The 72,089-nt window shown below is 41.6% G+C and overlaps 2 protein-coding genes and 1 pseudogene across 3 annotated transcripts in view; 1 reads left to right on the forward strand and 2 right to left on the reverse strand.

Moving 5' to 3' along the window:
* Positions 1-7,248: 7,248 nt before the first annotated feature.
* Positions 7,249-29,755, forward strand: LOC114601324 (DGAT1/2-independent enzyme synthesizing storage lipids-like). 2 transcript variants are annotated; one of them, XM_077933012.1, is made up of 7 exons: positions 12,965-13,028; positions 13,260-13,663; positions 15,416-15,580; positions 20,758-20,948; positions 21,387-21,447; positions 25,527-25,663; positions 29,567-29,755. In XM_077933012.1, the coding sequence occupies exons 2-7, from the start codon at positions 13,384-13,386 to the stop codon at positions 29,669-29,671; spliced, it is 939 nt and encodes a 312-aa protein (XP_077789138.1). In that variant the 5' UTR covers positions 12,965-13,028; positions 13,260-13,383; the 3' UTR covers positions 29,672-29,755. The 2 variants fall into 2 exon arrangements, with proteins under 2 accessions (XP_077789137.1, XP_077789138.1); XM_077933011.1 differs by lacking the exons at positions 12,965-13,028; positions 29,567-29,755 and adding an exon at positions 7,249-7,354 and having other exon boundaries at positions 25,527-27,152.
* A 19,672-nt stretch (positions 29,756-49,427) lies between these two features.
* LOC114601325 (DGAT1/2-independent enzyme synthesizing storage lipids-like) lies at positions 49,428-56,415 on the reverse strand (annotated as a pseudogene).
* A 12,455-nt stretch (positions 56,416-68,870) lies between these two features.
* The window catches only part of LOC114600062 (DGAT1/2-independent enzyme synthesizing storage lipids-like), a 6,977-nt gene continuing 3,758 nt past the window's right edge, over positions 68,871-72,089 (reverse strand). The window contains exons 3-6 of the mRNA XM_028735818.2: positions 71,911-72,089; positions 71,447-71,507; positions 70,824-70,963; positions 68,871-70,016 (exon numbers count right to left, since the gene is read on the reverse strand). The exon at positions 71,911-72,089 is cut by the window's right edge and continues 12 nt beyond it. Of these exons, the coding sequence (XP_028591651.2) occupies positions 69,912-70,016; positions 70,824-70,963; positions 71,447-71,507; positions 71,911-72,089 (485 nt within the window). The 3' untranslated portion in view covers positions 68,871-69,911. The remainder of the gene's footprint in view (positions 70,017-70,823; positions 70,964-71,446; positions 71,508-71,910) is intronic.

Consider the following 72,089-nt stretch of genomic DNA (forward strand, 5'->3'; position numbering starts at 1 on the left):
ACACCCACAGTAAGGGTTACTGTAGTTCTGTCTCCTACAATTTTTACCCATATACTCTCAATCTGCTTTCCATGCTACAGATCATGAATTTTTGCACAAGTTTACACATCCATTCAATATAAAGACCTTCTTGTTTAGTTCATTCCTTTTGAATAGGTTATACCCCTAAATTCCTACATTCCAGTCATGAGATTCATCACACAAGGTTTCATTAATGCCTACCAGGTCATATTTGCCATCCTGTAGTAAAAGCTCCAATTCCATCTTGCTTGTTTCCCATACTCTGTGCATTTGTGTAGAGACAATTGAAGCCATGAATCATCCTTCCTGGTGCTTCCTTCTTGTAGTTTCTTGCTCTTTAGTGGGTTTCTGGAGCACTACCTCCTGTGCATCTATATAGTTATTGCTTGTGCACCATCAACCTCTTAAATGAGATGCAGTTTTACAGAAGACATTTCAAACACAGATGCCATTTCTAGGGTACTCTAGGGTATTATATTGTGTGACAATATCTTAGGTGTTCCTGCAGGGGGTGTCGCACTTCCCCCCTTTCCCAAGGAAGTCTTGGGAAGTGGACTTCCAAAGGAAGGGGGTTAAGGGTAGGAGAATGTGGGGCTCTGATGGCTAAAGGGAAGGAGTTTTGGAACATGGTTTTTTATGGCTGGTTCTCCCCAAGGTCTTTATGCTTTCATTCTTGCTGAACCCCCTCCCTCCCCACATCTAGTTTCAGCTTTTGGTTGCCTGTTTGAAGGAGCAGTAGTTTACTTTGGTGGGTGTGCAGGGGTTGATCCTTTGGTTATCCTGTGGTTCCCTTCTTTATTTCACATTGTTAAGATGCATTGTCATTGGACAGTGGTGTGGTTTGAAAATCTTCGGGATAGACACCAAAAAATTCCAGGAAATATGTTAAGAGCTCTTTCAGAACGATTTGATAAGCATGACAAAGCTAACTAGTCCATAGTCCACAGTTGTAGCATTTTGACTATGTGTCCACAATAGAAAACTAATAATTATGCAATTAAAGCTAAGGTAATGTACATACAATTGTGCTGGATTGTGTATGAATTATTCGGAAGGGTGGCTAGTTCAGCACCTGCTTTGCATTCAGAAGGTCCTAGGTTTGAAAGACATACAAGTGCTGTCTTGACCTATCCTGCAAGACTCCCAGAATGCCCCTTTTTGGGAATTACACTGGTAAAGCCAGAATCAAAGAGTATAATGGGAGGATGGGTGTTTAATTGAAACCCAAAATAATGTTACACCTGAAAGAGTAATGCCTAAAAATCTGCTGTATTAAAACAGTGACATTTATTTTGTGTTTGGAAAAGGCATGTTCTGCTTCTTATCTGTTCTTATTTCCAAACAGGACTTTATACTAGGTTATTTAGTCCCATGGGGGAGTGAATCCAGCAATGGAGTCTGGATTTCTGTCACTCTATAATTTCCCTGTGGCTGGGTGCAGTTCTCCTGTTTCTCCATGGGAGAGGCACTTCTCAAAAGAGGAATTTAATGTTTGAACTTCCAGTTTTGATTACCATTAATGTTTGTTTGGACCACATTGTTTACTACCTTTCTAGTGTCTGAAGTGACTGGGCCTGATGTCTTCTAGTCTTCATCCTCAAGCCCTTCCAGCTCCACAAATAAGTCCCAACTGCTTTCTTTTTAGTAGTTAAAAAAAGGTAAAGGTGAAGGACCCTTACAGTCCAGTCGCGAACGACTCTGGGGTTGTGGTGTTCATCTTACTTTACTGGCCGAGGGAGCTGACATTTGTCCACAGACAGTTTTTCCGGGTCTTGTGGCCAGCATGATTAAGCCGCTTCTGGTGTAACCAGAGCAGCACACGGAAACACCGTTTACCTTCCTGCCAGAGCGGTACCTATTTATCTACTTGCACTTTGACGTGCTTTCGATCTGCTAGGTTGGCAGGAGCTGGGACCGAGCAACAGGAGCTCACCAGATTGAAGGGATTCGAACCACCGACCTTCTGATCGGCAATCCCTAGGCTCAGTGGTTTAGACCACAGTGCCACCCGCGTCCCTTTTAGTAGCTGCAGAATTGCAGGGGGGGGGCTGTATAGTTAAGTGAAAGACATCCTCTGTTACAACCATATATTTCATTCTCTATGTAACTGAGAAGAATTGTCAAATCAGTTAGAAACTGGTAAGTGAAAGAATCTTGGGGGAAATGTACAGAAAAATCAGATTAGAATACATAGGATTCACCTCTACCACTGCAGCTCTTGAGTGGTAAAACATAATCCAGCCTGATCTGTCTGGATATTTCCAACAATCCAAGTGTGCCACTAAGACGTGCTTTTGGGTTTGTTTTTAAATCTATTGTATACTGTAGACTGTGTCCTCCTTAAGTTTTTCATTGGAGAAGAGAGATTAAAGGACATCATACATGCTCAAATGGTGGCTGCCACCACAGCAATTCAGTGGACAAGATCAGAAATGTAGATATAAAAGCTCAGATCAGAGTCAAATGGCACCTTAAACCTTTGTTATGGTCGCCACAATGATATGTTTGGCACATTTTAAAAAACCCAAAGATTGTAAAGCAAATGAAGCCAAGATGGGAGATCTAGCTGAAGATGGAATGAATGCTGTCTACAAACGACAAATTATTTTAAAACACAGAAGCAATCAAGTGGAAAAGCAGTGTGGAAGAAATGTCACTGCAGTTTCATTCTAGCAAAAGTGAAAACTAAAACTCTTTTACTTAGAGGGGGTAGTTTGTCAATACCTGTATCTTTATAAATGTGTGGACAACTTAGCGTAGAGAATTTATTTGGCTCCTTTTGCAATTTGTGGTATTTTGAGGGTTGTAAAAAAGAAAAGAAGATAATGATCCCTGGGCAGTTGAGTCTAGTCAAAGGAGACATTGGGTTGTGGCTCTCATCTCGCTTTTCAGGCCAAGGGAGCTGGCATTTGTCCACATACAACTTTCCGGGTCATGTGGCCAGCAAGATTAAATCACTTTTCTGCAATGGAACACTGTGACAGAAACCAGAGCGCATGGAAATGCCATTTACCTTCCCACCGCAGTGGTACCTATTTATCTACTTGCACTGGTATGCTTTCAAAGTGCTAGGTTGGCAGAAGCTGTGTTTTTTGGTTCTGTTTACCTTTTCTCATGGATATTTGTTTTTAATGTGTCCGTGACTGCATCACATTATTTCTCCCCCGTATGTATTACACAACATACATATTGTACCTGGCTTGGAGAGAAGCTACCATCAAAGAGAGAGAACACACTTTCCCTTTACTCTGTGACCCAATATATTATTGTGCCATAGGAATGCTATTGTAGGTGTGACTCCATATTTCATGTTTGATTACAAATGACCACAACTTCCAAGCCGCTGGCTCACCAAGCCGCCTCTCTTTTTCACAGTGCTTGGTCTCTTCTTACAAATGGCACACATATCACAGTTTCTTGAAACCACCATGTGAAGAGATGTTTCTCAATACAGCTGGAAATTAGTCTACAAAAAAGTGCACCAGATAGGCCCAACACAAGAGACAGAACATGCCTTGTTCACATCTCTGCAAGGGAGTGGGAAGGCAGAAATCCATTAGGGAAGATCAGAAACGTGTGGGGTTTCTTGTTTTTTGGTTCTGTTTGCCTTTTCCCATGGATATTTGTTTTTAATGTGTCCATGACCACATCACATTATTTCTCCCCCGTTGACAAATCCCGCTTAATGCAGGAAAATACTACTTCTCTGTTACAAAGAATACCTCTCCTCTCGAAAAGAGAGTAAAACAGACCATCATATGTGTATGCAAACATTGCTCTGACAACTGACAAATGCATGCTGAACTTCTTTCGCCTCCACCTGACAATACTGGACATGTACCGAATACCAGAGACCCTTTGATGTCAAAGCATGTCAACCTGGAACGTTTTTGCTCCTGATCAAGCAATTCATACTTCGTGAAGAAGCTTTTCAACCAGCTGCCTGCAGTAAAATCAGCATGGCAGGGTTTAATTTCAGTGATCAAACAGATGGCATTGGAGATCTCAGAAAATGCCGGGAGCACAAGTGACTGGCCCAGTTTATTGGAGTAGAACTGATTACTGAGGACGATTACTTGAGGTTCAGTATTCTAACCCAGTAGCGTTAATGAAACCCTCATTTGCTGTTGAATTAAAGAGTCAGGTGCCAATGCTATTGTAGGTGACTCCATACAGTGGCGTAGCGTGGGGGGTGCAGGGGGGGCCGGCCGCACCGGGCGCAACATCTGGGGGTTAGGGTTAGGGGGCGCAAATCCACGGGTTAGGGGGCGCAAATTACTTGCCTTGCCCCGGGTGCTGACAACCCACGCTACGCCACTGACTCCATATTTCATGTTTGATTACAAATGGCCACAACTTCCAAGCAGCCGGCGCCCTAAGGCTTTTTCACAATGCTTAGTTTCTTCATACAGATGGCACACCTTTCACAGTTTCTGGACACCACTACATAAAGAGACGTGTTTCAATACAGCTGGAAATCAGACATTGAAAAAGTGCAGCAGACAGGATTTCAGGTGCTTCTACAGAGAGGTGGCTGAATTAAAGGCAATTTAGGCTTACCAGGAATGTAAGTAAAAACTTTTGTTCATAGAATCCTAAAGTGTAGAGTTCGGAGGGGACCCCTTGCAATGCAGGAATCTCAACAAACGATCCCTGCTTACTTTTGCAAATGTGCTAGTACTTGTGTTATTTGTCAGTTTCTGTGATAGCATCTCTCCCTTTGTGCGTCTTTGGGCGTACATGCATAAAAACTACTCCATGTAACCCACATCTTTTTAAGCATGCAATTTGTTATCAATTAAATACTCTATTTCAACTCTGCTCGGTTTACTCGGGACCTGCTAAAATCCTTAGCCACTCACTTTTGTAAATATCTGGGAATAAGGTTTACTGTCTCCCCTTCCTCATATCAATAATAATAGTAGTAGTAGTAGTAGTAGTAGTAGTAGTAGTAGTAATAATAATAATAATAATAATAATAATAATAATAATTTATTATTTATTATTTATACCCTGCCCATCTGGCTGGGTCCCCCCAGCCACTCTGGTCGGCTTCCAACAAAACACTAAAATACAATAACCTATTAAACATTAAAAGCTTCCCTAAACAGGGCTGTCTTTAGATGTCTTCTAAAAGTTTGGTAGTTATTTTTCTCTTTGACATCTGGTGGGAGGGCGTTCCACAGGGCGGGAGCCACTACCGAGAAGGACCTCTGCCTGGTTCCCTGTAACTTGGCTTCTCACAGTGAGGGAGCTGCTAGAAGGCCTTCGGCACTGAACCTCAGTGTCCAGGCAGAACGATGGGGATGGAGACGCTCCTTCAGATATACTGGACCGAGGCCATTTAGGGCTTTAAAGGTCAGTATCAACACATTGAATTGTGCTCGGAAATGTACTGGGAGCCAGTGTAGGTCTTTCAAGTGTTATATGGTCTTGGCGGCCGCTCCCAGTCACCAGTCTAGCTGCCACATTCTGGATTAATTGTAGGCTCCCAGGTCACCTTCAAAGGTAGACCCACATAGAGCACATTGCAGTAGTCCAAGCGAGAGATAACCAGAGCATGCACCACTCTGGCGAGATAGTCCGCGGGCAGGTAGGGTCTCAGCCTGCCCTGGACACAGAATTGACCTGTGCCTCCATGGACAGCTGTGAGTCCAAAATGACTCCCAGGCTGCACACCTGGTTCTTCAGGGGCACAGTTACCCCTGAAGGACCAGGGAGTCTTCCACACCTGGCCGCCTCCTGTCCCCCAAAAACAGTACTTCTGTCTTGTCAGGATTCAACCTCAATCTGTTAGCCGCAATCCATTCTCCAACCGCCTCCAGAACTCACACAGGACCTACCCTGCCTTCACTGGTTCCAGTTTGAAAGAGAGTTAGAGCTGGGTATCATCCGCATGCCCGCACCCAGCCCAAACCCCCTGATGATCTCTCCCAGTGGCTGCATGTAGATGTTGAAAAGCATGGGGGAGAGGACAGAACCCTGAGGCACGCCACAAGTGAGAGCCCAGGGGTCTGAACACTCACCCCCCCCCACCACTTTCTGAACACGGCCCAGGAGGAAGGAGCAGAACCACTGTATAACAGTGCCCCCCAGCTCCCAGCCCCACTAGACGGTCCAGAAGGATGTTATGGTTGATGGTGTCAAAAGCTGCTGAGAGATCCAGTAGAACTAGGAAACAGCTCTCACCTTTGTCCCTAGCCCGCCAGAGATCATCAACCAGTGCAACCAAGGCAGTTTCAGTCCCATGATGAGGCCTGAATCCCGACTGGCAGGGATCCAAATGGTCCGCTTCTTCCAGGCGTGCCTGGAGCTGTTCAGCAACCACCCGCTCAATCACCTTGCCCAAGAATGGAAGATTTGAGACTGGGCGATAGTTGGCCATCTAAATATGTTTATTTAAGAGCAATTTGATAACCGCCTCTTTCAGCAGGTCCGGGAAGGCTCCCTTATAGAGAGAAGCATTCACCACCCCGCAAAGCCCATCGCTCAGCCCTTCCCAACTAGCTTTTATAAGGATCAAGGAGACAGGTGGTTGGTTTCACTAGTCCAAGCAGCCTGTCCACATCCTCGGAGGTAACAGATTGGACTTGATCCCACATAACTTGACTAGACAGGACTCTAGCACTCTCCCGCCCCGGCCCTGCTCCCATGTTAGAGTCTACCTCTTCCCAAATCTGAGTGACTTTATCTGCAAAAAAACTTTGCAAAATCATTGCAGGAGATCATGTGGCCCGTACTGGGCCCCGATGTAGCAGGTGGTTCTGCTAAATTGCGAACCACCTGAAAAAGTCTCCTGCTGCTGTTTTCTGCAGATGCAATAGAGGCAGTGAAGAAAGTCTTCTTTGCCGTCACTACCACCACTTGGTAGGCTCGACATTGAGCTCTAACCCGTGTTCAGTCAGCATCAGAATGAGTTATCCGCCACCGGTGCTCTAGCCGTCTCAATGATTGTTTCATTGCCCTCAGATCTGTGGAAAACCACGGGCCTGTCTGGGCTCCATGCAATTGGAGAGGGCACTTCAGAGCCAAATAATCAATAGCCCTGGTTAACTCCGCATTCCAGCGGGCCACCAGGGAATCAGCTGAAAGGCCATGGGATAAAGCATCCCCTACCACTCTCTGGAAACCATTTGAATCCATTAAGTCTTGTTAGTTCAATTATTGGGCAACAAAGCTCCTGAGTTAATCCCTAAACCGCTCTATCAGCACAGCATTGCCCAAGGACGACTTTGGAAAAACAACTGCACGCAAAATATCTTCTCATATGGAGAAACAGAGCAGGACACAGGGAACTGATTATCCAGTCCTCCTGGTCACACTCACAAGTCTGGTTTGTGATTAAAATCTTATTTCCTTTGGCACCCAAGTTTTCGAAAGCCCCCGCTATTTGATAGTATGAGGTTGCTATTTCTTTCTTTCTGTCTTGTTTAATCAGTTTTAATTTGTATACTTTGGCAGTACATTTAGATCCACTGTTATCTTTCATTTGGAGGTTGGGTTTCAAATACAGTGGTACCTCAGGTTAAGTACTTAATTCATTCCGGAGGTCCGTTCTTAACCTGAAACTGTTCTTAACCTGAAGCACCACTTTTGTTGGAATTCTGCCTGGGTCAGAGGAATGTGCCACAGCGTAGGCACCGGCAGATATTCCTTGTCGACCTCCCCGCTGCGCCACTCTGCTGATAAGCAGGCAAGGTCTCGGCGATTCTTCTCAGATGTGTGAGAGGAACACACCGTTCTTCCTCTCTCCCCTTTGGTGTCCCCCAGGGAGGGGAAAGAAGCAGGCAGAAATCTATTTACATCCTTTATTTCTGTCTCTTATATCAGTACAGAGAAACATGTCTGCACTCAACAACAGTAAAAAGAAACTCCACCCATGTACTTCCAGTACGGGTCATATGACACACACACTGAGCTAACATCCGGTGCTCAGTACTGAATGGACTGCCCCTTTGTTCCCATGGCAACAGTCACAAACATCCTGTCTGGCTTTCCAGCCACAAGCAGCTGACTGAGCTGCTAGAGCCTTTGCTTGCTGCAGCATTGGTGCTTTATGGTAACATCCTCCCCCTAAAGTATCAATGCGTGCTGCGGGCAAAGCGTCATCCAGAGAAGAAAACAAACAGTTGTTATACTTATAACATTCCCCTGTTGTTTCAGTTCCACCCTTGGAACTACCCGCCACTGGTTTAACCAATGTACCTCTTTGGTTGTGTGACTTCGCATTACCTTGGTTAACAACTCTCTGTTGTGCCTTTGTCTCTGACTCAGACACAGCTTCAATCTGTCCTTGGTCGTTTACAACAGCAACATATGCAAGGTTAGCAAACTCCTTTGAATACCTCTTGGGTGGTACACCCTTCGTTGCTCTCTCAGACCTACGTAAGAGTTGCTGCTCTTCTCTGCTTTCTGGTTCAGCCTCTGAACTCTCTGGAGAACCAGTACTAAGCTTAATCAGTGGTTCATCCTCCTCTTCTGAGGGTCTAGTCATTATTTGAGATTTCCTCTCAATGACTGTGACAACTGAGCTGTCTGAGCTATCGCTGTCATCATCAGTACTACTGAACTCAATAAGATCAACCTCATCATCATTATCGGAATCATCTGTGGGATATGCGTGAACAATTACTCTCTCCTGTTCAGGAGCACTCTCTAGAAATTTTGTGAGAATCACCTGACCAGATTCAGACAAAATTACTCTGTAGAGACCTTTTTCATAACCTACGAAGATGCCTCTGGCATTCTTTACCCCACCTGGAGCTTCTGTTCTCACCTGAGACCTGAAAACCTTAAAATAGGCAACAGAAGGTTTTCTATTGAACAGCTTCTCAAAAGGAGAAATTCCCAAGTCTTTTGAGACCTTTCTCAACCACACGTGAACATAGGACATTAACGACTCCGCCCAATATTCATGTGGCAAATGTGAACTAAGCAATTGTGCATTCATTCCCTTTTGCAATTCTTTGTTCACCCTAACACAGACACATTTCTTCCATGCTTCTTCGGAACTAGCAAGTTTGTGTCTTATCCCTTTCTTCTGCAGGAACTTCTGAAAATCCTGTAAAAGAAAAACTGGCTTGTCATCTGTGAAAAGACAACCAATGTCAGCATCATGCATACTTTTAACTTTGTCACAAAACTGCTGAAACCTTTCTAAGGCTTCTTTTGGTTTCTGCAAAAAATAAATCCAGACATAATTTGTGAAAGAATCCACACACAGAAGGTAATATTTTGCATTGCCTCTAGATGGTTCTAGAGGACCAATCACATCAGCATACACCCGCTGAAATGCTCTGTCGACCCTCGAGGTCACCTTGCTGGTGTTTTTCTTGGTCAGACCTGCAAAAGAGATCACGTTAGAATCACAAGAATTACATTCCATGTAATCACTTTGATCAAAAGTCAACAAATACAGTCCATCTTTCTCTTTGGCAGAAAGATACAACTCTCCATCTTTGTAGATCTCGCAGCTTTCAGCATCATAGGACAGTTTTAGCCCTTTCTTTGCAATCTGCGAAGCACTGAGCAGACTGAACTTCAACTCCGGAACCAAATAAACATTGCTTATAGTCAAGTTCAGACTCTTAAGATACACAGTTCCAATCCCGGTCGCTTCCAGCTCTTGACCGTTGGCCTGTTGCACAGTGAAGCTTTGCTTCTTAAACGTCGAAAACAGTTCTCTGTGTGGGCAGAGATGCTGCGTGCACCCAGTGTCAATAACAAAAGCATTTCCCACTTCTGGTTTGGCTTTTAGCGCCATCAAAGCCTTTGCAGGTTTCACCTGGGACTTGGTATGGCTTTTGTCTGATGCCTCAGACTTCAGGAGCACTTTCTTAGCTCCTCCTCGCCGACGCGGCCTCTTACAGTTTCGCTGAAGATGCCCAGCCTGTCCACAATTGTAACATCGGACAACTTTCATTGCTACAGCATTCTCTCCAGTAGCAACATCACTGAGGGAATTAGAACTCCGTTCCACCCTCCTCCTGTCAGCAACAGCAACAGTTCCTTCACTCCCCCATCTGGGGTCAAAGCTATCCTCAGCTTTGGATGAGCTCTTAGGAACTTGACCAGCAACATCTTGGCTCACCCCTTCTGGGGTAGTCATCCATCCAGACCATGATGAATAACTGTCTCTAGTCAGGGGAGGTGAGTAAGGCAAGTCTTCCCCCTTCTTGGTATCCATCTAGAATCCAAGCCTTAACTCTCAAACACAAGCCTCTAAAATCCAATAGCTGGCTTGTTTACACTCTTGGCACCTGGCAGCTCTGACACTGGCTGCGTTGGAAAGTCCCTTCCATCAGTTCGTGAGAGCCTAGTCACAACAAAACTTTGTTTTCGCCTCTCTGAGGCATAGCCTGACTGTCCAGCCCTCTCGAGTAACTTTCCACTTCTCCTCTCTGAGGCACAGCCTTCACTGAAGGGCGTTGCTTAGCAACAATGCATTCCTTTCCTTGGACAGGAAACCACAAGAATTTCTGGAATGCAGGCCTCTTCTCAGTTGGAGCTGTTTCCCCACACGCTGCTCCCCGTGAAGCAGAGAATGAATCAATCTGCATTCACACTTTTAAGCCCTAAAACTCATACCTTGGGCTTCGTGGCTTGGCTGTCAGCTTCTTCTGGTCAGCTTCTGGCTGCAGAGGATCAGCCTCTCACATCAGGCTTCCATGGAGCGATGAAAACAGTAGCTCTGCTACTCTTGATGCAGACTCCCATGGATCGAAGAAACCAGCAACCATCCTCTGCTACCACTGTTGGAATTCTGCCTGGGTCAGAGGAATGTGCCACAGCGTAGGCACCGGCAGATATTCCTTGTCGACCTCCCTGCTGCGCCACTCTGCTGATAAGCAGGCGAGGTCTCGGCGATTCTTCTCAGATGTGTGAGAGGAACACACCGTTCTTCCTCTCTCCCCTTTGGTGTCCCCCAGGGAGGGGAAAGAAGCAGACAGAAATCTATTTACATCCTTTATTTCTGTCTCTTATATCAGTACAGAGAAACATGTCTGCACTCAACAACAGTAAAAAGAAACTCCACCCATGTACTTCCAGTACGGGTCATATGACACACACACTGAGCTAACATCTGGTGCTCAGTACTGAATGGACTGCCCCTTTGTTCCCATGGCAACAGTCACAAACATCCTGTCTGGCTTTCCAGCCACAAGCAGCTGACTGAGCTGCTAGAACCTTTGCTTGCTGCAGCATTGGTGCTTTATGGTAACAACTTTAGCTAATGGGGCCTGCTGCTGCTGCTGCTGCGCTGCCGCCGCACAATTTCTGTTCTCATCCTGAAGCAAAGTTCTTAACCCGAGGTACAATTTCTGGGTTAGCGGAGTATGTAACCTGAAGCGTATGTAACCCGAGGTACCACTGTACTAAAAGGGGAGTATCATTGTTTACATTCCACAATTGTAATTTGAGTTGTTTAAACTGTACCCATTTAATTGTACCCATTTCTTTGCAGTCCAATTTTTCTCCCCAGATTTTACCAGATCCAGAGTGAACTCCCTTTTTTCACTCCCGGACTCTTTTCCAAAGATTCCCCACTAATTCTTTGAATTCTATCTTCTTATTTGGATTTAATTTGGGAAGCTTTGTCACTCCGGTGAGAGTCTTAGAGGCTGTGTGGCAATGAGCTGATCTCTCCCTCTAGTGCCATGGCCCATTATCCAAATTGTGATAGCCCAAACTCTTCAGAGCTCACACTGCCCCACAGGGGAGCTTGTATAAGGCACTGCTGGAGATTCAACAAGCTTTCCTGGCCTCACCACAGGATTTTAGGAAGTCACATTTTAGGAGTAGTATGAAAATTTCAACCAGGGTTGAGACTGGTTTAGGGGGAAACTAATCAACACAGTATTTCAGAAGACAGAACAGGATAGAGATGGATGGTGGCTAATGCCATATGTACACTGCTCTCCAAAAAAGCAGTGGGAGAGCATTGGATGTAGCCTCAAATACACACAAGTTTGTTTTAGTCACAACAGTACCCCATCTGCAATTTATCATTCTTCTAATACCAGGGATGAGGTCTTCCTAATTACTGGCAAAGGCGTGTGGAAAGGATCCAGTCTGACGTAAGACTCACCAAAATCTTGGTGGAAGCAGTGAGATATCTAAGATAAACCCCAACAGTGACACTTACCTTTGCATAGCTATGTGGGAAGAGGAAATTAATCACTTACTGCTTTTTCAGATATTACAACTCTGAGAAACAGAAATTTAATTATTCCGTATCATGTGGCTATTATAGGCACAAAAGTCTTATTGGAATTAAAACAGCTGTGATTTCAGGTCTCCCTCTCCCAAAAAAACCACCCACATTTTTTGGGTCTATTCTATATACTATTTAATTGCAAGATGTAATGAAAATAGAGTAGAATCAGAAATATGCAATTCAGCTACGTAAAGCTAATGGGTCTTCAGATGACTAAGTAATTTGAAGACACAAATGTGATGGCTGGGTGCATAGCTGTCAACTTTTCCCTTTTCTTGCGAGGAATCCTATTCGGAATAAGGGAATTCCCCTTAAAAAAAGGGAAACGTTGACAGCTATGGCTGGGTGTTGTGGCATGGTTCTCAATAACCAAAGTGGAAAGAATGTCTAGAGGCAGTGATAACAGGGTTTGGCCTTCAGCATCTGCTATTACCTGGCAGCAGAGCTGCAATCCCTCTTTGCAGTGTATCCCAAAATGCTTCCAAACTTCAGCTCCCCATTCTACCCACCCTCCTTGTTGGGTGTTGTGTTTGCGCCACAGAAGTTCAGTCAGGCGGTTAGGTTCAATGTAGGAAACAACCGTGTAGCAGAGAGAGCTTTTACTTCAGGGGCAAAAAGACACACTATATATACATGTTCTTTGCAGTTGCTAGAAGAAGTCTTCACTCTCTGAAGAGAAGAGGCCATTTCAGATTATAAAGTAAGTGCTGAAACAAACTCCACACAGCAAGTGCAAAGTCTAGTGGCTAACGAAGTCCTGCAACTGCCATTTCTGCTGACTTATGGAGAAGTAACTCCTTTTCCACTTTCCTTAACACTTCAGCCATGAAATGAAACCAGCTTGCTTTACAACAAAGAACATGATGATCGTACATTACTAATTTTGTAAATCTCCACGATGAATGCTGGGGGAAAAATATGACTGCTTGGCTAGTTACAGTGAGGAAAACTAGATTTCATGTAATCATGAATGCTCTGGGTTGACAGTTCAAACTGATGTACTGCATTTTCTGTTTTACAGGTAAACAGTGGGGGGAAAGATACCATCACAACTGAGGCGAATTTCACTTGTTATATTTATTTCATTGGCATACACTTCAGCTCTTCTCATCTCTTGGCATACACTTGCTTCAGATCAGGAAACAATGAGCTGGATTACTCAAATGCTGGAAAACTGGATTAGTGTTACTTATTTGGAAGAATACCTGAACTCTGTGATTCACCCTCTGTGGTTATTTATGATTCCCATTTTGCTTTATTCTTTCTGGTTATTTTTATATATATTTTGCTGTGCTGTCTCATTTCTGTTATATATCTACAAGAAGATGAATAACCAGCAAGAAAATGATTTTTATAGCAAATATTGGGACAAGGCAAGGCACATTATGTATTGCTGTTTCGATATATATGGAAAGATATGGCATGGTGAGTAAAGGTTTCTTTCATACCAATAATTCAGTCTTATCAGCTCCTATACTTTCATAGGACTGAGCACCAGAATTTCAGACTTGAAACACTGGAACAATAGTTGCCACAGTGCATCAGAAGTGTAGCTCTGAACCCACCTCAGTGTCATAAGAGCTACAAGTTTTGGTTGCCTTTGTAAGGATCAAAACAAAGGCATGGAAATTTATATATGTAATAAGCCATCCTAAGGAAAAACAAAATATTTTATGAGGTACGTATAGAATCAAGACGTATTACAGAAGAAAGGGTGAGTTGGTGGTTGCATAAACACCATACATTTTAATCATATTTAAACCCCCCCCCCACCGAAACCTGGAGAATGTTGCTTACACTTCACAGAGCTGCAATTAGCAAAGCCCTTTAAAAATAGCTTCATGGATTGTCACAAGAGAAAGGGATTGTCTTTAAATGTGTTGTGGGTACACAGCCAATGTAATTAATATAACATTGTATAGTGAGACCTTGAGTGTGCAATTTTCCTGAGCATGATAAACCACAAGGTAGCTCTGAAACATAAACTATGGTATTTGCCAGCACAGGTTGTGTTAATGGCTACTACTTTAGATGGACACTGTGGGAGACAGGATGGTGGGCTATAGAGGCCTTTGGCCTCATCAACAGGATTCTTCTTATATCCTCCCAGAAGACTGCAAAAAAAAACTCTAAGTATTCCTGTTCTCCAGGGACAGTCCTGGATTTACAGACGCCATCCTGGCAGGGTTTTTGATTTGATCCTGGAATGCCCTGCTTTTCCTCAGGATGTTTCTATTTTCATCAGAGAAATGTCAGAGGATAGGGAGTTAGGCGACACATGAGTGAAGGCAGTCAAGTATACAAAAGTTTTTTAACATTTAATGTTTTTATATATGTTGTAAGCCACCCAGAGTGGCTGAGGCAACCCAGTCTGATGGGTGGGGTATAAAGAGTACAATTATTATTGTTATATTATTATTATTATTATTATTATTATTATTATTATTATTATTATTATTATTATTTGATGTGCTTATTTTCATTTGAGAAATGTTGGAGGGTATGTTGATGTTGCTTTAGGAGTGGAAGCATAAATCAGAAATACACTACTAAAACTAAGCCTGGGCCTCAATGATGAAACCCAGTAGCTACTTATAACATGGTCAATGATGCATCTGTCTGGAAAACAGCTTTCTTACTTGGTATATAGTGATTCAGAAGATGGTCTGAAGATGTCTGGTTGGAGCTCTTAGGGATGGGGAAGAAATGTGCTCCTGGCCTAAGATAGCTCTTCCCCAAAGTAGCGCTCTGTACAGAAGGGTAATACTGCCCTTCAAATAAATAAATAAAAGTCTCCAAAACGTTTAGTTTGATATCATGTTAAATCATCTCAAAGGGTCAAACACATAAAGTAGATTAAAAGAGCAAAATAACTCAAAGACTGGGCAAAAATGTTTCCATCTGCGTCCAATAGGAAGCAAGGAATGAATATTCCAGGAGAGGAGAAGTCCCCTCCTGCCCCCTTTAGTTTTGCGACCACCACAGAGAAAGTCCTGTTCCTCTTGGACGCTCTCCTGGCATCCAGAATGCTGGAACACATAGCAGAGCTTTGTACCTGATCTTAATTTCATTTTCCCCCTTCCGAAACACACTGTTTTCTTCCAATAAAATATTGTGATATTTTATTTACCTTTCAACAACATAATATTTATTTGTTGCCATTTGTACTATATTCAGGTTATGAAGTTATTGGCTTGGAACATCTCCCTAAAGGGCCTGGGATTGTTATTTTTCATCACTCAATTTGGCTTTGCGGCTATTGCTTCTTTGTGTGCAAAGCTTATGAAGAGAAAGGGAGACTGTGCCATTCAGTAATTGATCACTTCTTGTATAAACTTCCAGGTAAATTATTTAAATTAAAATTGTGCTTTTTTGCATAAAACATGTGCCAAATATGACATGAAACAATGCTATTAAATATAAAACAGTGCTGTAGAATACAAAACAGTGTATCTGGCAAAAAACCACAGGTAAATAAAATAGCGGCAATAGGTGAAACAGTAAATTAGTGGATAGGTTCTTTCTCACCAAGTCCCTGCAAGTAAGACAGAATGTAGGATGAATAATTATTTCCAATTCATTCCTGTCTTTCTTAAATTTGTATACTGTCCTTCATCCAAAGATCCCAGGGTGTTTCTCTTTTAAAAAATAATAATAATAATTTTTTATTAACTGGCCAATCACATCAAATTAAATCACATCATATAAATTCCAAATTACAAAGCCAAATTTTTAAATTTTGTTGGGGGAACCCATACTTCAAGATCCAAAGGGGGATTCAGATCATCTTCTTATTACTGCGTTAATGTCCAAATCAGTCCCAATCAGTCCAAACAAAGTTCATAATTCTATCCAGTCTTATCTTGGTGTTGCCACATCATATCTTGTTCATATAATTTCTCTTTTTCCTTTACGATCTCTTCTGTTAGTCTCCTTAAGCCGATAGCAAGTATAATATTCCTGTGTGGATTTCCCGTTCCTCCACTAAGTCCAGATGGTTTCCATATATCTCCTTCGTAGATAACATCACTCTTTCCATCGTAAATTTTGGCATTTGTCGCTCTTAAGTCCCACCGAGAAGTTGATTCACGATATGTAAACAACTCTATTTCTCTCTTTCTTCTCCCAGACCCAAGAGCTCCAACAATGCCTCCCAAAATGGCGACGGCATTTTTTTGACTGCGTCACTCCAAAACTCTTAGCTTTCCAGCTTCATCTTGAAACATTGCTTTGGATCGAAAGTTTATCTCCACACAGCCTTAAATCCACAGCTTAAGTCCTTAATTTCTGACTCATTAGGGGAGGGGATTCTTGTTAAATCACATAGAAAAAGGAAAGGCAGGTTTTTCCCCCCTCCCCCCTCAGTCATTTGTCATACCATATCTTGACGTATCTTCTCATATTTTATTCTTGTCTTGTTATCAGAGATCTCTTCTGTCAGCAGTCTTTACTCCCCTTTTTCCTTGATGTATGTGCAATTAATCTCGTCCAAATTGTTTCTTTTAAAGATCATTGCAACCAGCGGCGCGAATCAGGGACGGCGTCAAGGAGTGCCGAAAATCCCACAGGAGGGCTTTGTGCCTAGTGCCCCCACCCCCACAAATTCGGGGGTGGTATAGGGCACAGCAGGCAAGGGCCGTCCCCACCACAATCCTGGTGGGGATAAGGAGGCTAATTACCCCCATCATAGCCTCCAAATTACCTCGTGTGGGTTGGAGAGATGTTATTGTCAGCCATCTTCCGATGCGCCACCTAGTGGCCCCCGATCCCAGGGTGTTTCTCAACACAAACTACACCTTAAGGAAGACTCAGGGCATAGTATTGAAGTGAAAATGAAATGAAATATTGTGGACAAAAGGTTATATAGCAGCCTAAAGGATCTGTAAATTAAATTAAACTAGCCAAATCAATATACAGTTAGGCAGAAGGAAACAGGTTACTCCCTTTTCTTGGCCATGTTTACAGGCAACATTCCCTCAGAGTAAAGGACTGGAAGAAATATTTCCTCCTTGTTCCTAGAATTGTGGGCACATGACTTGATGAGCACAAACCAATGTGAATGTCAACCAGGTCAGTCTTCAGCCCAATGTGAATGCAAAGCCCAAATGCCATCCCCAATGACCCAACACAAGACAATGTAAGGTGATCAAAGAGTGCCCCTCACTAAATACCACCGTAATTATTTACTCCACTCTCTCTTGTATTATGTTTCCTGCCTGAACTAACAGCCACTTGAAGAAATCAATGCCAGGTAGTTCACCTCCTCCTAAGAACAAAAAAAAGAGAGAGCTCAAATAGAGCTCATTGCAGGCCAGCAAAGAAAAGATTTCAGGCTTCCTCTGAAGGGTGGACCCCATTGTACTGATAGAGGAAGATCTTGATGGATGTGACCATGGGGAATGTAAGCAACCCAGTGGTGATCTTTCGGCACCCATTTCTATCCAGTTGGGGGAATCCTCTGAAAGCAAGCCTCTCTTCATTTCCCGGTGACAATTTGCCCTGGCAGATTCTCAGCTGGGTTCAAACAATGGATGAAGTAGCACACGGAAGAGCCCAGAATGAAATGGACTGGCCACTCAGTATGACTCTGACAGCTCCTGGCAACTGGCCAGATCCATAAAAAAAAGGGGGGGGGGAGTATGTTAGATATAGCACTTTGCTTAAAAGTGAATATAAAGTTTGAATGCATCAGATTGCCATCTTCCAATGTCCCAGATCTGGTGGGATGCCCATGAGAGCTGCAGCTATGGCTGTACCTATGCGAAAGGAATGCAAACCAAACTGAACTGGATCACAAGCTATGGCTAATTGGGCAGAGAACTGTCCAAACTTCAAATTGATCCTGGGAGAGGAAAAGGTGACCCACATAACAGGCCGCGTGGCCAGATAGGCTGCAAATGCTGTCACAGGGCATAAAGGTACATCATGGCAACTCTCGTTCCTGACCTTGGAGCCAAAGCCTTCTGGCCCATCTTGGACTGCCTTAGGAGAATGCGTACCAACCCATCTGCAAACTGGACATTCTGGAACAACAAGGCCTGCCCTAGACATAGAAAGTAACTCGTAGGCCCAAAGCCCCACGAAAGGCAACCAATGAAACAGCAGGAAACAGCTGCTCTTCCAAAGTGAAAGAACACAGGGACAGCAGCAACAATAGAGCATCTGGTATTATGGGCTTACATTTATCTGGTCTGTTCTGCTCTTGGTCCTAAAGTGGATGGGCCATAGACGTGGTCCTGATGTCCCTGAACTCCTGGTGATTAGACAAATATGGCTGCCTGGTACAGGGGGCCAGAGTAGAAGAAATGTCCAGTTGAGGTATCAATTGCCAAGGTTTGCTTGGCATCCTCATCAGGTTGTGCACAGCATCCAGTGCCAGCTTGCAGAACCACTTCTTCTGGAACCGACAGACAGCATCAGCTATCCAGTTATTCTGTGAATAGGATGCTGAAGTCCAAGCAGTGCAAAACAAATGTATGCACCAAGGCAAACGGGAGGGCTGTAAGTTGATAATGCAAAGCACTGCCAGGTTGTCACAACAGAATCTCACCATTTTGTTCCTAAACTCTTCAGCCCACAGGGCTACAGCTACCAACATGGGAGAAAATACATGGAACATAACATCAGCTGTACAATGCTTTGCATACAATTTGACCCTGGATATCACTCCCAAACCACTGCCATCCTCAGCATCATATTCAACTGGAGTTTGGTTCCAACAGCAACTCCTGATGCCAGAATTCGAAGAAAGTGGGACAAGGGGCATGTGACCTTGTTCTTTTTTCGTGATCTCTTGTAGGCATTTGATGCCATTGATTATGGTATTGTCCTGGACTGTCTCTAAGGAATGGGAATTGGGGGCACTGTATTACCATGGTTCCAATCCTATCTTTAGGACCGATTCCAGGGAGTAGCACTATGTTATGGGATGCTGCAGGGAGTAGGCAATAGAAGTTTTGGGGAGAGCTACCATCAGTATGCTGATGACACTCAGCTCTCTTTCTCCATCGCATCTGAATCAGGAGAGCCTGTGCATTCTGTGAGCCATTGCCTGGACGCAGTGGTGAAATGGATGAGGGAAAACAAGTTGAGCTTGGATCTTGCAATGTCCGACAAATTGGTCAGTTGCTTGTTCTGGATAGGTTGGCACTCCCCTTGAAGGAGCAGGTTTGCCGTTTGAGGGGCTTCTGGATCCAACTTTGTTCTGGAAGGCTCACTTGAGGACCCTCTGTCTTTTCTAGGCCTAAGTAATTTCAGGGTAATCAGGAGATGAAAAGACAGCTACAGGAAACAACAAGACATTTACACTGATCAGTGCCCAGAGCTCCAGCAGTAGGTCAGCTAGGTCATGGGCTGTTAGGGCAGACCCAGTCTGGTCCTGTTGGGCCCAAAAATCAGTCATTAATAAAGATGGGTGTGTCTTACTGGGAAGAACAATGCAAAGTATGGGAAACTACTTGAGAGTATGTTCACTAGCAAGCTTCCTGTGAACAATTCACTGTATTCATACACATTTAGTGGCAACTGGGATGGGATGGGAGCTACAGCTAAGGAAAACGGCAGAAACACACATACATGCCCATGGCTTTCATAGCAACTCCAACCTATTAAGCAATGTGCAGTGATCCCAGGAAGCATGGCTCCCTCAAACACATGGACAATCAAGCAGTCTCACAGACAGTTTTTATGCCCCCACGTGACACTGCAAGCAACCACTTGTGGCATCCTTTCTACACAGTGTTCATGGAACCTCGACTGCAACTCCCCCCACATCATCTTCCTCTGCATGCACACAGCAGCCACACCAGGAAACTATGACACCACACATAGGTCAATTTTAAAAATAAAGCAAAAGAAGTGAGGTCAGAGCCCAAACAGGCCCAGTAGCACAGAGAGGGGCATTCCATTGGGTAAATTAATGAAGCATCTAACCTCCTGTCTGGGTGAAAAGATGGGCTTCTGCTGGTGGAGACAGGTTTCCACCAGCATGGGTTCCTCTCTGTTCTCTCTCTCTCTGTATGTGTCTATGCGTGAATGTCCACTGTATCCAAAACTCAAGCAGCATATAGAGATTGAAGATTGTCCGGCAAGGCACTATGGGCTGTATCAGGCACCCCCAAACTTGGCCGTCCAGCAGTTTTGGGACTAGAACTCCCATCATCCCTGGCCACTGGTCCTGTTAGCTATGGATGATGGGAGTTGTAGTCCTAAAACCGCTGGAGGGCCGAGTTTGGTGATGCCTGGGCTGTATTTTTATCATGATGCAAACTTGAATATCAACCTATTGTACTAGAGACTTGACTTGAGGAACACTTCTCCAAAAGGTGGTCACCTCAGCACTCAGCCTCACTCTATGAGCCAGAACATGTGAGCAAAAGGGGAACTAGCATAAAGTCCCCCTTCCATGAAATCCTAGTTGATCAGTAATCTTTGGAATGAAGACACTTGTATAGTATCCACACTATTTCCTAAATGAGAGCTATATAAAATGCATTTTTCTATTTGGGGCTTTCTTCTAGGGCCAAAGATGTTTTGTGATGTGCTCTTCTTGAGAGATTTCAAGAAATCTGAATGTGTGGAAATTCTGAAGAAAGGCCATTTACTGGGCGTTGCACCTGGTGGAGGTAGAGAAGCAAACTTTAGTAATGACTACAGCTTAATATGGGGTAACCACACAGGTTTCGCTCGGCTAGCTTTGGAGGCAAAAGTGGTGAGTGATCTTTGGGCAATTTGCATTGTCCTCACAATTATCCTGTATATGACGTACTGTGTTGACATCCTTGATCTAGCATCCTCCATAGCCGAGGATGAAGTGAAATGATATCTGGAGAGCCATGGATTCCCCACGCCTGCTTTTTAAAAAAGCTACTGAAATCAATAACGTTTAATAAGAAAAACAACCTTTTTCTTCTTACTCTCTTCAATTCCTCAAAATCTGGGGGACAGCTTGTGAATTTTCTTCATCTTAGATATTTGAATAGATCTGTCAGGAATTCTGAAGCCAATCACATCTGTCTTGTCATTATAATGCCGGGTGTGAATCATTCCTTCTAGTCTTTAACAAAAATTAAGGTGGAATGGTTGGGGTGAAGTAATTAACCAGGTCTCACCTTTCTGTTATTGTTTATTTCCTATTTTATTCTTTTAGCCCATCATCCCTATATTTACTCAAAATGATTCTGAAGCATTCAGGACCTTTGGAAAGATAAGTGAGTTAAATTTATTATGTTCTTTGGTTGATCAAGATATCTAATTTCAGGCAAAATACATATTAATAATATATCACGGTGTTTTTTTTTAAAAAATGAATATCTATTTCCTACCAACTCTCAAAATGCCAACTAATTTCAAATTTGATATGGGGTCGCATTCTTTCAGAATATTTTTATAGAAATCCCCCCCCCCCAAAAAAAATTTGTAAATACATTGTTAACAAATAATAATAATAAAAATCCTTCCAGTAGCACCTTAGAGACCAACTAAGTTAATTATTGCTATGAGCTTTCGTGTGCATGCACACTTCTTCAGACAGCTGTTTCAACTATGGCAGACCAACACGGCTACCTACCTGTAACTATAGTTAACAAATAAATACTTTAATAACCTGCCTGGAAAAAAAAGAAAAAATAAAAGGGAAAAAGGAGAAAGGAGAAAGCATACTGTAATGGGAATTGGGGTTGCTTGTGCGTAAACTCCAAACTGCTCCAAGCTGGTTGTATAGCTAAACCTTTCCCTGGTTTGACAGCCCTCACAACGCGACTGTCTCAATCACTGGCAGAATCCGTCAGTGGGCGTTTCCTAAACTTCTTCCAACATAAGAGTTCCTTGACTCCAAGTCTCCTCCTAGATTCTCTGTGCGGAAGCTTTCTGCGCAGCGTTGGCGTGCCAAGCGGAGGTCCTGTGCTCTCCCCGCTGATCTCACTGGAAGAGTCTCAGAGCCTTCCCTCCGAAGTACTCTCAGCCTCCCCTTTCTTCCTGGTGTCACCTTGATTTCCTTCCCCAGCGGAAGCTCTCTCTCTCTCCTTGCTAGTTCCCTCCCCTGCATCATTGGGGCGACTTCCCCCTCCTCTTGGCTTCGATGGCAGTTCCCTGACACATACATATCAACGTACATAGAATAGAAAAGGATATAAAAAAGAAAAGAAAAATAAACGAACAAAAATCAAGCAAAGTTTAACTCTCTCAAAATAATAACTTAGACTGCCTTAAGACCTCCTTCCTAAAAAAATTCTATTTGCTATAATTCAACCCTATAATAGTATTTCTTATATATAGTGACCTTCAGTATGGTTTGAATCTCTTTACTTATTTGTTACTGATGTTGGCTTCCTTCTGCCTCATTATGATTTCAATTTGCATTAGCTTACTTTCCCCCTTGTATTTAATATTTTATCCTCATCTTGGTATGAGGAAACAGTATGTCACTATTGGTGGAGTTATTCAAGATACAACCAAGTCTTAGTAGTATAACCTTGCTTCATTAAATAATTGTTGAAACATTCCCATTCTTTTTTGACTTTGTCTGCTGATTTGTTTCTTATTGATTCCCTCGTTTTCATTAGTTCCAAGTACTCGCAGAGTTTTAACTGCCATTCCTCTCTCGATGAGATAAATTCACTCTTCCAATACTTAGCTACTAGCACTCTAGATGCAGTCATTGTGTAGAGGAATATTCTCTTGCTTTCTTTTGGGATGTTATTTGTTAAGATCCCTAGTAAGATTGCTTCCGGGGGTTTTTGTAATATAAATTTTAATATTTTTGTTAATTCCTCATAGGTCGTGTCCCAGATTTTTTGATTCCTTGACACATCCACTACATATGGAAAAAGGTTCCCTCATACAATTTGCATCTCCAACATCATAATTTTTAGTCATTTTGGCTAATTTTGAAGGGGTTAAATACCATCTAAACTGCATTTTCATAAACTTTTCTTTAAGTAACACGCTGTGAATCTTAGATTCTTTCTCCACAGCTCTTCCCATTTTTGTAATTCTATAGGATAACCCAGATCTTGCACCCACTTTAGTATCACTTCTTTTACTTCTGGAACTGCAAATCCACCTATGTCTCTAATCTCTGTTAGTAATTTTATTCCAGGTTTTTTACCCTGCCAAATGAATTTTGCCAGATCTTTTTGCCAATCTTTAAAACATTTAACTCCACTGATTATTGGTAATGTTTGGAATAGGAATAACATCTTTGGTAGCACTGTCATTTTAATTATGGACATCCCGCCCCACAGCGACAGATTTAACCTCCCCCAAATTTCCAAATCTTTTTTTATTTCTTTCCAATTTTTTACATAATTGTAATTGTAGAGGTTTATATTTTTTGTTGTGATCCAGATGTCTAGGTATTTCACCTTATTTGTTATTTTTAATCCTGTTTTAGTTTACAATCCTCTTTTTTCTTCTTCACACATGTTTTTCACTAATAATTTTGTTTTGTCTTTGTTTAGTTTAAAGCTGAGACATTCCTGAATTCATCCATTTTTGTCAGTGTTTCTAATGTGCTCTCTATTGGGTTCTCGGTGGTTATGATGATGTAATCTGCAAAGGCTTTGAGTTTATAATATCTGTTGCCCAAATAAATACCTTTAAAGACACTTCCATCTTTCTTAATGACTGATTTTTGGACAGCCTTGTCTAGTCCCTTATTCAATGTTAAATGTTTTCGTTAGTTCATTATTTATTTATGATTAATTTTGCTTTCTGGTTATTATATATTGCCTTGATTCTGCAATATATTTTATTTCCTAATTTCATTGCATCAATGGTGTTCAACAAGAAATCCAATGATACATGATCAAATGCATTTTCAGCGTCCACTAACATCATTGCTGATCTTTTATTCCCACCTACCCCCAAATATTCTAATAAACTGATAATTGTTCTTGTATTGTTATATATTTGTCTTACCGGGAGGAAGCCAGCCCAGTCTTCATTAATTATTTTATTTAATATCTTTTTTAATCTGTTTGCAAGTATTCCTGTAAAAATTTTGTAATCCAAATTTAGTAATGAAATTGGTCTATAGTTTTTGGTATTCATCAGATCTGCTCCTTGTTTCGGGATCAAGGTTATTAAGGCTTCTTTCCATGACTCCAGTGTCTTCCCATTCTCTAATATTTTGCTCATAATCTTTTTCAGGCTTGGAAGTATGACCTCTTCTAGTTCTTTTTATAGTAACCAATTGAGATTCCATCTGGGCCCGGAGATTCCCCAACTTTTGTTTGTTTTTCATTACTTGTAGTATTTCTTCTATTTTGATAGTTGAATTTAAATATCTATAAAAAAATTCCTTCCAGTAGCACCTTAAAGACCAACTAAGTTAGTTCTTGGTATGAGCTTTCGTGTGCATGCACACTTCTTCAGATACACTGAAACAGAAGTTGCCAGATCCTTCTATATAGTGAGAAGGTGGGGAGGGGTATTACTCAGAAGGGTGGTGGGAATGGGTGATTGGCAGATAGCTGTGATGAGCCTGTTGACGACTCTTAACGACTGCAGTAGGTCTTACCAATAGTTGGTCTTTAAGGTGCTACTGGAAGGAATTTTGTTTTGTTTTGACTATGGCAGACCAACACGGCTACCTATCTGTAACTTAAATATCTATGTTCCTCTTCTAATATTACTGTCAGAGGCTTAGTGCTGTCCAGCTGGCCATAGATAAGACTCCGGGCTCCCAGCCAGTTCCAACAAAATGATTTATTTGACAAAGTTCAAACGTACATCTCCAGCGTTTCCATTAACCTCCTTCCCCTTGAGTGCAGTTGCTCCCTCTAATGTTATTTCCTCCTTTTCCGCATCCAGCATGCAATTCTGTGAAAACTCCTCCCCTTACTTCCTCTGTGCACAGCATGACTTGTCCCAGGCTCATCCTCCTCCCCCTCTACGTCAGACTGACTGTCAGACGACAAGCTGCTGATGATCCCTTTAGGCTCTCTATAACTGCTTGTATTTGTCCTTTCCTCTTTTCCCGTTTGCCTCTCCCTGACAATTACCTGTAATTTGTTTCGTTGTAGATAATCATTTATTTTATTCTCATCTTTATCTTCTGATTTGTACAGTTTTTTTATAATAATTTACAAAGCACTGTTTTATTTTTTCTGGGTCTACTATCTCTTCCCCTTGATCTATTATTTTACCTGTAATTTTATCTTTTTGCCTTTTCTTTATTAACCAGGTTAACATCCTGCCAAGTTTGTTGGCCGATTCAAAGCTTTTTTGTCTCATCCATTTGATATGGGGTCGTATTCTTTCAGAATCTTTTTCCTTTCATACACAGGGTTGACAAGATGGGTGTATGAGAAAACTCGATGTTTACTCCCTGTATATGGAGGGTTTCCAGTGAAATTGAGGACATATATTGGAGAACCTATCCCATATGATCCAAATATAACTGCCACAGAGCTCGCTGAAAAAGTAAGTACCAGGAAATATAAAACAGAATAATCTTTTCCTATTGTTTTTGCACTTTCTCAGTTCTAAATTGTATTCTGCATACTGGCTTCTCATTCTGTATGACCCTGAGCTAGGCTTTATTATATATATTTTTGTGCATTATATTGATCACTCAGCTTTTCCCCTGCTTAGCTTGTTGAGACTAATGAAATGCCCTCTGAGCTACCAACTTTGAGCTTTGAACTACCAACACATTTTTAGATATAGAATCATAGAATCTTAGAGTTGAAAGGGACCCAAGGGTCATCTAGTCTACTCCTCTGCAATGAAGGGATATCAACTAAAGCATCCATGACAGATGGCCATCCAGCCTCTGCTTAACCTCATACCTACGGGACCGCCTCTCTTGGTATGCCCCACGGAGGACCTTGCGGTCTGCAAATAACAACATCCTAAAGATTCTGGGCGCAAGGGAGATTTGTGGGATTTGACATCTTTCTGCAGGGCCTGCAAGATGGAGCTGTTCTGCCAGGCCTTTGGTCAGGGTTCTGTCTGACTCATTTTCTCCTTGTATAAGAACAAGCATGAAAAATAAAAAAAAGAGATAAAGGGAATTACATTAGGCAAGGATGTTTTCAAAATTAGAGCTTTTGCGGATGATATTATATTAACAACTGAGGAGTCAGAAAGCAGTTTAATGAAAGCATTGAGGATAATGAATGAGTTCGGGAAAGTAGCAGGCTTCAAAATAAATATGTCAAAAACAAAACCTATGGTAAAAAACATACAGGAATTAGAAAAGAACGAGTTACCGGAGAAAATCTGGTTTGGAAATTGTTACAAAACAAAAGCAAAACATTTAGGTATAGAATTGACGATGAAAAATATTAATCTATTTGGAAACAATTATGAAAAAGCCTGGAAGGAAATTAGAAGAGATCTAGAAACCTGGAGTAGATTAAAGCTGACATTAATGGGGAGAATATCTATAATTAAGATGAATGTTTTAACCAAAATGATATATATGTTGCAAACAATACCAATAATAATTAAAGAAAATTGTTTTGATGAATGGAGAAAATATCTAACAAAATTCATATGGCAAACCGAAAAACCACGCATAAAGTATAAACTATTAACAGATAAAGGGCAGAGAGGAGGACTCGCATTACCGAATTTAAAAATATACTATGAAGCAGAATGTCTGGCATGGCTAAAAGAATGGATTATATTGGAAAACACTAGTATTTTAAATCTAGAAGGTTTTGACAATAGGTATGGATGGCATGCCTACCTAGCGTACAAGAAGGTTAAGGTACATAATGGCTTCAAAAATCATATACTCAGAAATTTATTGTTGAAAGTTTGGAATAAATATAAACAGCTATTAGAGCCACAAGTCCCTTTATGGATCCCTCCATTAGAGGCCCATGCAGTTAAAAAACTTAATATGAATTCGAACTGGGCAACATATAGACAAATACTGGAAGAAGACCAAGGAAAGTTAAAATTAAAAACATATGAAGAATTAAAACAATATGGGATGGATAATTGGCAATATATACAATTAAAAAGTGTGTTTAAGGCAGATAAAAGAAAAGGTTTCACCAAAGAACAATTAAATTGCTATTTAGCACCATTATATTACAAAACAATAGGAAATTATTATTGAAAATTTACACTCTATTATTGGACTATGATTTGATGGATGAAGAGGTAAAAGAAACAATGGCCAAATGGGCAAAAGATATCGGCCACACTATATATTTAGAACAATGGGAGAAACTCTGGTGCGAGAATATCCGCTTTACCACCTGCTATACGATAAAGGAAAATTTTGTTTAAATGTTTTACAGGTGGTATTTAATTTATAATTAAAATCCAACCTTTGTTGGAAATGTAACAAAGAACCTGGAACGATAATTCATATGTGGTGAGGTTGCAAGAAAATAAAGAAGTTTTGGGGAATAATACATGAGGAACTTTAGGAAATGCTTTAAAAACCCTTGATAAAAAAATCCTGAAGCTTATCTGTTAGGAGTGGTAGGCAAAGACATACCACATATGAAAAAAAAAAAAAAAATGATATGCAACAACAGCTGCCAGGGTAGTGATTGCCACTAAATGGAAATCTCAGGACACACCAACAAAGGAAGAGTGTTTTTTGTAAATTAAGTGAGTATATAGAATTGGCAAAATTAACTTCAGTTATAAGATATCATTCAAATCAAAAGTTAAGAATGGAGTGGAAGTATTTTGAAGATTATATGTCAAAATATTGTTCTAAAAATGACATGCTAATAGGCTTAGAATAAAAAAAGTAAGCAATAACAAAACCAATAAAGAAAGAAGGAAAAATCAGAATTTAACAAAAATAATTTATTATACAATGCAAGGGGAAAAAGGTAGAAAGAAATATAAAGAAGTGGAATTGCTGTGGAGGGAAGTAGAGGGTGGGTGGTGGGTTTTTATAATTAATTGTATAATTATGCAGCTGTTGTAATTTAGATATTATATTTTATGTTAGGGAATCATTGGGAATTTTGGTTATTATGTGTATATGTTAAGTTTCAATAAAGATCTTTGGGGTGAAAAGCATGAAGGAGGTTCCCAGCCCACTCAAAGGTGCTTATAATATCAGTGGAAGCAGTGGTAACTGCTTTCAATTTTACCCTGAAGATTTCCCCTTGTCCAGTTTTAATTTTAATTTGTTTGAATTAAATGTGGGATGTATGTTAATTTACTGATCTCTTGGTTTTATGCATATTGTCTTATATGATGTGAGCCGCTCTGAGCCCAGCTTTGGCCAGGGATGGCGGGATACAAATAAATTATTATTATTGTTATTATTATTAAACACCTTCACAACCTCTCAGGGGAGACTGTTGAACTGTCAAAACAGCTCTCACTGTCAGAAAGCTCTTCCTGATGTTGAGTTGGAATTTCCTTACTTCCAACTTGAAGAGTGGCTATGGAAACCCTGTCAGATGGGTGGAGTATAAATTAAAAAATGATGATGATGATAAGGCATTGGTTTGAGTCCTACCCTGAAGAGCAGGTGAAAATAAGCTTACTCCATCTTCCATGTGACAACCCTTAAGATATTTGAAAATGGCTATCATAACTCTTCTCAGTCCCCTCTTTTTCAGGCTGAAAATACCCAGCTTCTTTCACTGTTGCTCATAAGGTTTCCTTTCCAGACCCTTAATATTCATGGTTGCTCTCGTCTCCCCCAAGAACTTTCTGCTTTCATTCTTGCTTCACCCTCTCCCTCCCCACATCTAGTTCCGGCTTTTGGTGGCTTGTTTGAAGGGGCGGAGAAGTAATTTATTTTTGCGGGTGTGTGGGGGTTGATTCCTTGGTTGTCCTGTGGTTCCTTCCTTTTATTTCACATTGTTGGGATGCAGTCATTGTCATTTGACAGTGGTGTGGTTTGTTTGCTCCTACCGCGTTAAATCTGTATAGATGAGAAAGTTGTGGAGAGAAAGATTAGCTTTACTGAGGCATTATTGTGTTAAGGGTGCCCTTTAGGGACCTGCCAAGGCAGTATGCCTAGTAGGACTTGCATAGGTCCTCTTAGGCCTGGTACATGCATTTTGGCTAAATACTGCAGAGCAGGGTCTGAGTGAGCATTAAGGGTTCATGCTCAAGGTTCAATAAGCAAGGAGACAGTAATTTCCTCCCTATCCTTTGCTGGGGAGCCAGTTGCATATGCCTTAGGATCTGGAGAGATGGTTTCCTACCACAATTAGCTAAAAATCCTTATCTGCCCTTACTTCTGATCCCAGAAAGAAATTACATATTGTGCTTCTTTAGCTGGAAAAAATGGGATTTTTTTAATGCTACTGGTTCTGACTCCTTTAGCTTTCTCCTATTCCTTTAGCTTTAACATAATGTATTCCTTTGTTTTTATTTTTTCAACAGAGCAAGACTGCACTTGAAAATCTTCGGGATAGACACCAAAAAATGCCAGGAAATATATTAAGAGCTCTTTCAGAAAGATTTGATAAGGATGACAAAGCTAAATAGTCCATATAAAACAAACCGTAGTTCTGTAATTGGAAAATTTAATAATTATGTAATTAAAACCAAATAAACATACAGAGAATTGTACTGGATTGTATATGACTTATTTGGAAGGATTGCTAGCTCAGTAGCTCAGCACCTCCTGTCTATGCAAAGGTTTTCGAAGAGGTGCAAGTCCTTTCTTGCCATATCCTGCAAGACTCCCAGAATGCCCCTTTTTGAGGACTTACACTGCTAGAGTCAGAATCAAAGTGTGTAATGGGAGGGTGGGTGTTTAACTGAAACATGAAATAATGTTACACCTGAAAGAGTAATCCCTATAAATCAGCTGCATTAAAACAGTGACAATTCTTTTATATTTGTAAAAGGCATTTTCTGCTAGTTATCCATTTTTATTTCCAAAAAGGACTTTTTGCCAGGTTGTTAATTCCATGAGTGAGTGAATTCAGCAATAGAGTCTGGATTCCCATCATCCCCCAAGTTTCCCCATGGCCATATACTCTCAATTTTAGACTGTTTTCTCCTTCAGAGAGAGAGAAAGAGAGAGAACGAACCAACACCCCCCCCCCCACTAGGGCAAGCTTAGAAACCCAGATATAAAAAGGCCAAATGGGACCTTAAACATGCGGTTGCCATTACAATATGTCTCTTAAACATGCTCTCTGTTCCTGTTTTTGAAAATGCAATTTTTTTAAAAAAAAAGATCATACATGGTTTTTATGCATGTATGCACAAGCACGCACAAAGGGAGAGATGTGATCACAGAAACTGACAAATAACACAAGTACTAGCACATTTACAAAAGTAAGCAGGGATCGTTTGTTGCATGCATTGCAAAGGGTTAACTAGACGACCCCTGGGTCCCCTCCAAGCTCTACACTTTAGGATTCTATGAACAAAAGTTTTTACTTACATTCCTGGTAAGCCTAAATTGCCTTTAATTCAGTCACCTCTCTGTAGAAGCACCTGAAATCCTGTCTGCTGCACTTTTTCAATGTCTAATTTCCAGCCGTATTGAAACACGTCTCTTTATGTGGTGCTGTCAAGAAACTGTTTGGGTCACAGAGTAAAGGTAGCTATCTCCCTTTCATGGTAGTCTCTCCCTTCCAGTCAGGTACAATATGTATGTTGTGTAATACATAACCTTAACAGCATGTTCTGTTGCAATATTGAATCCTAGTGCATAAGTGAAAGCTCTTTCATTGGCATGTGACTCTTTAATTCTACAGCAAATGAGGATTTCATTAACACTACTGGGTTAGAATACTGAATCTCAAGTAATCATCCTCAGTAATCAAGCCTACTCCAATAAACTTGACCAGTCACTTGTGCTCCCGCCATTTTCTGAGATCTCCAATACCATCTGTTTGATCACTGAAATTAAATCCTGCCATGCTGATTTTACTGCAGGCAGCTTGTCAAAAAGCTTCTTCAGGAGTTGCCCCTGCAGTATGCATTGCTTGATCAGGAGCAAAAAAGTTCCAGGTTGACATGCTTTGATATCAAAGGATCACAGAGACATTAAAAACAAATATCCATGGGAAGTAAAAGGCAAATAGAACCGAAAACCAAAAAACACAGGTTTCTGATCTTTCCTAGTCACTTCATGAATCACTTGAAGAAGAGTTAAAACCAATTAAAACTCATTAAAACCGCTTAAAACCTACTAAAAAGCAGATTAAAAACCACAGGCCTTCCAGAGAGAAATGTTGCCTTGCAAGCTGCTGAGTCCCTTCCAGGCACTGTTCTACTTCATCGCCTGACACTCCTGAGAATATGAGGGAGCCCTGTTTGCTTTAGTGTTGAGGAGGGACTTGAGAGTGTTGAGGATGACACTTGAGAGCCAAGCTGTCAAGTGCCTACCTTATTTCACGATTCTATAGCAAGATTTCGACAGAGGTGCCAACTTGAAAATTCCTGAGAGTATTCAGGAATCCACCAGATGCCATAAGTCTCTGGGAACTGACCGCCTTAATGGATCCCCCCGCCTTATAGAGGGGCACTGCATCATCACTTCAAATTTCACCATCGAATTATCCATCTCAGACAATGGGCTCAGCACAAACCTCCCTACTAATGAATTTCTGTCTTCCCCCTCCCCTGGAAAGACCTGAACTAGGGTATGTTCTGTCACTTCTGTTGGGCCTTTAATTTACTGAGATAGTCTCATGGTTGCCACAAAGACCATGAAGTCTGAGCTGACCCAGCACGTACAGATTACCTCCCTCCCTTTAGATAGTAAATTCTCAAACTTATTGTGAAAGTGAGCTGAAAGGAAGAGATTCCTTGCCAGTGATGGGAGATTGATCAGGAGCAAAAAAGTTCCAGGTTGACATGCTTTGATATCAAAGGATCACAGAGACATTAAAAACAAATATCCATGGGAAGTAAAAGGCAAATAGAACCGAAAACCAAAAAACACAGGTTTCTGATCTTTCCTAGTCACTTCATGAATCACTTGAAGAAGAGTTAAAACCAATTAAAACTCATTAAAACCGCTTAAAACCTACTAAAAAGCAGATTAAAAACCACAGGCCTTCCAGAGAGAAATGTTGCCTTGCAAGCTGCTGAGTCCCTTCCAGGCACTGTTCTACTTCATCGCCTGACACTCCTGAGAATATGAGGGAGCCCTGTTTGCTTTAGTGTTGAGGAGGGACTTGCTGGTGTCCTTCTACCGAGGCTCCATAGAGAGCATTCTTACATACTGTATTTGTGCTTGGTTCTCCAGTTGTACAGCTAGGGAGAGGAAGGTGCTCCAGAAGGTCATAACCACAGCACAAAGGATTATTGGTCATCCTCTCCCATCTTTGGAAGAACTGTACGGTTCCCATTGTCTTAGGAAAGCAAACAACATCCTGCAGGATTCATCTCACCCGGGATACAGTCTGTTTGCACTACTGCCTTCTGGCAGGAGATATAGAAACATCAAGTCAAGGACAAATAGACTGAAAAACAGTTTCTACCCAAGAGCTGTGGCCTTTTTGAATGCTGTAACTCGATAGTGTGACCTGGGAGATTGATGGGTGTGGGTGTGGGTGTGGCTGGAATGTGGTTTGTTGGTTGTTGTTGTTGTTTTGCTTTTGTTGTTTTTAAGGGATGGCATCCAATTTCGTTGCACTTGTGCAATGTTGCACTTGTGTAATGACAATAAAGAATCTAATCTAATCTAAATTGAGGATTGGAGTGATTGTTCTGTGATATTATGGCAGTGTACAATGTTGTAGTGTAGTTTTTAATTGTGTTTGAAATGTATCATTGTAATTTGTTTTAATATTAAATAAATGTGCAAAAAATGAATAAATCCCTCTTCACAGGGATCTCTGCGAAGTGTAGCTCTGTGGGGAAAATAGGGGGTCTCCTAACAACTCTCAGCACCCTTATACCACAGCGCCCAGAATTCTCTGGAAGAAGCAATGGCAGCTTAAAGTAATATTGTATTGTTGGAAAAATATGGGCTATATTTAATAAGGCATCCTGGCTTATGAAAGCTAGCCGGGATGGAATGAATGAGTGCTCCAGAGGTAAGGTAAATGGGTCTTTGCATTATGTAGTGCTGGATGCTGCCCTTAAAGAGGCAGCAGTGTGTTGACTCCTCAAGAAGCCCTCTCTAGCCCTCTCTAGACCTAGAGAGCAACAACTATAGACTATAGTAGGTCACTTCCGAGGGCAGCGCGAACGGCAATGGCGGTCCCCTGCCTCCGCAGAAACGGGTCGTCCGCTACGGCGAAGCGGAGACTCTTACTGAAAAACCACAGGCAGCGATAGCCTGTGGCCGTGGGACTCGGCGGGCACCTTCACCGCCCCTCGAAACGTAAGGGGCTCTGGAGCGTGAAAGGGCTGGCGCGGTGCTGTGAGTCGATCGCTCTTTCTGTGGGGTGAAGCCGCAAAGCTGCTACTGGTCAGCGCTGACCCTTTTCCTGGGACAATTCGGCTAAAAAACAACTACTCGTGAGTAGGTGAAGTTTACTGAATTTGGGACTAAATTTAATTAATTTTTGGCACTGAAGCGGGAGGCGCAACCAGGAAGTCCGTCTCCCGGCTCTGTTTAAAGATCTAAAGCAAGGACGTTTAACTTTCTAATGCTCTGGAAATTGCGATTTTAAAAGGAACTAATCTGAGCATCGATTGAACTGAGGTGCAGGAAGAAAACTTGAACTTTACCTCTTTATTTGTGGATTTTACCTTTCATTTGTGGATACCTCTTTACCTCTTCATTTGTGGATTTACAAAAACATTGAGAAATCCCGGTAATCGGGCTGCCAGACTACTAGAACTGCTAGGCTGTTTGAACTGTTACATTGGACTGCTACATTGAAACTCGCACTTCTTAGAGACATTGTAACTACTTTAGGATTAGCTCTGCAAAAGTTAAAGGACTTGGAAGGTTTTTGGGAGTTTGATGCTGTTTGACACTGTTACCAACTTTTAAGGGACATTGAGTAACTTGGGAAAAAATTGCATGAACAGTAACTTTCTTTCAAGATATATCTAGTGTCCCTCTAGTGGAATATTGAAACTTTGCAACTACTGGGTTTCCCCCCCCCCATCTTTGGACTTGTGGATTCCCATGGGAATTGCAAACCGTGAGACTGACCTTGACGCATAGACAGTGGTGGGATGAGTGGGAAGACAAGATCAGCCAAAGCCAAAACACAACAATCTACTATAATTTCACAGCTGCGCAGATCATCTGTTCCCATTGTTTCTGTGGCACGGGAGGGAGAGTTAGAGCAAGCTAGGCCGGAAGGAATGGCCACAGGAGGGGACTTTACTTCAGTATTAGACAAAATCTTTGCAAAATTGGATGGCCTGAGTAAGCAAGTGACTGAACAATCATCTAAAATTGACCAAAACACAGCTAGTGTTAACAACTTGACTCAACAAGTTAGTTTAAATGCACAAGCTATTGGGAAATTGTTGGAATCCACTACAGAAAATCGTAAAATAGCTGAGGAGGCCAAACAGAAAGCAGAGGCTGTGCAAGAGGAAATAAAACCTATGCGCAAACAGATTGGTGAACATCAGGCATATCTGTCTATGGTAGAACTAAAAAGTAAGGAAAATAATTTGAGATTGAGGTCAGTTCCAGAACTTGAAAAGGGAGATTTAACTGAATACTTGACAAAAGAATTTGCAGAATTTTGGTCTTTGGAAGAAGATAAAGATTTTAAAATTGTAAGTGCATTCAGACTTGGAAAAGGAGGGAGGAAGGTTAAGTCTAGAGACTGCCTGATCTCCCTCAGAACGAAGGTAGAAAGAGATAAGATACTGAGTGCGCACTTTCAAAAGACCCTTGAAATTCAGGATTTTAAAGTGGAAATCTACAAGGACATTCCGAAATACTTATTGGAACTTAGATCTAACTACGGAGATTTGGTGACACTACTGAGAAGTAACAGAATCATCTTTAGATGGGAGTTCCCCCAGGGACTATCTTTTACGTTTAGGGTGAAGAAAGTTAAAATCAAAACAGCCGAAGACAAGGAAATTTTTTTGAGTGACTACGGAGAAGACCTTCAGAAAGGGACTGAAGGTGAATTAAGAGCCTTAGCACTAAGTTCTGTACCTACACCTTTGGGTTCTGATGAGCCTGAGAAAGTGATACCACCGCCAAAGGGAGAATAGAACTATCTCAACATGTCTCTGCAACTACTAAGTTGGAATATTCATGGTTTTAATTCCCCTGAGAAAAGGAAGAAGATTTTTCATTTATTAAAAAAGGAACAATTAGACTTAATTTGCCTACAAGAAACGCATGTGATTAGGCTTCATAGGAAAGTTTTAATCAATAAGAGACTGGGTCAAGAATTTATTTCATCTGATAGAGTGAAGAAGAGAGGAGTTGTCATCTACGCAAAAGAAAGCCTATCATCAAAATTCCTTTTTAAAGATGAGCAAGGAAGAATTTTGGCAATTGAAATTCAAATACAAGGAGAAAAATTTTTGATTTTGGGAATTTATGCACCAAATGAGGGGAAGTCGGAATTTTACAAGAAGCTGCATGAGACAATGCTGGATTATATGGACTATAATAACATCATTATGATGGGTGACATGAATGGGGTGGTATCTACGGACATGGACAAAGCGCAAAGTCAAAGCATAACAAAAGAGGGCAGGCTACCAAAAACCTTTTTTTAACTAACTGACAACATGGATCTGATTGACATTTGGAGAACAAAAAACCCCTTAGGAAGAGAAGGGACATTCTTCTCTGAAGCCAAAATGACATGGACAAGAATTGACCAAATATGGATAACTAGAGGACTGGCACCTAAGACTAGAAAGGTGGAAATCTGCCCAAAAACCTGCTCCGACCATAATGCAGTAAAGATGGAAATGAGATTAACCTCAACTGGTTCCTTCAGATGGAAGATGAATGACACCTTATTAAGAGATCAAGAGATTGTTAAGAAGGCCCAAAAAAACCTGCGGAACTACTTTGAAGTAAACTTGAAAACCACAGTGGAAAAAAGAATAATCTGGGACGCAAGTAAAGCGGTCATGAGGGGGTTTCTGATACAGCAGAATGCAATAAAAAAGAGAACCCAAAATGAGAAAAAAGACAGAATTTTGGAAAAAATAAAAGAAGGAGAGAAAAAATTAAGATCGAAACCAAAGTCACAGGAGATTCTGAGAGAAATTAAATTATATCAAGTACAATATATGAAATTGATAAATCAGGAAGTCAAATGGAAAATCAAACAAATGAGACAAAAGACTTTTGAATCGGCTAATAAATGTGGAAAACTGACATGGCAGTTGAAAAAAAGACAGAAGTTGAATACGGTTACCAATCTTGAGATTGAAGGGAGAAACATCCAGAATCCTGTGGAGATTAGAAAATGCTTCCAGAGATACTTCAAACAACTTTACACCCAGGGGCCGCAGAAAGAGACTGATATAGAGCAATTTTTAAGAACTAATGGATTACAAAAACTATCTCAAGAAAACAAGACAATATTGAATCATAAGATAACGGAACAGGAGATTGAAGGTGCCATTCAGAACATGCAATTGGGCAAGTCTCCAGGGCCGGACGGGTTAACCTCCAAGTATTATAAGACTTTGAAAGACTATTTAATCCAACCATTAAAGGAGGTGTGCAACGAGATTATGGAGGGGAAGAAGGCACCGGAGTCGTGGAAAGAAGCTTTCATCACACTTATACCAAAATCTGAAGCTGAAAAGACACAACTCAAGAACTACCGTCCCATTTCCCTTTTAAATGTGGATTACAAAATTTTTGCAGATATCTTAGCTAACAGATTTAAAAGAGTGTTAAATGAAGTGATACACAAAGACCAGGCAGGCTTCCTCCCAGGCAGACACTTGTCTGACAATACAAGGAACATTATTGATATTTTGGAGTTACTGCAAATGAACACTAATACAAGAGCAGTTTTGATTTTTATTGATGCGGAGAAGGCCTTTGACAATATCTCTTGGAATTTTATGAAGAAAAATCTTAAGGGAATGGGAGTGAGACGGGGGTTTGAAAATGGTATAGATGCAATCTATTCAGAACAAAAAGCAAAACTGATAGTTAATAATGTGGTGTCAGAAGAGTTTAAAATTGAAAAAGGAACACGACAGGGTTGCCCCATCTCTCCATTGCTATTTATTTCGGTCCTGGAGGTGCTCTTGAACATGATTAGGAGGAACCGGTTGATTAAAGGAATTCAGGTTGGAGCTAAACAATATAAACTCAAGGCCTTTGCAGATGACCTGGTTTTGACATTACAGGAGCCAGAATCTAGTACGAAAAGAGTTTTAGAACTGATTCAAGAATTTGGTCAGGTGGCAGGATTTAAATTAAACAAGCAAAAAACTAAGGTTTTGGAGAAAAATTTGACAATAATGGAAAAAGAAAGGTTTCAGAAGGAGACAGATTTAAATGTGGTGAAGAAAGTGAAATACCTAGGGATAAATATGACGGCCAAAAATCTGAATTTATTTAAAGACAATTATGAAAAATGTTGTCTTTGTCCATGGAGTTTTCTTGGCAAGGATACTGGAGTGGCTTGCCGGTTCCTCCTCCAGGTGGATCACGTTTGGTCAAAACTCTCCACTATGACCTGTTCATCTTGTGTGCCCTGCTCGGCTTAGTTCATAGCTTCTCTGAGTTCTTCAAGCCCCTTCGCCACGGCAAGGAAAAACCACTGGGCTGGTAAGATACAATCTAAGTCAAATCCCTTATGAATACACAGTGGAAGTGAGGAACAGGTTTAAGGATTTAGATTTGGTGGACAGAGTGCCTGAAGAACTATGGATGGAGGCTCGTAACATTGTAATAATAATAATAATAATAATAAATTTTATTTATATCCCGCCCTCCCCAGCTGAAGCTGGGCTCAGGGCGGCTAACAACAATCAAATAATACAGGAGGCAGCAACGAAAACCATCCCAATGAAAAGGAAATGCAAGAAAGCAAAGTGACTGTCCAACGAGGCCTTACAAATAGCGGAGGAGAGAAGGCAAGCAAAATGTGAGGGAGATAGTGAAAGATACAGGAAATTGAATGCAGATTTCCAAAGAATAGCAAGGAGAGACAAGAAGGCCTTCTTAAACGAGCAATGCAAACAAATAGAGGAAAACAACAGAATGGGAAGAACCAGAGATCTGTTCAAGAAAATTGGAAATATAAAAGGAACATTTTGTACAAAGATTACCATAATAAAGGACAAAAGTGGTAAGGACCTAACAGAAGCAGAAGACATCAAGAAGAGGTGGCAAGAATACACAGAGGAATTACACCAGAAAGATATGGATGTCTCGTACACCCCAGGTAGTGTGGTTGCTGACCTTGAGCCAGACATCCTGGAAAGTGAAGTCAAATGGGCCTTAGAAAGCACTGCAAATAACAAGGCCAGTGGAAGTGATGGTATTCCAGCTGAACTATTTAAAATTTTAAAAGATGCTGCTGCTAAGGTGCTACACTCAATATGCCAGCAAATTTGGAAAACTCAGCAGTGGCCAGAAGATTGGAGAAGATCAGTCTACATCCCAATCCCAAAGAAGGGCAGTGCCAAAGAATGCTCCAACTACCGCACAATTGCACTCATTTCACACGCTAGCAAGGTTATGCTTAAAATTCTACAAGGAAGGCTCAAGCAGTATGTGGATCGAGAACTCCCAGAAGTGCAAGCTGGATTTAGAAGAGGCAGAGGAACCGGAGACCAAATTGCAAACATGCACTGGATTATGGAGAAAGCTAGAGAGTTCCAGAAAGACATCTACTTCTGCTTCATTGACTATGCAAAAGCCTTTGACTGTGTCGACCACAGCAAACTATGGCAAGTTCTTAAAGAAATGGGAGTGCCTGATCACCTCATCTGTCTCCTGAGAAATCTCTATGTGGAACAAGAAGCTACAGTTAGAACTGGATATGGAACAACTGATTGGTTCAAAATTGGGAAAGGAGTACGACAAGGCTGTATTCTGTCTCCCTGCTTATTTAATTTATATGCAGAATACATCATGCGAAAGGCTGGGCTGGATGAATCCCAAACTGGAATTAAGATTGCCGGAAGAAATATCAACAACCTCAGATATGCAGATGACACAACCTTGATGGCAGAAAGTGAGGAGGAATTAAAGAACCTTTTAATGAGGGTGAAAGAGGAGAGCGCAAAATATGGTCTGAAGCTCAACATCAAAAAAACGAAGATCATGGCCACTGGTCCCATCACCTCCTGGCAAATAGAAGGGGAAGAAATGGAGGCAGTGAGAGATTTTACTTTCTTGGGCTCCATGATCACTGCAGATGGTGACAGCAGCCACGAAATTAAAAGACGCCTGCTTCTTGGGAGAAAGGCAATGACAGGCCTAGACAGCATCTTGAGAAGTAGAGACGTCACCTTGCCAACAAAGGTCCGTATAGTTAAAGCCATGGTTTTCCCAGTAGTGATGTATGGAAGTGAGAGCTGGACCATAAAGAAGGCTGATCGCCGAAGAATTGATGCTTTTGAATTATGGTGCTGGAGAAGACTCTTGAGAGTCCCATGGACTGCAAGAAGATCCAACGCATCCATTCTTAAGGAAATCAGCCCTGAGTGCTCACTGGAAGGACAGATCATGAAGCTGAGGCTCCAGTACTTTGGCCACCTCATGAGAAGAGAAGACTCCCTGGAGAAGACACTGATGTTGGGAAAGATGGAGGGCACAAGGAGAAGGGGGCGACAGAGGATGAGATGGTTGGATAGTGTTTTCGAGGTTACCAGCATGAGTTTGACCAAACTGCGGGAGGTAGTGGAGGACAGAGGTGCCTGGCGTGCTCTGGTCCATGGGGTCACGAAGAGTCGGACACGACTAAACGACTAAACAACAACAATTGAAAAATGTTGGTCAGAGGTTAAAAAAGATTTAGAAATCTGGTCAAAATTGAAGCTTTCCTTGTTGGGTCGAATTGCTGCCATAAAGACGAATGTACTGCCAAAAATGTTCTTTTTGTTTCAAACTTTGCAGATTGTGGACAGGATGGACTGTTTCAAGGGGTGGCAGAGAGACATTTCTAAATTTGTCTGGCAGGGCAAAAAGCCCAGAATAAAATTTAAAATATTGACTGATGCTAAAGAAAGAGGGGGGTTTGCCCTGCCAGACATGAAGTTGTACTATGAATCTGCAGCATTCTGCTGCTTGAAAGACTGGCTACTTCTTGAGAACACTGACATTTTGGATTTGGAAGGGTTTAACAATGCGTTTGGGTGGCATGTATATCTGTGGTACAACAAGGTCAAAGCTCATAAAGCATTCAAGAACCATATTGTCAGGAAAGCAGTGTTTAATGTCTGGACAAGATATAAAGATTTATTAGAAAACAAGACCCCAAGGTGGTTGTCACCCATGGAAGCTAAGGCTCTGAAAAGACTCAATATGGAGGCCAAGTGGCCGAAATATTGGGAGATATTAGAACAAAACGGAGACACATTGAGATTGCAGAGTTTTGAGAAACTAAAAGATAAAGTCCGAGATTGGCTACATTATTATCAAATTAGAGAGGTTTTTAATATGGATAAAAAAATAGGCTTCCAGGTGGAAAAATCGAAATTAGAAACAGAATTGTTAGAACCTAAAACTAAGGTGCTTTCAAGAATGTACAACTTGCTGTTAAAATGGAACACTCAGGATGAAACGGTCAAATCAGCTATGATCAAGTGGGCGCAAGACATTGGTCATAATATTATGTTTGCTGACTGGGAACGGTTATGGACCACTGGTGTGAAATTCACGGCATGTAATGCCATAAAAGAAAATATTATGAAAATGATATATAGGTGGTACATGACCCCAGTCAAGCTTGCAAAAGTATATCATTTGCCTGATAACAAATGTTGGAAATGTAAAGAAACTGAGGGAACATTCTTTCACCTTTGGTGGACGTGTCCAAAGGTCAAGGCTTTCTGGGAAATGATCTATAATGAATTGAAAAAGGTATTTAAATATACCTTCCCTAAGAAACCAGAGGCCTACCTATCTTTTAAATCAGAACCAGTGAAGGCAGTGAAGGTCCTATGTGAGTGCCTGGAGGCGGTTGGAGGTTGGATGGCGGCTAACAGATTGAGGTTGAATCCTGACAAGACAGAAGTACTGTTTTTGGGGGTCAGGACGCGGGCAGGTGTGGAGGATTCCCTGGTCCTGAATGGGGTAACTGTGCCCCTGAAGGACCAGGTGCGCAGCCTGGGAGTCATTCTGGACTCACAGCTGTCCATGGAGGCACAGGTCAAATCTGTGTCCAGGGCAGCTGTTTACCAGCTCCATCTGGTACGTAGGCTGAGACCCTATCTGCCTGCAGACTGTCTCACCAGAGTGGTACATGCTCTGGTTATCTCCCGCTTGGACTACTGCAATGCACTCTACGTGGGGCTACCTTTGAAGGTGACTCGGAAACTACAACTAATCCAGAATGCGGCAGCTAGACTGGTGACTGGGGGCGGCCGCCGAGACCATATAACACCGGTCTTGAAGGACCTACATTGGCTCCCAGTACGTTTCCGAGCACAATTCAAAGTGTTGGTGCTGACCTTTAAAGCCCTAAACGGACTCGGTCCAGTATACCTGAAGGAGCGTCTCCACCCCCATCATTCTGCCCGGACGCTGAGGTCCAGCGCCGAGGGCCTTCTGGCGGTTCCCTCATTGCGAGAAGCAAAGCTACAGGGAACCAGGCAGAGGGCCTTCTCGGTAGTGGCGCCCGCCTTGTGGAACGCCCTTCCAGCAGATGTCAAAGCGATAAACAACTACCTGACATTCAGAAGACATCTTAAGGCAGCCCTGTTCAGGGAAGTTTTTAACGTGTGATATTTTACTGTATTTGTGGTTTTTATGGAAGCCGCCCAGAGTGGCTGGGGAGGCCCAGCCAGATGGGCGGGGTATAAATAATAAATTATTATTATTATTATTATTATTGGGCATTGTCGGCCAAATGGTGCCAAAGAAGGACAGAACTTTCTTTATGTATGCAACAACAGCAGCAAGAATACTTATCGCAAAACACTGGAAGACACAAGATTTGCCCACCCTGGAAGAATGGCAGATGCAAGTGATAGACTACATGGAATTGGCAGAAATGACTGGCAGAATCCGAGACCTGGGAGAAGAGTTAGTGGAAGAGGATTGGAAGAAATTTAAAGACTACTTGCAAAAACATTGCAAAATGTTTGAATGCTAAAATGATGCAGGATATAAAGACAATATGGCATTAGTGACATAGTTGAAAGGAATATGTAAAACATGTTTTATAAGAATAAGGGTGAAAAAGCTAGAATAACATTATGTCAAATTTAAACAAAATGATATAAAGGGAAAAATTGGAGACATAATAGTTGAAATGTATAACATAGAATAAGATTTGAAAGAGGGTAAGGAACTGCTGAATATGATTGTGTAAAAGGGAACACAGAAAAGGGAGATGTGAGGAAGTCAGGAAGGAGGGTTATGAAAACAATAAGTAAGAAACTGGATTTTTATGTCTTTTTAATGTCTTTTTTCTTCTACTTTTTATGTTTTGTATTGCATTTTTCTGTTTTTATTTGATTGTGATAATGTTTTCTTTTTCTTTTTTTTGTTTTGATTGTGAAGTTTGTTTTACTGTTCAAAATTTCAATAAATATCTTTTTTTAAAAAAAAAGACTATAGTAGGTGGAGAGGGTGGTTGTGGAGCAGCTGCAGGTGTTTCTGGGTGAAACTGGTAATCTAGATCCATTAAAATCTAGGTTCAGACCTAAATTTAGAACTGAATCAGCTTTGGTCCCCTTGATGGATCATAAAATAGACCAACTGTAGGGCCAGGTTCCCAGAAATATAGTCTGCGCTACTGCAATGTGTTCTATGTGGAGCTGCCCTTGAGCCTTATCAGGAAGCTCCAGGGGGCATAGAATAGGGTGGCTTAGATTGTTGATGGAGGCATCTGACCAAGATTATGTGACACCATGGGGTAATTTGACCCTTGCTGAGAGGAGCATTGTTTCCCCTTACATAAATATTTCCTTACATCTTTAAAGAAACAAGAAAGCAAAATAAGTGGAAGAAGATTGAAAGGGAATATGAGAGAGATAGGGTGCCAATTGTATTGTTTAGGAATAGGCTTGAATTTTGAATTTTGTTTTTCCACTGAATATCATATGCTAATACTTCATATTACAATGGGGATCTTACTTATATTTAATGATTATTGATTAAAATAGTTTAGTGGAAATCAACCCATGTCTTCTCTCTGTTTCATAGTGTCATATAGTGTCATATTTTGTTCAATAAAACATATGCTTTTGGAAGTGTCCAAATGTACAATTGTGTATGGACAGTACTTAGCGTAATTGTGTATGCACACTTTGGTATTTATAGCCACTTGAGCAAAACCTTTCCATTTTTTCATAGAAGTTGGTATGATTTAAGTACTCCTTTAGATGGACACTGCGGGAAACAGGACAGTGGGCTATAGAGGCCTTTGGCCTCAGCAACAGAATTCTTCTTATATTCTCAATTTCTCCCAGAAATGGTGGGTGGGGTATAAAGTATAAAATTATTATTGTTATTATTATTGACATGCTTATTTTCATCTGAGAAACTTTGGAGGGTATGTTGATGTTGCTTTAAGAGTTGAAGCATAAATAAAAAATATACTACTAAAGCCAAGTTTGGTTCCCAAGGATGAAACCCTGTAGCTACTTATGACATGGTCATTGGTGCATCTGTCTGGGATTTTTAATGCTACTGGCTCTGACTCCTTTAGCTTTTTTGCTATTCCTTTAGCTATAACATAAGGTATTCCTTTGTTTTTGTTCTTTCAACAGACCAAGACTGCACTTGAAAATCTTCGGGATAGACACCAAAAAATGCCAGGAAATATATTAAGAGCTCTTTCAGAATGATTTGATAAGGATGGCAAAGCTAACTAGTCCATATAAAACAAACCATAGTTCTATAATAGGAAAATTTAATAATTGTGTAATTAAAACCAAATAAACATACAGTGGTACCTTGGTTCTCAAACTTAATCTGTTTCGGAAGTCTGTTCCAAAACCAAAGCTGTTTTGCAAATGTGCTAGTAGTTGTGTTAATTGTCAGTTCCTGTGCATGGGTCCCAGTAGTGATGTATGGAAGTGAGAGCTGGACCATAAAGAAGGCTGATCGCCGAAGAATTGATGCTTTTGAATTATGGTGCTGGAGAAGACTCTTGAGAGTCCCATGGACTGCAAGAAGATCAAACGCATCCATTCTTAAGGAAATCAGCCCTGAGTGCTCACTGGAAGGACAGATCGTGAAGCTGAGGCTCCAGTACTTTGGCCACCTCATGAGAAGAGAAGACTCCCTGGAGAAGACACTGATGCTGGGAAAGATGGAGGGCACAAGGAGAAGGGGACGACAGAGGACGAGATGGTTGGATAGTGTTTTCGAGGTTACCAGCATGAGTTTGATCAAACTGCGGGAGGTAGTGGAGGACAGAGGTGCCTGGCGTGCTCTGGTCCATGGGGTCACGAAGAGTCGGACACGACTAAACGACTAAACAACAACAACAACAACAACAACAACAACAACGTGCATGGGTCAGCAGAGAGAGAGAGAAAAATGCTGTCTTGTCTGTGTGCATGTGTAAAAATTAGTTGTATGAACATCTTAGCCCAGGGGTCCTCAAACTTTTTAAACAGGGGGCTGGTTCACTGTCCCTCAGACACTGTTGGGGCCTGGACCATAGTTTGAAAAAAAATATGTTCCTATCCACACTGCACATATTTTATTTGTAGTGCATAAAAAACAGAGGGGAAATACAATATTTAAGATGAAGAATGATTTTAATCAACATAAACTTACAAGTATTTCAATGGGAAGTATGGGCCTGCTTTTCGTTAATGAGGTGTGGAGGACAGAGGTGCCTGGCGTGCTCTGGTCCATGGGGTCACGAAGAGTCGGACACGACTAAACGACTAAACAACAACAACATTGTTTTCCTTTTGGTTTCCCTCTCTTTCAGTTCTAAATTGTATTCTGCCTACTGACTTGCTCATTCTATATGACCAGAGATAGGGTTCATTATATAATCTTTTGTGCATTATGTTCATCACTCAGCTTTCCCTCTCCGTAACTTGTTGAGACCACAAAAAACCTATGCATTTTATGTAGTGCTGCACAAAGTTCTGCTCATGCAATAGGACTTTTTCTCCCCACCAGGTGCCCCAGAATCTGCCCCGGAGGGTCCCTCCAACCCCCCTCCCCCAGTGGGGGACCCAATAAGCACTGTACACTCTTAAGCCTCAGTAAAACTATTACTGAAGAACTTCTGATGTTGTGTGATTTATTGCAACTCTGCACGTGAATGCGACTCCATTCTACTCTGCTACTTTTACCCATGCCCTGCTGTGCTGTTTTGGCATGGAACCAGGGGGCGGCTGTTTTTTGTCACTAGCCCTGTTAGCCATTGCCATTCTAAGAGAACGAGGGAGGTGTCTGTCTCCTTTAGTTCATAAAAAGGAATAAAGGAAATAAAAAACAATCCTTAAGATACTAAAAACAGCAACCCACAAAGTCCACGTTCCAATTTCTTCTCTTTCCCTCCCCAATATTTTAAGTTCTTTGCAGTTTGGCTCACTTGCTGGAAAATATTTATAAAGCATAAAAGTTATGCATCCAATACTTAAGCAAAACACAGTTTTATCTCAGTTCATAGACTGGAATGCTTCTAAAAATAACTATTAGCAGTATTTTTTGTGTTCTTGTTTCAGTCCATGCAGATTTTTTCCATGTACCTGCGTTTGGAGAGAGGGGTGGATGGATCTCCTCTTTACCACCCTAGTGTGGATCCAATTACTTTATTTTTGATAATTTAAATGTCTTTACATTGTCAAATTTCTTTTATTTTGAAGAAGCCGTTGCTTCAATGGCGGCTCTTGAGGCAGTTTGCTGTGGGTCTTGATGGTGCTGTGTGTCTGTGCTCAATCTCGGAGCTCCCATGGCTCCCTGCAAAGCTTTGGGAGCTTCCAGAGAGCATCCTTTGACATTGCTGGACCCTTTGGAACCCAAACTTTTCCTTCACACTTTTTTTGAGAAGGTGCTTTACCCATGCTCCCTTCCCATCTCCTCACCACAAGCGGGCTGTTCAGGATGAGCGGTCTCCGTCATCCACCATTATCCGCAGTCGACCTGGAAGTCACTGGTTATTAGGTTGATAACTACTAGCCATCAAAAGTTTTCTCTGCTCATTTCAGGAAGCAATCTTCAATAGTCATGAAAAAGCATCTTCTATTATTAAACTATGAAGCAGAGGGAGATTGAAAGTTTCTTTTCTTTCGAAGCCTCTAAAGAGTGTAAGAAGAGCTTGTTGGATCAGGCCAATGCTTCAGGAAGCATTGTCTAGTCTTCAGTATTCATGAAAAAGCATCTTATATTATTAAACCAAAGAGCAGAGGCCTCTTAAGAGCATAAGAAGAACTTGCTGTATCCAACCAGTGACCCATCTAGTCCAGCATGCTGTTCTCACAGTGGCCGTTTAAAAACATTTTTAAACTGCATTAGGCTATTGTCATAAAAGTCTCCAAGAGACTCCTGAAAGAGAAAAGCAAGGACCCCTGCCAAATCTCTGATGAAAAGGTGTTCCACAGTATGGGAGTGGTGACACTAAATGCCCAACATCCGGCTGAGGCGGAAGACACCATTGATGGAATCTTTTGAGGAGCTGGAGATGGTGTTTATAAGTGGTTCATGTTTCACAAGCATACAGTAAGTCTGGTAGTACAATAGCTTTGTAAACAAGCATTTTGGTTTCCCTGCGAAGGTCCTCAAACACTCTGCACAGGAGAAAGCTTCACTTGCAGAGCTCAGGCGATGCTGGATGTCAGCCCTTGTGGAAAGATAACTGCCCAGGTAGGAGACGTGAGCAACACTTTCCAATATTACACCATCCAGTTGGACTTGTGGCACTCTAGGGGGCTTGTTTTGGGCTTGTTGATGCATCACTTTGATTTTTTGGATGTTGCATAATATGCGAAGCATTTTGTAAGCTTCTGCGAAGATATTTAGGATGGTTTGGAGGTCATCCTCTGAGTGTGCACACACTATGTTGTCATCAGCATACTGAAGCTCTTTGATGGAAGTTATGGTAACCTTACTCTTTGCTTTCAGCCTACTCAGATTAAAGAGCTTTCCATCTGTTAGATATATAATTTCGACTCCGGTGGGGAGTTTCCCTTCGACAAAGTGTAGGATCATGGCATTAAATAGAATGAATAGAGTTGGGGCGATAACACAACCCTGTTTAACACCTGATCGCACTGTGAATGGTTCACTTTGAGAGCCATTGTTATCTGTGATTGTTGCTGTCATATTATCACGGAGGAACCGAATGATGTTATCTGGGCAACTAATTTTCAGAAGGACAGTCCACAGGGCATTACGATTTACAGTGTTGAAGGCCTTAGTCAGGTCAATAAATGCCATATACAGGCAGGTATCCCATCAGGTTCGCTGGCTTTGTTGTTTTTCATCTCTAATTTGTTTTTGCGGAATTTGTGAGAGGACCTCAGCAGCTACAGAGAGTTGTGGTTAAGGAGATGTTGGTAATGTTCTTTTCATCACAGTGCAATAGCTTTTTTATCTTTTAGAAGTGTGGTACTGTCTGTTGAGCATAGTGGGCATGCCATGATTTATTGGCCCATAGATGGTCTTTGTGGCTTTAATGAAACTCTGTGCATCATGAGTGTTGGCTAAGTGCTGGATCTCTTGAGCATTTTTTTATCCACCAGGTGTTCATGGGCTGCAACAATGGATGTTTTTATTTTGGTCCAGTGTTCCTCAATGTTATCAGGGAAATCTGAAAGTAGATGGTCCTAAAGAGTAGTTTGGAAGCAATCCCACTAAATGGGATCTTGAAGGGCTTCAGTGTTTATTTTGCGCCTTGTTTCCTTCCTTGAAGCCTGCGTTGAGGTATAATCTTGATAGCCATTGTGGACCGTATTAATCAGTGATCTGTCCAGCAGTCGTCGGCACTCCTCATAGCTCTGGTAAGGAGTACATCATGGCAATCTTCAGCTTGGACAATTGCATTGTCTAAGAGGTGCCAGTAGTTCGACTGAGGGTGCCTCCATGATTTAAATTTACAGTCGTACCTTGGAAGTTGAATGGAATCGGTTCCGGATGTCCGTTCAACTTCCCAAAATGTTTGAAAACCAAATTGTGGCTTCTGATTGGCTGCAAGAAGCTACTGCTGCCAATCAGAAGCCATGGAAGCCCCGTCAGATGTTTGGGTTCCAAAATAATGTTCACAAACCAGAACAATCACTTTTGGGTTTGCGCCATTGTTGGAGCCAAAATGTCCAAGTTCCAGGGCATTCAGAATCCAAGGTATGACTGTATATATATATATATACAAATATATATATTTGTTGCAAGTGTGTGTTTGTAATAACAAGGTTGTGCACTGCACATAGAGTCAAAAGAAAGATTCTGTTCTGGTTGCTGTTGCCAACTCCTTCTTTCCCAATAGTCCCAGACCACAGATCGAAATCTTGCCCAACTCTTGCATTAAAATCACCCAGGAGGATAATATTATCCTCCTTAGGGGTCTCTGATAGGATGATATCCAGCTGAGAGTAAAATTTATCTTTAATGTCTTCATCGACATCCCATGTTGGTGCATAAGCACTTAGAATAGTAGCCTGTTGGTTTTTGGTGAGTTTTATTCAAAGAGTTGAAAGTTGTTCATGAATGCCGGTAGGGGCTTTTGACAAGAGCTTCACAAGATTGTTTTTGATAGTAAAGCCTACTCCATGTATTCAATGTTCGTGTTCAGGAAGTGAGTGTTTTAGTATCATCATTATGCTGTCCAAGTCCTGTTACTCAATGAGCATACACAAGAGCTTCTGCAGAAAGATTTGTGTTACAGGGCTCAGATCTTGGAACAGCCTTTTATAAACATAAAAGAAGTGTCACTGTTTTGATACAGAAGATTTGTAGACATTACTCTTTCAGATATAGCATTATTTCAAGGTACAATTAAACACTCGCCTTCCCGTTACACTCTTTGATTCTGGTGCTACCAGTGTAAGACTCCAAAAGGGGGATTCTGGGAGTTTTTGCAGGATAGGACAAGAAGGCACTTAGGCCCTTCAGCATGTACACCAGGGGCTGAGCTAATGAGCTAATGACCCTTCACAATAATTAATATACAATCCAGCACAATTCTGTGTATCTTAACTTAGCTTTGATTACATAATAATGAAAGTTTTCTATTACAGATGCAAGACCATAAACATTACAACTGCTTTAGATGCACTAGTTAGCTTTGTAATGCTTATCAAATCGTTCTGAAATAGCTCTTAATATATTTCCTGGCCTTTTTTGGTGTTTATCCCGAAGATTTTCAATTGCAGTCTTTGTCTGTTGAAAGAAGAACAAAGGAATATTGTGTTATATCAATATATTAAAGGTAAAGGTAAAGGTACCCCTGCCCGTACGGGCCAGTCTTGACAGACTCTAGGGTTGTGTGCCCATCTCACTCTATAGGCCGGGGGCCAGCGCTGTCCGGAGACACTTCCGGGTCACGTGGCCAGCGTGACATCGCTGCTCTGGCGAGCCAGAGCCGCACACGGAAACACCGTTTACCTTCCCGCCAGTAAGCGGTCCCTATTTATCTACTTGCACCCGGGAGTGCTTTCGAACTGCTAGGTTGGCAGGCGCTGGGACCAAGCAACGGGAGCGCACCCCGCCGCAGGGATTCGAACCGCCGACCTTTCAACCTTTTACCCACAGCGCCACCCGCGTCCCTTATCAATATATTGCAAAATGGATATTCACAGTTATTCATATCTGTGAGGAAAAAGCTAAAGGGATCAGAAACAGTAGAATAAAGAATCCCATTTTTTTCCAGTTACAGATGCGCAATATGACAGTCCTTGTCCCTCAATCCTCAAGAGTGACTTTTTCAGCATAGAGGGTTGGGCCAGAGCAGCCAGGGCCAGGAAACCCCACTAGGAAACTGTTCATCTCTCTGTGAATCCAGCCCACTGTCTTTATGTTTTTTTTACCAAGAGCACTGTATGAGAATGGCAGAGATACAACCAAACATAAGTGCCTTGGGCTGCTTTGTACATATTAGTTTTCCTGCATGGTTCTTACCTCCAGCTATGTGAGGAAAACGGCAGAAATGCTATTGAGTTATATTTCACTATGCTCAGTGCTATTTTTCCAGAAAAAGAGGTGCCTGAACTAACTATGAACACCTCCCTCGTTTTCTTAGAATGGCAATGGCTGACAGGACTAGGGAGAAAAAACAGTCACCCCCTGGTTCCTTGCCTGAAAAGAGCACAGCAGGGCATGGGTAAAAATAGCAGTTTTAGGGAGGGGGGGCAATTAAATCACTGTTTTACAAGCTGCAATAAAGAGCATGAAATCACTACAGATCTCTGAGTATATTTCTGTTTTACTGAGGCTTAAGAGCATACAGTGCTTACTGGGTCCCCCACTGGGGAGGGGGCTTGGAGGAACCCTCTGGGGCAGATTCTGGGGCACATGGTTGGCAGAAGAAGTCCTATTGCATGAGCAGATCTTTGTGCAGCACTACATAAAATGCATAGGTTTTTCGTGGTTTCAGCAAGTTACACAGAGGGAAAGCTGACTGATGAACATAATGCACAAAAGTCAATATAATAAACCGTATCTCTGGTTGTATAGAATGAGCAAGTCAATAGGCAGAATACAATTTAGAACTGAAAGAGAGAAAACAACGGGGGGGGGGGGGGAATCCTGCTTTTTTACTTCCAGGTATAGAGTTAACTTACTTTTTCAGCCAGCTCTGCAGCTGTTATATTTGGATCATATGGGATGGGTTCTCCAATATATGTCCTCAGTTTCACTGGAAATCCTCCATATACGGGAAGGTAGATAAGTCTTGTTTTCTTATATAATTATCTTGTCAGCCCTATGTTTGAAAGGGAAAAGAGTCTGAAAGAAAGCGATCCCATATCAAATTTGAAATTAGTTGGCATTCTGAGTTTTTAGCAATTCCAGCCAATCCATCCCAGAGAGGAAGAGTTAGATAGTTAAATAGTTAAATAGTTAAATGAGACTTTTGGAAAAGAAAAAGCAACATATCCTTTCAGCTCTTCAAAAAGGTCAAAAGTTGTAAAATAGACTGCAGAATATATATTTTTTTCCTGCTCAGTTCCCCTCCATGCTGGGGTTCCTACCACTTTTATATATTATAGCTATCTTTAAAATCTAATAAAAAACTTAGCAAGGACATGTTCACTCAGTCCTGAGACAGGCAGCACAGCTTTTGCAGATCAGTGTACAACTGAATAAACTCTACTAGAAGGTATTCTGTTTTTTAAAAATTATATATTATTAATATGTTTATTGCCTGAAAGCAGATTTCTTGATCAACCAAGGTACTCAATTGTGTTTCTAATGTTCCTGTATGCTTCACAAATGTTTTGTGTAAATATAGGGATGATGGGCTAAAAGAATAAAATCAAAAATCTAAATCAAAAGGTAGCTGAGAACTGGAGAATTACTTCACCCCACCTGCTCCACCTTTATTTTGGTTAAGGACTAGGAATAATGCTCCGCATCTGGTATTGCAACGACAAGCCTGATGTAATTGACTTCAAATTGCACATGCTGTCCCCCAGATTTTCAAGAATTGAAAAAGAAAAAATCTATTTTTCTTTTTAAATGTAAGTGATTATAATAGCTTAAAAAAAAAAAGCAGGGGTGGGAAATACTTGGAGCTCCAGATATCATTTGACCCCCAAACAGGGGATTTGCCATCCTCAACTACTTAGGATGCTAGAGCAAGGATATCAACAGATTATGTCTTACCTAGGATAATCATGAAGGCAATGCAAATTGCACAAAGATCACTCACCACTTTTGCCTCCAAAGCTATCCGAGCGAAACCTGTGCAGTTACCCCACATTATGATGTAGTCATTACTGAAGTTTCCTTCTCTACTGCCACCAGGGGCAATGCCCAGTGAATGGCCTTTCTTCAAAATTTCCACAGATTCAGCTTTATTGAAATCTTTCAACCTGGCTGCATCTAAAGCCGACTTCCACCCTGACAAAGTAAGTCCCAAATAAAAGAATGCATTTTATGTGAAACTTATTTAGGAAATAGTGTTGATACAATACAAGTGTCATTATTCCAAACATATTGCATTATTATGGATCACAATCATAGCTCTCTGCCAATCCATTTCAACTCGTATTTCATGGAGGGGGACTTTATGCTAATTCCTCTTTTGCTCAGATGTTCTGACAGTAGGGTGAGAGTGGGGTTGAGTGCTGAGGTGGCCACCTTTTTAGACATGGGTTCCTCAAGTGATGTTTGTAGTACATTCAGGTTTGCATTATAATAAAAATACAGTCCATAGTGCTTGCTGCACCACCCAAAACTTCAATCCCTTTAGGCTGCAGAGCTTTTGGATACAGTACAGTGGTACCTCAGGTTACATACACTTCAGGTTACATACGCTTCAGGTTACAGACTCCGCTAACCCAGAAATAGTAGCTAGTAGCTTCAAGAACACTATCCAACCATCTCGTCCTCTGTTGTCCCCTTCTCCTTGTGCCCTCCATCTTTCCCAACATCAGGGTCTTTTCCAGGGAGTCTTCTCTTCTCATGAGGTGGCCAAAGTATTGGAGTCTCAGCTTCAGGATCTGTCCTTCCAGTGAGCACTCAGGGCTGATTTCCTTAAGAATGGAGAGGTTTGATCTTCTTGCAATCCATGGGACTCTCAAGAGTCTCCTCCAGCACCATAATTCAAAAGCATCAATTCTTCGGCCATCAGCCTTCTTTATGGTCCAGCTCTCACTTCCAAACATCACTACTGGGAAAACCATGGCTTTAACTATACGGACCTTTGTTGGCAAGGTGATATCTCTGCTTTTAAGATGCTGTCTAGGTTTGTCATTGCTTTTCTCCCAAGAAGAAAAAAAATTTTCTTTTAATTTCGTTGCTGCTGTCACCATCCGCAGTGATCATGGAGCCCAAGAAAGTAAAATCTCTCACTGCCTCCATTTCTTCCCCTTCTATTTGCCAGGAGGTGATGGGACCAGTGGCCATGATCTTCATTTTTTTTGATGTTGCGCTTCAAAGCATATTTTGCGCTCTCCTCTTTCACCCTCATTAAAAGATACTTTAATTCCTCCTCACTTTCTGCCATCAAGGTTGTGTCATCTGCATATCTGAGGTTGTTGATATTTCTTCCAGCGATGTTAATTCCGGCTTGGGATTCATCCGGCCCAGCCTTTCACATGATGAATTCTGCATATAAGTTAAATAAGCAGGGAGACAATATACAGCCTTGTCGTACTCCTTTCTCAATTTTGAACCAATCAGTTGTTCCATATCCAGTTCTAACTGTAGCTTCTTGTCCCACATAGAGATTTCTCAGGAGACAGATGAGGTGATCAGGCACTCCCATTTCTTTAAGAACTTGCCATGGTTTGCTGTGGTCGACACAGTCAAAGACTTTTGCATAGTCAATGAAGAAGAAGTAGATATCTTTCTAGACTCTCTAGCTTTCTCCATAATCCAGCACATATTTGCAATTTAGTCTCTGGTTCCACTGCCTCTTCTAAATCCAGCTTGCACTTCTGGGAGTTCTCGGTCCACATACTGCTTGAGCCTTCCTTGTAGAATTTTAAGCATAACCTTGCTAGCGTGTGAAATGAGTGCAATTGTGCGGTAGTTGGAGCATTCTTTGGCACTGCCCTTCTTTGGGATTGGGATGTAGACTGATCTTCTCCAATCCTCTGGCCACTGCCGAGTTTTCCAAACTTGCTGGCATATTGAGTGTAGCACCTTAACCGCATCATCTTTTAAAATTTTAAATAGTTCAGCATATGCTGCATTAATTAACCAGTGCAATACCCCTGAAGAGCACACTGTGCGACTGGGCCACATTGGGCTCGGTCCTTCTTTACTTCCTTCCATGACCTTTCTGTGGTGTCATCAGAGGAAGATGATGTGGGGGGAGTGGCAGTGGAGTGCCATGGACACTACAACAAGGGTGCCACATGTGTTTGATTGCAGTGTCACATGGGGGCATAAAAGCTGTTTCTGGGAGTGCTTGATTGGCCATGTGTTTGGTTGGGGCCATGCTTTCTGGGATCTGTGTGCAGATTTGGTAATAGGTTGGACTAGCTATGAAAGCCACGGACATGTCTTTGGGGCTTCACTTGGGCTTCTGCCCTTTTCCTTAGCTGTAGCTCCCACCCCATCCCAGCTGCCACCCAGTGGTGTTTGAATACAGAGGATTTTGCACAGGTGGTTTGCTAGTGCAGATGCTCCCAAGCAGACTCCCATAATTTGCGTTGTTCTTTCCAGTAAGGAATATCCCATCTTTACTAATGACTGAACTTTACAAAACTCTTTGTACTTGAGGATATCTTCAACTTAGAGACGCATTTTCCTAAACATTCTAGGATGTTCTAGTATTAAAGTCAGAAGCAATTATTATATGAGAGCCTGCAGTTACAGCATAGAAATCAGATGACACATTATCCAGATTCCTTCAGTTCTTAGATCCCTGAGGAAGAATGTAGACAAGTTGTACAAGAAAGCATGAAATTTCTGCATGGAAGCACAAGAATTGTCTTGCAATCACTAGAGTGGAAGAAGAAGAAGAAGAAGAAGAAGAAGAAGAAGAAGAAGAAGAAGAAGAAGAAGAAGAAAGAGGAGGAGGAGGAGGAGGAGGAGGAGGAGAAGAAGAAGAAGAAGAAGAAGAAGAAGAAGAAGAAGAAGAAGAAGAAGAAGAAGAAGAAGAAGCACTCTCATAGCTGTTTTGAGGTCAGGTCAGGTTTTCCTGCAATCTGTGATCAAGGGCCAAAAGACCCAGGTTGACATGCTGTATTGGAAACATTGCCTGATTCAAATATGATGCCCGAAACATTATTGGGAGAAGAGGTTGATGTTGCAAATGGCCAAAAGCAAGCCTGCAGTTTTCAACTTCCTTTTTTGTGAGGACACTTGGTGATATTTCATGTGTTGTTTTTCACCTGCTTCTGATGCACTGTTTTATATTTTATAGCATTGTTTTATATCTTATAGCTTTATTTTATATCATATTTCACATATTTTATGTAAAAAAGCATGAGTTAAATTTAATAACTTACCTGGAAACCGATATATGGCACGATCAATTATTATAAAGCACTCTCTCCCTGTCTCCTTGAAAAGTCTAGCGACAAGCAAGAAATAGTCAATAGTACAAACTGGGTGATAATAGATAATAAGCACTGGTCCTTTAGGGAGATGTTCCATGCCAAAAACTTCATAGCCTGGAAATAATATAAAATGCAATAAATAAATGTTATTTTGTTGAAAAATAAATGGAATATTGCAATCTTTTATTGGAAGAAAACACTGTGGTTCAGAAAACTGAAATTTAAGATCAGTTAAAAGGCTCTCCTATATGTTGCAGCATTCTGGATACTAGGTTGTCATCCACATGGACCAGGACATTCTCTGTTGTGCTCACATATAAATGTTATTTCTCAACACTCTGAGATGGATCCTCTTGATCAAGCCAAAGCTCTCTGTATTCCATCATCCTCTTTCATGCAGAGTTCGTCCAAATTAGCAGCCATCATCACATCACCACATCCTGTGCTGACAAATTCCATGGTTTGTGTACATTGAGTTTATGCTTCAGGGTTACCTAGTGATTTATCATGCTCAAGAAAATTGCACCCTCAAAGTCTCACTACATGATGATATACTCGTTAAATTCGCTGTGTACCCACCACACAGTTAAAGCCAGTAGTGGTAACTATTGTTCCAGGGCCTCAAATCTGAAATTCTGATGCTCAGTCGTATGAAAGTATAGTAGCTGAATTATTGGTATGAAATAAACATTTACTCACCATGCCATATCTTTCCAAATATATCTAAAACTTGAGCCGTAACTTGCTTTGGCTTTTTCCAACATTTGGTATCAAAACCAGTTTCTTGCTGGTTATTCCTCTTCTTGTAGACATATAGCAAAAATGAGATTGCACAGACAAACAAATACGTCATTATAACAATTGAACAAGGCAAAATCAGAAGCATACGCAACCACCAAGAGTGAGCCACTGAGCTCAGGTATTCTTCCAAGTAAGGAAAACTAATCCAGTTTCCCAGCATTTGAGTAAAGCAGCTCATGGTTTCCTGATATGAAGCCCCACGTGTATGCCAAGGAAGGAAACAAATCCAGTTAAACCTTCTTTGGTTTTGATGGTATTTTCCCCCACTGTTTACCTGGAAAACAGAAAATGCAGTATATCAGTTTGAACTGCCATTCCAGAAGCGTTCATGATTACATGAAATCTCCTGCTATTTAATATTTTCCTAGTTTTCCACACTGTAACTTGCCAAGTAGATACAAGTAGATACAAAATGACAAGTGTATGACTTCATTTATTTCTTGTAAAGCAAGCTGGTTTCAGTCCACTGCTGAAGTATTAAGGAAAGTGAGAAAGGGTCACTTCTCTTTGAGTCAGAAGAAATGGTTCCCCGCCTCCTAAAAGTGCAGCTGCATGCATCTTGTGACTGTCTTCTTTGTGTTGCTGGGCAAACTAACACATATCCGAGGATAGATAAAGAACTCAAGTTTCAGCATTCACTGTTGTGGGGCATTGGAGACATGGATACTGTTGGAATGATCTGGGGAAAATGTATCAGATTTGTGAAGAGCTTATTTGATGGAAGTTAAACACATTGCAAGATGTCTACACAGAGGGAACTCTGGCAGTTGCAGGACTTTTTGGAGCAAGTGGACTTTGCACTTGCTGTGTGCACTTTTCCTCAGCAAAAACTTTATACGTCGAAACGCTCTCTGGGCTCAGAGAGTGAAGACTTCTTGTAGCAGAGACAGTGTGTGTCTTTGTGCCCCCAAAGTAAAAGTGATCTCTGCTACACAGTTGTTTTTTGTACTGAGGCTATCCACTTGACTCAAATTATATGGAGCGAACACAACACCGAACAAGAGGGAGGGTGGGGAAAATAGTGAGCTGATGGGTGGCAGCATTTTGGAATTCACTGCAAAGTGCCTCTTTCTGGGGATGCGAAGTGGAATAGCAGCATTGCTGCCAGAGAAGAACAGATTCCAATGGCCAAACCCTGTTTTAACTGCCTCTAGAACTTCTTTTCGGTTGGGTTATTGGGGGCCATGCCACAGTACACAGCCATTGCATTTTTGTCTACAAATTACTAAATCATCTGAAAACAGACCTTTACATAGTTAAATTGCATATTTTTAATTTTACTCTCTCTTCACTACATCTTTCAACAGAAAAGTATGGGAAAAGAGACAAAATTGATAAGGGTATGCGGGCTTTAAACCACAGCTGTTTTGATTCCGATAATAGCTGTGTTACAGGGAGGAATTAAATTTCTGCTTCTCAGTGTTATAATATCTGAAAAACTGCAAGTGCTTAATTTCATCTCCGCAAATAGAGAACATCCTAGCTGTGTTTTAAGTTGACAATGTGGAAACAGGCTAAGATTTTCATACAACTGGTTTTTACACAAGCACATAGACAAGACAGCATTTCTCTCTCTCTCTCTGCTGATCCCTGAACAGTAACTGACGGATAACACAACTACTAGCACATTTGCAAAACTAAGCAAGAACCATTTGTTGAGATTGCAGGGGGTTGACTAGACAACCCGTTGGGCCCGTTCCAACTCTATACTTTATGATTCTATGAACAAAACCTTTTACTTAAATTCCTGGTAAGCCTAAATTGCCTTGACTTTGGTCACCTATCTCTGAGAGCAGCAAAGTCTTGTCTGGTGCTCTACTTTTTCATAGGCACATTTCTACCAGTATGGAAACACATCCCTTTATGTGGAGGTTTAAAGAGACTGATGTGGGTGTGCCATCTATATGAAGAAACCAAGCATTGTGAAAAAGAGAGAAGGCATAGGGAGGCTGCTTCTGGGAAGTTGTGGCCATTTGTAATCAAACATAAAATATGGAGTCACACCTACAAGAACATTCATAATGCACAATAACATATTGTGTCACACGAAACCAGTTCTTGACTAAGTAATAAAGGTAGGAATTGTACTCGCAACACTCTGTCTGCGATTCAGTCATAGACTCATTAAGAACAAATATCCATGGCTTCTAAAAGCCAAACAGAACCAGAAAACATAAAAAGCGCATGTATCTTATCTTCACTAGTCACTTCATGAATCACTTGAAGAGTTAAAGCTGCTTAAAACTCATTAAAATCACTTTGTTGTTTAGTCGTGTCTGACTCTTTGTGACCCCATGGACCACAGGAAGCCAGGCACTCCTGTCTTCTAAAAGGCAGATAAAAACCACAGGCTTTCCAGAGAGAGATGTTGCTTTGAAAGCTGCTGAGTCCCTTCCAGGCACTGTTCTGCTTCATTGTCCTACTTCATCGCCTGACACTCCTGAGAATATGAGGGAGCCCTGTTTGCTTCAGTGTTGAGGAAGGCACTTGAGAGTGTTGAGGATGACACTTGAGAGCCAACCTGTCAAGTGCCTACCTTATTTCACGATTCTATAGTAAGACTTCGACAGAAGTGGTGAGCATGCCAACTTGAAAATTCCTGAGTATTCAGGAATCCACCAGATACCATAAGTCTCTGGGAACAGACCACCTTAATGGATCCCCCAGCCTTATAGAAGGGCACTGCATCATCACTTCGAATTTCACTATCAAATTATCCAACTCAGACAATGGGCGCAGCACAAACTTCCCTACTAATGGATTTCTGCCTTCCCACTCCCTTGTTCTGTCTTATGTGTTGGGCCTTTAATTTACTGAGATAGTCTCATGGTTGCCATGGAGACCAGGACCTAGAGGTTTTATGGTCAAGAGCCATGTGTTGCAGCATTTCTGGTCTGTGAACAGATAATGGAGAAGGATAGAGACTCCTCTATAAAAAGAGGAGATAAAGAAGAAAATACAGTTATAAAAGGGGAAATCAGTGAAATTTATAAAATATTTCACTAAGGGACGCGGGTGTGGTGTGGGTTAAACCACAGAGCCTAGGACTTGCTGATCAGAAGGTCAGCTGTTCGAATCCCTGCAACGTGGGTGAGCTCCTGTTGCTCGGTCCCTGCTCCTGCCAACCTAGCAGTTCGAAAGCACGTCAAAGTGGAAGTAGATAAATAGGTACCGCTCCGGAGGGAAGGTAAATGGCGTTTCCGTGCGCTGCTCTGGTTCTTCAGAAGTGGCTTAGTCATGCTGGCCACATGACCCGGAAGCTGTACGCTGGCTCCCTCGGCCAATAAAGCGAGATGAACGCCGCAACCCCAGAGTCAGTCACGACTGGACCTCATTGTCAGGGGTCCCTTTACCTTTACCTTTATAAAATATTAGTAGAAATGGAGGATCGAGAATGTAAGTCTTGCCCCCCCCCCCGACGACTCCAGCAGTTAATTATTTAAGATTTATTGGTTAAACAAAAGCCCCGGTTGGAGCTCCGCTAATTTCAGTCTTCCTTTTTAGAGAAGGTGCTTCCCCCAAGCTCCCTTCCTGCCTATTTGGAGCAATCGGGTCACTCAGGGCGAGCAATCCCCATCATCCACCATAGCCTGCAGCGTTTTTTAATATAATAATTTTTATTAATTTTTCATTAATAACAATCCAATATAGACCACATTAATGCAACACCAAATCATAATCCAATTTAAAAAGCCAATTGGCAGATTTCAAATGAAACATTTTGGTTGACTTCCCATGTTCTGATTTTAGGAGATTTTTTTGGAGATGTTGATTCCCTTTTGCTGCTCCAGTCCAATTTAGCCCAAATAATACAGTTCCTATGTTGATCCTTTTAACAGCCACTGATGTATTGACTTTCATTCGTATTTAACTGTTCCATATCCTTTAATTTGCAAGAGGAGTTTATATCTTGTAACTTTCTGTGTGGAATGTTTTTTTAAAAAAAACGTTCAACCTTCCTTTCTTGTTGCAATCAATCATTTCCAGCATTTCCCCCCTGCTCCAAGGACTCAATTTTACAGCGTAGTGACCTTTCACCACCTTGCTTTTCTCAAAACCGAAAGTGGTCTGGCATCTGGCCATTACTCTGGGCAGACCTCCAGCATTTTCTTTCAATAATTTTCCATCTGATAACAAGCTGATATCTCATCAACACCATAATAAATCAAAGTTAGAATCCTCCGTGGGAGGGTATTGCCACAGAACATACCAATATGTTCCACACAGTTCCATTCTTTTCATTAATCCATAAGCATTATAAAGTTCTTGTTGATTCCCTCTTGCAGTCCATTAATAATTGCAATACATTATTAACTAATTTTTTGCTTTGGTGAAGAGATGCCACATTATAAAACAGCATGGTGAATATATAAAGAGAAAACGAAGGCCTCTCTCCACCACATACCAATCCAATTACGATTAAAATCTTCTCCAGTTCGAGACCTTGGCACTCGATGGCTGATTCATTCAGCAGCAGGTTAACTTGTCTCCTTCTTCCAGAACTTGCCTGTTTCTTAATCCTGAATTCGTATATATCTTTAAAAACAGAAGAATCTCTGTGATGGGTGAACCACGTTGGAGAGTTTCCAATGCACGCAGTGCATTCCGTAGGAATGGGAGGCAGCTGCTGGGTGATCGGCAAGTGAGAGCGCTCCCCCCGACCTGGGGTGGGGGGTTTGCAATGATAATTACTCTCAAATTATCCTTAATTGGTCTGCTATGGTGAGAACCATTGTTCACCATGGCGGCAAAAACCGGTCTACAATCTATTCATAACAATACATTTCAAACAAAATCAAATGTTACACTACACCTTTATCCTCTGCCGAAATACCACAGAACAATCCCTCCAATTCTCAGTCTCCCATCGCTGCCAAGAAATCTCTCCCTCTCTGTTCACTTTCACAATAAGTTTGAGAATTCACTGTCCCAAGGGAGGGAAATATCGTATTTTTCGCTCTATAGGACGCACTTTTCCCCCTCCAAAAATGAAGGGGAAATTTGTGTGCATCCTATGGAGCGAATGCAGGCTTTCACTGAAGCCTGGAGAGTGAGAGGGGTCAGTGCGCACCGATCGCTCTCCAGGCTTCAGGCAGCTATCCGCAAGCCTTCAGAGCCCGGCGGGAGTTCACGCCACGCTCCGAAGGCTTGCGGAACGCAGCCTGTTCTGGGGGCTGGGGTCGGGGGAAGCCCCCGTCCCCAGCCCCGGAAGCTCTGGGAGCGGCGGAGAGGTTGCGTGCAATCTCGCCACCTCTCCTGGACCTGTTCTGGGGGCTGGGGTCGGGGGAAGCTCGGGCTTCCCCCGCCCCAGCTCTGCGGCTAAATACGAAGCCGCTCGCAACCTCTCCCTGGAGAGATTGCGCATGGCTAAAGAGGAAGCCAAGACAGCCAGCGGGAATTTCCCCCCTTTATTTCTGCCCCTAAAAACTAGGTGCGCCCTATAGAGCGAAAAATATGGTAACTCATGGCTCTTGATCATAAACCCTATAGGTCCTGGGGCAGCTCAGGAATCATGGCTTCTGTGGCAACCATGAGACTGTCTCAGTAAATAAGGCATACCCTGGTTGAGGTTTCTGCAAGGGAGTGGGAAGGCAGAAATCCATCGATAGCGGGGTTTGTGCTGAGCCCATTGTCTGAGATAGATCATTCCCTGGTGACATTTGGAGTGATGATGCAGCGCCCCTTTATAAATCCTCATAAAACTTGAGAAGTTCAGATCAGAAGAATTTTTATTTGCATCAGCCACTAGCCATTGGAATACAATAAAATAAAATGTACTGAAGATAGAAGTAAAAACGTAACTATACAAAATACATCTTGGAGGTTCACATCAGTAATCAAATAATCAAATAATAGATCTTATTCTAATTGCCCCCACTAAAAACCTTGCAGATTTTGCTGCCACCTGGTCATCTTGATCCGCTGGAGGAAAGGACACAGTAGCAATGGTTGAGCAACCCAGCATGGACAATAGAAGAGGGGTAATATCCTCACTCCTCAAATCTTTATAAAGAGTGCAACCAGAAGCTCATGAGCCACTGACTCAATACTGCCATCTCCACATGGACATCATTATTTTTCCAGTGGAATTTTATGAAATTGACCCTCAAGTACAGCTGAAGGCAGTTTATTCAAGCTTGCGAAAGTGAAAGCACATCTGTATTTTGGAATTGTTAATTTTTGCAAATAGGGTGCCCAAGTGTCAAAATGACTAGGTAGAAAATAATCATACCATGGACAAAATTGCCTTATTGTGGCCAAATTATTCTGTCGTTCAATTAGGTGCTGTCTAATTTAATTATTTACTTTACTGAAGCCCAGTGTTAATAACTGTTGTGATGATAAACCAGAAAAATAAAGCTTTTGTTTGACAATTATAGTCCAAGCACTCTGATGACCATCTTGCAATACTAAGGGTAGTAGACCAGTGGGGTTTAAATTTAGGCAAAGCCTATAATTAAATGTCCTACACCAAATCTGTAATTCAACTGAGTGGAGACAAGCCTCTAAGCGCAATGAAGCATTTGGAACACAGGATGGAACAGAAAAAAATTGCCTTAGGAACTTAGGTTGAACAGCTTCTGTAGATCCAAGGTGAGGGCCTGTCCAAATCTGAGCCCATACAATAACTGTGCTAGGGGATTAGCTTTAAACAGTGCTGATGGTATGTGATTGCCACCTTTTGTATGTAAAAAGCCTGTCAGAATTTTGGCGCTTTGAGTTTTGGGGGTAGAATTGTTAAATACTGGGCCTACTTGTACCATTGTTAGAGGTAAATGGCCACTTTCCATATTATGGCCCAACTCAAACTCCATGACAAGCTTATATGTAAAACACTGCCTCCATATATGTAAAGTGGGTATATTCCCTGGGCCAATCTCCCTCTATCATTTCATTTAATATTAGCAAGCCCCTCCGCTTTACAAATTGAGCTAAACAAAGCCCTGAATTATTAAATCTGTGATCTTTAGACAGATGGGAGGTACCTCCGGCTAAGTACTGTATATATCTGGTTTGAGAATCTGATTGTAATGGGTGTACAAATTTACATCATTGACTTTTGTAGGTGCGCTAAAATCCCCTGCAATGATAAACACTGCGGTAGGAAAGAATGGGGCATTCTTTCAACATAGTCTCTTTGGCAACAGCAATTTTCCCTCTCTTTCATTTTGTTTAAAATATCATTTTGTTTAAAATATCAAAGGAATTTTAAAGGATTTTAGGAGATTAAAAGGTTTTGAAGTTAAATAAGCTTTAAAAATGTGAAGATATAGCCGACAGGAAAAAAGGAGTTGAGACTAATTTACGATGCTAATTTCTATAGTGCAAATTCCTGGGGTTGCGGGAACACGTAAATAAAACAACCTTGCCCTCGATAAGAGGAATTTTAAGAAGAGCAAAAGGGGGGGGGGGGGGAGAGAAGCCAGCAAAGCAAACCTCTGTCATGTAATTGAAAGGGAATATGCGGAGCTCTGATAAACACGTCTTGCCAATATATTGTTGTGTAGTCTAAACTACTGAACCTCTTGGGCTTGCTGATCTGAAGGTCAGTGGTTTGAATCCAAACAACGGGGTGAGCTGCCGTTGCTCTGTCCCAGCTTCTACCAACATAGCAGTTCGAAAACACACCAGTGCAAGTAGATAAATAGTACCACTGTGGCAGGAAGGTAAGCAGCGCTTCCATGCACTCTGGCACTCATCACGGTGTCCCGTTGCACCAGATGCGGTTGTAGCGTTCCCAAAGCAAAGGGAAGATTGGACTCTGATTAATAGAATACACATAAGACTTGACCAGCAAGACTCTGGGAGGGGTGTGTATAATAATTCCTGTCCACTCCTTGGCCCAGGTAATCTTATTCACAAAAGAACTTTTTACACAGTGTTCGAAAGAACCCATCAGATTTCCTCTGAGCATTTCAAAAAACCCCACATGGGACAAAGTCAGATCAGAAGAAATCCTGTTAACTACAAAGACTACTCTGAGAGTATTATAAAACAGGACTACTATATCTGAGAGTAAATAAAACAGGACTAGAGGAATGCTTTTAGGAAACTCCGGAGGTCATAAGCAGCAATAAACAGGAGAGGAAGGATGGGTAGTATTTACCATCTCCTGGAAGGATGGCAGTATTTGCCATCTTGTGAACCCTCTTCCTGGCCCTTAAGATCTAAAGATTAAACTACAAAAAGTAACCTATTCTTTATGTACTGAGGATGCCTGGTGCAGCAACTGGCCTGTGTTTTAGAATGCTTATATGTGCCTGTCAGGTGTAGAGAAAGCAGAGATGCAGAGGCTTGTGGGATTCGATCAGAAATTATTGTCAATGAATTAAACTGAGTCAATGCAATGCTTTCATCACGGACACAATGGCTTGCTCCATATTTCATAATTCCTCATAGCAATCCCACCTGACCCCCACACTCTGGATATTTGCACCCCTACAGCGGTTTAGTCATGCTGGCCACATGACCGGGAAAGCTGTTTGTGGACAAACGCCAGCTCCCTTGGCCTGAAAAGCGAGATGAGCGCTGCAACCCCAGCCTTTGACTGGACTTAACCATCCAGAGGTCCTTTACCTTTTGTGCAATATGAATGCTTTTGTAGGTCTGTGTCAATACTTTCTGTTAGATTACTGATGGCCACAACTTCGAGCAGCGGGCTCCCTAGGCCTTCTCTCTTTTTCACATTGCTTGGTTTCTTCATACAGGTGGCACACCTGTCGGAGTCTCTTTCAACCACAGAAGAAAGGGACGTGTCTCCATAGAGGTAGAAAGTCTCTAAAATGCTGGGAAACTGGATTCCTTTTCCTTATTTGGAATTATTATTTATTTATTTAATTTCTATACCTCTTTATATTTTAAGAAAAATCTCAAAGTGGTTTAAAGCACATTAAAACATCAATAAAACAATCTGAAGAAAGTAAAATGTAGAGTATACAGTCAAAGCAACATAATTAACTAAGATAATAAAAAAACTAAATTATCCCAAAGATTTCAAAAGAAAAAATTGCAAAGGAGGTCAATTACAGAATACATACTCCACAAACAAAGGTAGAAAAAAGCCAAAAACTTAAACATTTTTTTAAAAAACCACTGCTAAGTGAAGTCAAATACAAAATGCACATTTAAAACAGCATAACTAACAAGAGAATAAAACATTATCATAAGCATGACACAGCTGTTTGGCAGGCACCAAAAGATGGGGCAAAATAATCCAATAGTTAGGGTTTGCTGTCAGGCAATATCCTTCTGGTCTCACCAGGCACCTGGTGAAACCATACTGGACCCTGCATTCGCTCCATAGGATGCACACAAATTTCCCCTTCATTTTTGGAGGGGGAAAAGTGTGTCCTATAGAGCGAAAAATACGGTAGTTTCATGGATTGTGGCAAGAGAAGGCGGTTGGGTTTAAACGTGTAGTGAGTACGCAGCGAAGGTAATGAGTATATCATCGTGCAGTGAGACTTTGATGGTGCCATTTTCCAGAGCATGGTAAACCACTAGGTAACTCTGAAACATAAACTCTGGACACAAACCATGGAATCTGCCAGCGCAGGATGTGGTGATGGCTGCTAATTTGGATGGACACTGTGAGAAACCGGATGATGGAATACAGAGAGCTTTGGCTTGATCAACAGGATCCATCTTATGTTCTCATTGCATCCCAGAGTGTAATATTGCTTTAGATGTTGGAGCATAAATCAGAAACACATTACTAAAACCAAGTTTGAGTCATAAGGATGAAACCCTGTGGCTACTTAGGACATGGTCAAGGGTGCATCTGTCTGGGAAACTCTTTTCTCACTTTGTATAAAGTGATTCAGAGAATGGTCTGAAGATATGAGAATTATAACTCATATAAATGCTTAAAGGAGATTGAAAGAGTGTCACAGTTTTAGCTTACTCAAAGACTAGGCAAAAATGTTTTCACCTGCACCCAAAAGTAAGCAATGAAAGAATATTCCAGCAGAGGAGAAATACCATTTGTTCTGGAATCACAACAGAGAAAGTCTTGATCTGTGTGGATGACAACCTAGCATCCACAACGCTGCAACATATAGTAGCCATTAGCAGGCTTTCTCCCAATAGGATGTCTGTGGAGGAAGGCATGAGGCGCATCTGCTCTCAAAAAGGAGTGATTCGGCTTCAGGCAGGTTGGCATAGATGACCCTTGTGGTTCACTCCAACTCTATTATTCTATGATTCCTATGAGGCACCCCAAAACAAATCTATATGAATGTTTACTACATTGGGAACAATTCCACATTTAAAAATGTGATTATATAAACACCCCCCCCTCAGATGAACAGCAACACATGACACATTACACTGTGCCATTTACTAACAGAAATAAAGACAATATGGAAAAGCCATGTATGAAAAACTAAGTACATCTTATTATTAAATAGCTTTTAATAATAAGAACCACATTTAGCAACAATAAGAAGCTATTATTTTCTGTAGGACTTTATCAGTCTCACATCCCTTCAGTTCATTGATGTTTGCTGGTGTTATGTACTGAAGTTCTCACCCTGGGCCAGCAGGGAGATACTGTAGATACTTATGCAAATGAAGGATTGAAAGTGACGTTCAGTGATTGGATTGTTTGTATGCAAATGAAGGATCGAAAGTGACGTTCAGTGATTGGAACAGCAACCATAACAGAATCTTTCTTTTGAGTATATGTGTAGTGCACAACCTTGTTATTACCAACACACACATTGACAAATATATATATATATATATACACACACAGTTGTACCTTGGATTCCGAATGCCCTGGAACTTTTAGAAAGTTGCAACAGTTACGTTGTTCTGGAGCTCTATATAAGCAGGCTGACTTTGCTCCTCAATTCAGTTCTGTTCCAGCTTACAAATAAAGAGCTGCTTTTTTTAAAAAAAGAGTACTTTGGAAGCAATCCCACTTAATGGAATCTTGAAGGGCTTCAGTGTTTATTTTGCGCCTTGGTTTCCTTCCTGGAAGCCTGCGTTGAGGTATAATCTTGATAGCCATTGCGGACCGTATTAATCAGTGATCTGTCCAGCAGTCGTTGGCACTCATCATAGCTCTGGTAAGGAGCACATCATGGCAATCTTCAGCTTGGACAATTGCATTGTCTAAGAGTGCCAGTGGTTCAACTGAGGGTGCCTCCATGATTTAAATTTACAGTCATATCTTGGAAGTTGAATGGAATCTGTTCCGGATGTCCGTTCAACTTCCCAAAATGTTTGAAAACCAAATTGTGGCTTCTGATTGGCTGCAAGAAGCTACTGCTGCCAATCAGAAGCCATGGAAGCCCCGTCGGACGTTTGGGTTCCAAAAGAACGTTCACAAACCGGAACAATCACTTTCTGGTTCGCGTCATTGTTGGAGCCAAAATGTCCGAGTTCCAGGGCATTCGGAATCCAAGGTACAACTGTGTGTGTGTATATATATATATATACATATATTTGCTTTCGTAGATTTTCACGGGTATAGGAATGCAGGTTTTGGTGTCCTCGGGTGTCTTCCCGTGTAAAAGTTGGGGTGTCTAGGCGACGTTTCGACGAGGTCTCACTCGTCATCTTCAGGCTGGTGCTTTCGGCTTCTTGTTACTGGAACAGAGCAGGATCTCAGTGTTTGAGTTCCTATAAATACTGTTGAGGAGGTGTGGTGTATAGCCTATACACCACACCTCCTCAACAGTATTTATAGGAACTCAAACACTGAGATCCTGCTCTGTTCCAGTAACAAGAAGCCGAAAGCACCAGCCTGAAGATGACGAGTGAGACCTCATCGAAACGTCGCCTAGACACCCCAACTTTTACACGGGAAGACACCCGAGGACACCAAAACCTGCATATATATATATATATATATATATATATATATTTGTCAATGTGTGTGTTGGTAATAACAAGGTTGTGCACTACACATATACTCAAAAGAAAGATTCTGTTCTGGTTGCTGTTGCCAACTCCTTCTTTCCCAATAGTCCCAGGCCACAGATCGAAATCTTGCCCAAGTCGTGCATTAAAATCCCCCAGGAGGATAATATTATCCTCCTTAAAGGGTAAAGAGGACCCCTGACCATTAGGTCCAGTCGTGACCGACTCTGGGGTTGCAGCGCTCATCTTGCTTTATTGGCCGAGGGAGCCGGCGTACAGCTTCTGGGTCATTTGCTCAGCATGACTAAGCCGCTTCTGGCGAACCAGAGCAGCGCACGGGAACGCCGTTTACCTTCCCGCCGAAAGTGATACTTGCACTTTGACGAGCTTTCGAACTGCTAGGTTGGCACAAGCAGGGACAAAGCAACGGGAGCTCACCCCGTCGCGGGGATTCGAACTGCCAACCTTCGAACCGCCACCCGTGTCCCATTATCCTCCTTAGGTGTCTCTGATAGGATGATATCCAGCAGATAGTAAAATTTATCTTTAATGTCTTCATCAACATCCCATGTTGGCGCATAAGCACTTAGAATAGTAGCCTGTTGGTTTTTGGTGAGTTTTATTCAAAGAGTTGAAAGTTGTTCATTAATGCCGGTAGGGACTTTTGACAAGAGCTTCACAAGATCGTTTTTGATAGCAAAGCCTACTCCATGTATTCAATGTTCTTGTTCAGCAAGTGAGTGTTTTAGTATCATCATTATGCTGTCCATGTCCTGAGACTCAGTGAGCATACACAAGAGCTTCTGCAGAAAGATTTGTGTTGTGATTTGAGGACCCGATCCCCGCTTGGGTAATGAAGACACGTGGACACAGTATATTAGGTTAAGAAGAGGCCACAACTTTATTGATTACAGCATGTGAGAAGGTATTGGCTTAGGCATTGGACCACAGCTAATTTGACTCCACCCTTGCCCTTCCATACACCAACAACACATTCCAATGCCTAACCGCCACCCGAGCCCAAGAGGCTCGCCGGATTGCTGAGGAGGCTGGGAGAACAGTGCTGTCGGCAGTGCTGGAGCGACCTGTAGCCACCTGAGACCTCACTCTAACTAAAGCAAAACAACAGCCAGGAACCCTCCAGATGCCCCACAAAAATTACTGAGGCGAAATAAGAGTACAAATGCAGGTAAAATTGCTGGACCCCTTCCTCCAAACCTCACAACTCCAGAATCGGAACAGGAGCTTCCGACTCTGTAACTCTTCCATGTGCTTGGCTCAAACAAGACGACGATGAGTAGGAACACTAGACTCATGGAAAATCTGAAGCGCAATGGTGGGGAGAGCTGGCGCCGCCACATTTGAGCGGCTAAACCATGCCCCTGCGGTGGCCCCTGATTGGGTGCCCAACTGGGAGGCGTGGCGCACCAGCGATGATGAGAGTGCAGGGGGCAGAATGCCCCCTGCGTGACACGGGAGTCGTCTCCCGCTCACAATCCCTCCCCTCCGGAAGCAGGAGAGGCTTTACAGGGCTCAGATCTTGGAACAGGCTTTTATAAACATAAAAGAAGTGTCACTGTTTTGATACAGAAGATTTGTAGACATTACTCTTTCAGATATAGCATTATTTCAAGGTTCAATTAAACACTCACCTTCCCGTTACACTCTTTGATTCTGGTGCTACCAGTGTAAGACTCCAAAAGGGGGATTCTGGGAGTTTTGCAGGATAGGACAAGAAGGCACTTAGGCTCTTCAGCATGTACACCAAGGGCTGAGCTAATGAGCTAATGACCCTTCACAATAATTAATATACAATCCAGCACAATTCTGTGTATCTTAACTTATCTTTAATTACATAATAATGACAGTTTTCTATTACAGATGCATGCTCATAAACATTACAACTGCTTTATATGGACTAGTCAGCTTTGTAATGCTTATCAAATCGTTCTGAAAGAGCTCTTAATATATTTCCTGGCCTTTTTTGGTGTTTATCCCGAAGATTTTCAATTGCAGTCTTTGTCTGTTGAAAGAAGAACAAAGGAATATTGTATTATATCAATATATTGCAAAATGGATATTCACAGTTATTCATATCTGTGGGGAAATGCTAAAGGGATCAGAACCATTAGAATAAAGAATCCCATTTTTTTCCAGTTACAGTTTTTTTTTTTTACCAAGAGAACTGTATCAGAATGGCAGAGATACAACCAAACATAAGTGCCTTGGGCTGCTTGGTACGTATTAGTTTTCCTGCATTGTTGTTCCCTCTAGCTATGGGAGGAAAATTGCAGAAATGCTATTGAGTTATATTTCACTATGCTCAGTGCTATTTTTCCAGAAAAAGAGGTGCCTGAACTCACTATGAACACCTCCCTCGTTCTCTTAGAATGGCAATGGCTGACAGGGCTAGTGACAAAAAACAGTCACCTCCTGGTTCCTTGCCTGAAAACAGCACAGCAGGGCACGGGTGAAAATAGCAGAGTAGAATGGAGTCACATTCACGTGCAGAGTTGCAATAAATCAAACAAACATCAGAAGTTCTTCAGTAATAGTTTTATTGAGGATTAGGAGCGTACAGTGCTTACTGGGTCCCCCACCGGGGAGGGGGCTTGGAGGAACCCTCTGGGGCAGATTCTGGGGCATAGGGTGGGCAGAAGAAGTCCTATTGCATGAGCAGATCTTTGTGCAGCACTACATAAAATGCATAGGTTTTTCGTGGTCTCAACAGGTTCCGGTAGGCAGAAACCATTTTATAGAACTGAAAAAGAGAAAACAATGGGGGGGGGGGAATCCTGCTTTTTTACTTCCAGGTGTAGAGTTAACTTACTTTTTCAGCCAGCTCTGCAGCTGTTATATTTGGATCATATGGGATGGGTTCTCCAATATATGTCCTCAGTTTCACTGGAAATCCTCCATATATGGGAAGGTAGAGAAGCCGTGTTTTCTCATATAACCATCTTGTCAACCCTATGTATGAAAGGGAAAAGAGTCTGTAAGAAAGCGATCCCATATCAAATTTGAAATTAGTTGGCATTCTGAGTTTTTAGCAATTTCAGTCAATCCATCCCAGAGAGGAAGCGTTAAATAGTATGAGTCCTTTGGAAAAGAAAAAGCAGCATATTCTGTCAGCTCTTCTCTGCTCTTTAAAAATCAAGGTCATAAGTTGTAAAATAGACTGCAGAATATGGTATTTTTCCTGCTCAGTTCCTCTCCATGTTGGGGTTCCTACCACTTTTATAGATTATAGCTATCTTTTAAATCTAATAAAAAACTTAGCAAGGACATGTTCACTCAGTCCTGAGACAGGCAGCAAAACTTTTGCAGATCAGTGTACATTGAATAAACTCTACTAGAAAGTAGTAAAAAGATATTCTGTTTCTAAAAAAATGTATATTACTTTAAAATGTTTATTGCCTGAAAGCAGATTTCTTGATCAACCAAAATACTCACTTGACTTTCCAATGTTCCTGTATGCTTCACAAATGTTTTGTGTAAATATAGGGATGATGGGCTAAAAGAATAAAATCAAATATCTAAATCAAAAGGTAGCTGAGAACTGGAGAATTACTTCACCCCACCCGCTCCACCTTTATTTTGGTTAAGGACTAGGAATAATGCTCCGCATCTGGTATTGCAACGACAAGCCTGATGTAATTGACTTCAAATTGCACATGCTGTCCCCCAGATTTTCAAGAATTGAAGAAGAAAAAAGCTATTTTTCTTTTTAAATGTAATTGATTTTAATAGCTTTAAAACAAAGAAAAGCAGTGGTGGGAAATACAGATATCATTTGACCTCCAAACAGGGGATTTGCCACCCTCAACTACTTAGGATGCTAGATCAAGGATATCAACACATTACGTCTTATCTAGGATAATCCTGAAGGCAATGCAAATTGCACAAAGATCACTCACCACTTTTGCCTCCAAAGCTATCTGAGCGAAACCTGTGCGGTTACCCCACATTATGTTGTAGTCAGTACTGAAGTTTCCTTCTCTACCTCCGCCAGGGGCAATGCCCAGTGAATGGCCTTTCTTCAAAATTTCCACACATTCAGCTTTATTAAAATCTTTCAACCCGGCCGCATCTAAAG

Source organism: Podarcis muralis, chromosome 8, assembly GCF_964188315.1.
Source record: "Podarcis muralis chromosome 8, rPodMur119.hap1.1, whole genome shotgun sequence".
Lineage (NCBI taxonomy): Eukaryota > Metazoa > Chordata > Lepidosauria > Squamata > Lacertidae > Podarcis > Podarcis muralis.

Coding starts and splice junctions, on each gene's coding strand:
- LOC114601324 (XM_077933012.1), top strand. CDS start 13,384: ATGAGCTGGATTACTCAAATGCTGGAAAACTGGATTAGTGTTACTTAT. Junction 20,949..21,386: donor TAGCTTTGGAGGCAAAAGTG/GTGAGTGATCTT, acceptor TTATTCTTTTAG/CCCATCATCCCTATATTTAC. Junction 25,664..29,566: donor CCACAGAGCTCGCTGAAAAA/GTAAGTACCAGG, acceptor TTTTTTCAACAG/AGCAAGACTGCACTTGAAAA.